This window comes from Ricinus communis, chromosome 5, assembly GCF_019578655.1.
Source record: "Ricinus communis isolate WT05 ecotype wild-type chromosome 5, ASM1957865v1, whole genome shotgun sequence".
In the NCBI taxonomy this organism is placed as follows: domain Eukaryota; kingdom Viridiplantae; phylum Streptophyta; class Magnoliopsida; order Malpighiales; family Euphorbiaceae; genus Ricinus; species Ricinus communis.
The window spans coordinates 16,011,901-16,083,989 of record NC_063260.1 but is presented as its reverse complement, the minus strand read 5'-3'; the positions used below and the strand labels follow the sequence as shown (position 1 = coordinate 16,083,989).

General features: G+C 34.7%; 2 protein-coding genes and 2 non-coding genes across 5 annotated transcripts; 1 reads left to right on the top strand and 3 right to left on the bottom strand.

Moving 5' to 3' along the window:
* Positions 1–703: 703 nt before the first annotated feature.
* LOC8263091 (probable receptor-like protein kinase At2g42960) lies at positions 704–5,470 on the bottom strand. The gene is made up of 8 exons (XM_002526606.4): positions 4,816–5,470; positions 3,451–4,184; positions 3,263–3,367; positions 2,982–3,104; positions 2,577–2,747; positions 2,369–2,498; positions 2,021–2,230; positions 704–1,276 (listed from the first exon to the last, which is right to left on the bottom strand). Exons 2-8 carry the CDS (start codon positions 4,110–4,112, stop codon positions 1,148–1,150), a joined length of 1,530 nt encoding a protein of 509 aa, XP_002526652.1. The 5' UTR covers positions 4,113–4,184; positions 4,816–5,470; the 3' UTR covers positions 704–1,147.
* A 13,803-nt stretch (positions 5,471–19,273) lies between these two features.
* LOC125370234 lies at positions 19,274–19,380 on the top strand. Its single transcript, XR_007216207.1, has one exon. It is a non-coding gene; the product is annotated as a small nucleolar RNA R71 (small nucleolar RNA).
* A 10,595-nt stretch (positions 19,381–29,975) lies between these two features.
* Positions 29,976–55,672, bottom strand: LOC8263090 (callose synthase 7). 2 transcript variants are annotated; one of them, XM_015723847.3, is made up of 42 exons: positions 54,912–55,668; positions 52,906–53,006; positions 52,207–52,319; positions 52,002–52,089; positions 51,805–51,915; positions 51,551–51,703; positions 51,056–51,145; positions 50,824–50,915; positions 50,615–50,738; positions 48,876–49,010; positions 48,710–48,786; positions 48,553–48,640; positions 46,891–47,013; positions 46,694–46,811; positions 45,716–46,047; positions 45,545–45,597; positions 45,282–45,342; positions 44,410–44,491; positions 44,272–44,321; positions 43,219–43,305; positions 42,983–43,087; positions 42,719–42,798; positions 42,541–42,628; positions 42,289–42,446; positions 41,894–42,017; positions 41,590–41,693; positions 41,326–41,437; positions 39,958–40,109; positions 39,032–39,141; positions 38,845–38,952; positions 38,681–38,749; positions 38,411–38,579; positions 38,202–38,313; positions 37,269–37,391; positions 37,071–37,189; positions 36,183–36,266; positions 33,546–33,658; positions 33,243–33,472; positions 31,605–32,402; positions 31,452–31,502; positions 30,957–31,142; positions 29,976–30,393 (listed from the first exon to the last, which is right to left on the bottom strand). In XM_015723847.3, exons 1-42 carry the CDS (start codon positions 55,129–55,131, stop codon positions 30,142–30,144), a joined length of 5,745 nt encoding a protein of 1,914 aa, XP_015579333.2. In that variant the 5' UTR covers positions 55,132–55,668; the 3' UTR covers positions 29,976–30,141. The 2 variants fall into 2 exon arrangements, with proteins under 2 accessions (XP_015579333.2, XP_048229693.1); XM_048373736.1 differs by lacking the exons at positions 29,976–30,393; positions 30,957–31,142; positions 31,452–31,502; positions 31,605–32,402 and adding an exon at positions 32,682–32,781 and having other exon boundaries at positions 54,912–55,672.
* An 8,213-nt stretch (positions 55,673–63,885) lies between these two features.
* On the bottom strand, positions 63,886–63,992 carry LOC125370229. The gene has a single exon (XR_007216201.1). It is a non-coding gene; the product is annotated as a small nucleolar RNA R71 (small nucleolar RNA).
* Positions 63,993–72,089: the final 8,097 nt, after the last annotated feature.

The following is a 72,089-nucleotide window of genomic DNA, read 5'->3' as shown; positions in this document are numbered from 1 at the left end:
CTACAAAATTAAATATTAAATGCAAAAAAAAATCTTAACAGTAAAGCCTCTATTAAGTTATAACCTCCTCATAGTAATAGATTTTATTTGGTCTTAAATGTATGACTATAGAAATGTTTTACTGTATATTTATAGAAAGAGAGAAAGAAAGTAGCGTCTCTATAGTAATACTTTATATAGGAATAACTTTTATATAATTATAAAAGATTTGGATCACGAATTAAACTAGTTGTAATAGAAATAAATTATATATTATAAATTATTTAAGTTTTATTATTTGTTATTTCTTAATTTTTTTATATTTTATATAGAAAAATATATATTATACTATATTTTATCTTATCATTTTACCAACAATATTAAATATTAAACTAAAAAAAAATTAATATTCAAATTTCTATTAAATTATAATTTTCTTATAATCATAAATTTAATTTATTTGATCCTAAATGTATAACTATCCTAAATATATGACTATGACTTTGCGGTATACCTAAAAGTTTTATGCAATGCTTAAGGGACAAGTGATCAGATTGAAAAATGCAAAGAAGAGAACATTAAGATGTCTAGAAATATGGGATCAAGCAGTGGAGTAAACATGATTGTAATGCAAATTGAAAGGCAGCGATGGAGAAAAAGAAAATCAGGTTGCTAACATGTAAAGGAAACATGTACTTAAACAATTAAGTGATAAAAAGAAGCATTGAATACAAACTCATTACTTAAAAAGACAACATAATATGAAAAGGAAAATGTGAGACCAAATAAATCATTCACTGTCACAAAATGAGGAATAAAGTGAGAAGCAAGGAAAAGCTTAAAATAATATTTAACTACAATCATGTATAGATAGAAAAAGCCCTTTGAACCTCACAAAACATCTGTACAACAACCACCCCTATTTTCGGCACATTTTACCTTTTCTTTTCTCATTATCAAAACACCTCTTTATCAGTCCATACGGATGAAGGGAACTATCTCAAAGGAGAAATGGCCAACACTGCAATGAGCCATCTTGAATCCACTTTGTCCCCTACGCACACGACACTTCCAAAACATATGAACTTTTAGCTGTCTGTTTGCGATGAGCATCCTTCTTTTGATTCTAATAATGTGTGAAAGCAGTAATTCTCCTGCATCATGTTTGTTACTTCTTTCCAAGATTTATCTCATTGGCAGTGCTCTCTGAATCTCCCACCTTGTTCTCGATGTCATTTGATTCTTTCATCGATTCAATTTCCATGCTTGTCGTGCGACTCTTTCTGTTCCTCCGATCCTGATGCAAAGATTGTAGAAATTAATAATAAAATGGGTTCTGCATAAAACAAGTATGATGAGCATAGTAACTGACAACTTTCTCAAATCTTCATCATCATAATTGATTCTACAACAAGAAAAAGATTGGAAAAATATAGCAGGGACAGACTAGGGAAGATTATTGCACATAGTGGACAAGTATAATAAAAATAACCCTAAAGCTCATTAACAGTTTAGAGTTCTTCTGTTAATTCTCCAGCAAAGGAAATAATCAAGGCACTTGATTTGGAACAGCTACCCATAATGCAGTGACTTGTGGATAAAGTAAAGCACATTAATCATGAGTGGTCTTCAAGAGAGAAACAAAACGGTCAATGCAAAAAGTTCTTGGTCATTATGCATGCTCAAGCATCAGTAGATCACACACCATCAAAAGTAATAATTGCAATAATAAGGTAGAAACAGATAATTCTGCAGTTACTATTAATTGATACAGGCGTCAAGAATGCCCAACCTGGCATTATTCAATAAGAAACTTAATACACATTCCACAAGCTGTACAAATTATTTCTTAACCAACAAAATGATCCTAATTGGGTGTCAGTAATATCAGAATTTTTTATGAAATTTGCATTAAGATTAAGGACTATGCTATGAAACCTTTCCAGGAAAAAAGAAAAAGGAATTTGAGAGCTCTGCTCAGAGAAGTGTCAAAAATGCAAAAAAAAAAAAAAAAAAAAAAAAGAAAAGCAAATGTTGATACCTCATGAAATGGGTACTCATCTGCTTCAAGCATTCGCACAACCTGGCTCATTTTAGGTCTCTTTTCTGCATCAGGATCAACACACCGTAGTGCAACCAAAAGAGCACGCTTTAAAGCTCGAGTTGTTGGATTAACTTCAAGATTTGGATCCACTACTTCCTCAGCTCTTCTTGTACCCACCATCATTTTTAGCCACTCTACAAGATTGACCTGATAGGTGCATATAAGACGCTCAGTAGAAACTCTTGCAGAAACAGCTAATTAAGCACAAACACACACAGACAAGAAAAGAGAGAGAATCCCAAGGAAAAATACTATTAACAGCAACTGGGATGAAGAACGTGTTACCTCATTAGCAGGCCGGGCATAGTCCACAGGGTCCCTTCCAGTAACTGCTTCTAGTAGCAGGACACCAAAGCTGTAAATGTCACTCTTCTCATTTAACAAGCCAGTATTGGCATATTCTGGTGCAACATAACTGATTTCCAAAAAAAAAGGAATGCTCATTATAATTTGCTTTGAACTATGGGGAAATTAAAGAAAAATCTACACATACCCAAATGTACCCATAACTCTAGTCGTGATGTGGCTCTCTCCTGAGCCAAGAAGTTTAGCCAATCCAAAATCAGAAACCTTAGCATTAAACTCGTCATCAATCAATATATTGCTTGACTTTATGTCTCGATGAACAACCTTGGGTTCTATTGCTTCATGCAAGTAAGCAAGCCTGAAATCAGATTTGTAAATTAATTTTTTCATCATTGTACAGAATTAACATTCCAACACACTTTCAATAGAAAAGGATTGTGTCTCAAAATTAGATCATGTAACAAATCTTTAGTCTAGAAAAAAAATTAAAATTTAATGAACCTTGAAAGAAATTCTCCAATCCAAGCCCTTTAAGAGATGGGGTTTTATAAGTATAAAATTTAAGGAGGTCTGAGTAGGGATATGAGCTTACGCCTTGGCAGTGCCAAGAAGAACTTTCATGCGAGCTTCCCAGGTAAGCGTACCATGATGGCGCATAGCTCCATGTAGCCACTGTTCTAAATTGCCATTGTTCACATATTCATACACAAGCATCCTACAAAACAAGAGCAAGTTTATGTACATTAAAGTTCAAAATGATAACTCCCAGGCTTCGGATAAAGACTAAAGGAGAAATACAAAATAATAACAGTGACATTAAGAAAGTGAGGACTGAAGCAAAGTAATAGTTAATTGATGGAATGTAATGCATACCTGTGAACTCCTTCGATACAGTAACCAAGAAGACGTACTAGATTTTTATGTCGAACATGACCAATGGCCTCCACTTCAACCCTAAATTCCTTCTCTGCTTGTCCCCTAAAATCCCAATACATAGAAAATTATTAGAAGGCTACATTTCAAGAACACAGAAAGGATGATATCTGGAAAAGCATCCTTACAGATTGTTAAGAAGCTTCTTCACAGCTACCTCAGTTCCATTGATTAGTCTACCCTTGTAAACAACCCCATAACCACCCTCACCAAGGACATTCTCTGCTGCAAAGCGGTCTGTTGCAAACTCAAGATCCCTAAGTGTAAACCAGTGGCCCCATCCAAGATGTGAGACTTCTGGCAAGCCAACTAAGGGGGAGGCTGTAACAAGTCCTGCATAAGACAACAAAGACTGCTTCCGCACAGTCCCAGAGCTTCCCTCTTCCCCTGAATGTGAGCTAAATCCTCTTTCATGATGATAAACTGAGCTGCTCTGGCTGATGTTATCAGGATCACTCGATTTGCTCATTCCTAAATGATTTATCATCTTTTCTGAGTTCTTATCACTTGATTTATCATGGACTGTTAAAACTAAACTTTTAGGGTGCTCATTGAAATTCTGAGCTCCAACCCTGTCAACCTTAATATCCTTCGACACATTTGGTATTTGAGAAAGGGAGAACTTGTCCATCGATCTTCTAGTTCTCCGACGAAATGTAAGCCATACAGATAAGATACCAAGAATCAAAAATATAAATACTCCAACAGATATTCCAATTAAAACCCATAATTTCAAACCCAAAAAAGATGTCTTCTTTGATAATTCTGCATTCAAATTCTCAGAAGACATATCTGATCCTCCACGGTCAAAATTGTAATAGATGGTTGTGCTTAAAATGCCAATAAATCAACACATGCCCACCTGTTGTACCACAAACATTTCATGTAACTCTAAACACATCAAAATTACTAGCACATATCTGAAGTTTTGAAGCTCAAACACCAGTCTTAAAGTTTTATCCAATCCTATAGCTATGGATGATAAATAAATCAAAACTACAGGGCTGTCTTACCAATCCAATTCTCAAATCTTAAGAAAACAAAATGTCATGAAACTCATTCATTTCAAATTGAAAAGAATTATGTCCTTAGCTTAATGTTTACCAATTTCAAAGTGATTGAGCAGAAATGAAAAACAAAAAAATTAAAGAAAAAAAAAACATAACAGGGAAGTCAACATAACATTAGAGCTGACAGTTTTCATGTAAAATATAATGTATCCAAAAGAGAACAAGAATACTGTGCTTCAATCATAAAATAAATCAACTAAAACCATGCCCTCTATAGTTCAGCAAATACATTTAAAAAGTTAAATTGAGAAAGCAAAAGTAGACCCATACCACGCAAATCTCTAAACAGCTAAACCACCAGAAAAGGGAATAACACATAAATTAGCATCACTTATGATCCAAGTAAGGGACCGATAAAAAGAGAAATGCGAGCCCTTCAAAAATAAAGGAAAAAAAAAATCTTAAGAGAAGGAAAGAATTTACCTTTAGCAGCGATCTAAAGAAATATATGAGATTAGCCCCCTTGATCTTCTTCCTTGAGAACCCACAAAAGAAAAGAAAGGTCTTCTCTTTTTTGAAAGAACTGAAATTCAATAAGCATAGATAGGCCAATGTAGACCTCAAATAACACAAACCCACCAAAACCCAGAAACCAGAAGCCTCCGTTGCAGAGAGTAGAGTAGTTTAGAAGCACAAAGTGGTGACTCTACTCTAGTGGGCCAAGAAAGGAACTTAAAAGAAATGACAAAAATCTAATCTTTCAAAGCAAAATATGTACAAATAGATGGAGAATACAAATAAAAAAAAAAAGGTGATTTTTGGGGCAAAAAAGGAAGATATAGGTAAAAACGGTTGGTGGGTCTTTTTGTATGTGTGGAGAGAAGAGAGGGACCTCTAAAGAAAAGCTGGGGAAAAGGGAAGCTTGGTTTGCAATGGAGGAAACCAGAGAGAGAAACAGTAAAGGAAAAGCAAAAAAGAAAAAAAAAAAGGAAGCGAACAGAGAGGTGGCATTTATAACTAGGTAAATTTAAAAATTATAAACTGAATAAGAAATTGAAATGAAAACCCAACAGGCAACAGCTCAAAAGCAAATGAAGAAAAGAGTCAACCCATATATTTCAGTAGGGAACTCCAAAACTTGCTGCGAAACTATTCTTCCTCTTTTTTTCTTCTTAATTTTACATGTAAATTCATTTTGAAATTGAACAACCTTTTTTCACTTTTTCTTAAGTTTTTAAGAAACTTAATAAAACGGACAAATTTTATTATTTTTATTAGAACTAAATATTACTTCTAACCACTCGTCAATTTAACTAACAATAAAATATATAATTGATAATATTTTATATGAAGAATTTATTAGTTTATTCATTATATATTAATTATATTTATATAAATTGATATTAATAATATAATTAATAAACTAAAACTTTTTAAGATGGACTGTAAGTACTCATTCTTTGAATCTAAATTTCGAGAGAATTATGAAAAATCTAACGATAAAAGTCGTTGTTTCTTCCAAGTCTCACGGAATTAAGGAAAGTTAGAACTCTGATTAGAGTTATAAGTAATTGACCTAAAATCTTTTTTTCGAAATTAAAATCATTTAAATTTGGACTAAATTGATTAGAAGTAAATTCGTGTTAAAATCTGTCAAATAGCCAAGTTTAGGGACTAATTATAAATTTTTGAAAGTTTGCCAACTATTAGGGCCAATCAGCTCTACGTACAATTGTACATAGTGATCGACTTTTACACAATGTTAGTTGGCTCGAAACTCGATTTTTGTATTATTTTTTAGTGTTTTTTGAATTTTTAACGTTAATAATTGTCAAAATCAGCTTTCTAAAAGGATTTTATTGATAATTATCTAAATTTTGATTATTTTTCTAATTAAATAATTATTCTAATTACTTTTAAATTCTTGCATTTATCATGGAAAAGATTTTAATAAATTTCTTTAATTATTAATAATTTTGAAATTTATATTTTACTATTTGATTTTATGTTTCATTTATTTTGACCTATTGTAATTGTTTCTTGCATTTTTATTTATCTAAATCAGTTATTGGGGGTTTTGGAGTGTGATCTTTACTCAAAACCCGAGATAACGATCGAACTATTGCCTAAAGGAGTCATAGAGTTGATCTGCTCTACATACAGCCAATCAGCTGTGCGCATTGCCATGTCTAAATTAATAAATTGACCAATTTACACTTAAAAAATTAAAACAGGGTTTTCGGCATGTAAGAAGTAGCCATTTAAGATTAAAGGCTGGTAAACCAATTAAAGAACGATTATCCTGGCTTCTAGGGGTCTTCCCACCTTCTCTATAAATAGAAAGGAAACTATAGCCCAAATTCTTGGCAAAGAACGATAAATAAGCTTTGGTGAACGTACTGCAATTTCAAAAAAAGCAAACACAAATCACTAAACACTTCGGATTCCAATCCAATTTCTCTTCTTTTACTCATGAGATTCATTGATTTGCACAATATGATGACAACCTAAGAGTTCCTAAAACTCAATCATCTCATTATCTTCTTTTATGATTTCTTTTGGTTTTAATGGCATGTTTAGGATTTTTTTCATAATGGTTTTTATATTCAGATCTAGATCACATACTTATATGAATTTTAACCTTTAATAAATATGCATGTTTAGGATTTTGAATCAGATAACCTATATCATAACCGATTAGATTTATATGCTAAGAAGAGTAATCTGAGGATTTGCCATGTTTAGAATAAAAGGTATTAAAACTATGGTTCCAAGAAAACCTAATTTTAGGAAAGTTTCCTTTTTCTTTTATCTAGTGCATTTGCCAACCTTTTATTTCGTTGCCAACATGATTAGGGATTATTAAATTTTCTCTATCACTATTTCTTTATGAATAATAGTTGATTTTAAGCATATGTTAGTCTTTGGATTGTGCATCTATTATTGTTTATGCTTAAAATTACAATAACTTTAGCATGAAATATATGTTTTCCTATATTTGGACTCTAATACTTAAGCTATGGTGTTACTATCCAAAGGTACAGGCCTTGGTAGTTGGGATATAAAAAACTATAATCCATCCTCCGAGATCGGATGGTGAGATCCTTGATGTCATCGTACCCCTCGAGACTCTTCGCTAGCTCCTTATCTGTAATGTCAGCTATCCAAAATATGGATAAGGGAGGAGACAAAGGTAGTCGTCATTTATTGGACCCTCTCTCTCCCAACCACAGATCCGCTCACTTAGGTACCATGCTCGGCAAACAAAACCAACCAAGAGTACCCTCTTGTGCTCGAGATCCGCAATGGAAAACATATAAGGACCCTAGTGGCAACATTCTACGAGCCAGTCGGAGTGAATCTAAAAATGTAAAGGTAAGTAATCGAAACTTTCAAATTGTAAATGTAACTAATGAATCTTTCTTTTACTTGATCCCAAGATATAAAATTGAATTATATACAATGTACGTGGACCTGCGCCCACTCCAGCGGAATGCTCTTGCTTGAACCCCAGCGTCTGAAGCGAGGGAAATCTCGGAAGGTCTGAACAGGTTAGGAGCACACCAGAAGACTGATCTTCATAGCCCATACATGTATTTCAAATAAAAAAAGCAGTAAATCTAAATCATTACAACTCTTCCTACAACTAATAAACTTAAAAAAGAACAACTAATCTAGGTAAAAAAAGGCAAAATCAACTAAAAGGCTCGAGATTCACAAAATAGGATAGATTAAGGATGAACAATCGACTGATGACATCATAGAGCCGGTCGGCTCTATGCATAAAGCAATGCATAGCCGATTGACTGTGCATAGAGTCTATAAGTTTTGGGATACTGTCCAAGGCTGATTTTGGTTATTTTAGATACTCCAACCCCGAAACTCTGATGTTCATGCATAAACACATGTGAAATGTAGTTAGCAACATGCAATGGATGAAATAATGTATAAAATAACTAACTTGTAAGGCAACATAATACTAAATAAACTTACAATAAGTAAATCTCCTAATATGGTAATTTCTACAACAGATGCTAAACTAATCATGAATCATCCTCAACCTAACATATTGACTCATACACATGATGTTAGGAATTGATATTAAAATATAAAGGCGCAATAGATGTAAAACAAAAAAAATTTCAATTCCCACTAAGGATCTCATTGATGTATAGTAGCCATAATACATAAAACAAGCAAAATATGGAGAGAGTTTACAAAAAGAGTATGCTACCAATTTCAATTAGTGCTTTTAGCTTTGTTAATTCTTGATTCTTCAAGGATGATTTATGCACTTCAAGCTACTCAAATGACCAGCCTTTTTTCATGATCCACACAAGCTTCTAAGTAAAGATCTCTTAAAAACTTTTTAAAAGATTAAGAAAATATGTAAAAAATTGAACGCTAGTTCCAAGCAAGGGCGATAAATCAATTAATCTTATTGATTAATTCACCTAAGGTATTCTTCTCAAGAAATATTTTTTCAATCAAAGACATCAATCATAATAGCTTGTTGCCCTATACACATCTCTTTTTGAATATATGGCCTTTAAATCAAAGTCTTTGAAGGTTTAAGAATCTACAAAGCCCTAACTTAATTTAAGTTGAGCTTTGTTATCCTAAACAGACTTTAATTAATATAAGTACTAATCAATAGATAAAAAACTCATCATAGACCCATTATACAATGCCCATTAGCTCATAATTAAGGATTATTTACAAAAATACCAATTTTTCTAATAATAATAACATTTTTATCTCCAAAAAGAAAACCTTACAATAATTCCCTTTTAGTTGAAATGTTTGTACAAAAATATGCTTTTCTTTTTCAAATCACTTTGTGTTGCTTGTCTTTGTTGCAAGGTTCCTTTATATCCAATAGAAATATAATTATAAAAATGGGACATATGATAAATGGATATTTTTTTATAGATTTGAAAATAATTACTTTTGTTTTTATTTTAGGATCTATATTTTTATACGAGTCTAATTATTTTTTATATTTTTAAAATTATATATTTTACATTAACTAATTAATTAATATGGATGACTTCTTCAAAAAATTATTATAAATTTGAACTTTACTCCACGATTATGACACTTTTTAAAAATTTTATCCTCTCAAAGTTAAAGTTTGAAACTTGTCCAATTTATTTTATATTATATAGTTGAATTATTTTTAGCATGTGTTAGACATTTCTTGAGCTAATGTAATAGTAAATACCTACTAGTAAATATATTTATCATTCTTTAAACCTATCTAAACATCACACTGTGCTTAATTTTTTAAATGTAGCTTAATTTTAAAATATTTACAAAATTATAAATTTAAAAATTTTACAAAACCAAAATAATATACCTCTAAAAATATAAGCTCACAAGAATCCCTTTCAAGTTAAGTTTCTTTTTTTTTTTTTTTTGTAAAAAATACAATATTACTATAGATTTTTCAATCTAAGAAGAAATTTGAAAAAAGAAAGTGATGAATGTGACTATAAGGTACAAATTTCTTTTATAATATTATACATGTATCTTTTTTTTTAAAGAGATTTTATATTTTCTTAATCAAAAGAAAGTAATTATTTTCACTTTATATAAGTACTTCCATTATATTAATAGAACTTCAACTTCAGGATGACAATTATTTTTTTTAAAGACGATGAAAATTACTAATGTGAAGTTGAAACTCAATTTCTAATATTTTTCAACAAAAAAAATATATTTTTAATATTCTGAAACTTATTCAATAGGTAACTAACAATTCAAATTAAAAAAATTGAAGACAAATATTCATAGATATGAAAATCAACAAAACATTAACCAAGAAAATTTAACCTATAAATTAAAAGACTTCAAAATAAAATAATTTATTTGCACATAAAATTTAAAAAAGCTTAACTTTTTACAAAAAGCAAAATCAAATAAATTTTAAGAAATATCTAAAATGACAATATCTTTTACATAAAAAAAGAGTTGAAATGATAGAAATCAAAGAAAAAAAAGAAGTTGAGACCCAAGAGAAAAAAATAATAGTTCAAAAAAATTGAAAATAATTCTTCATAGGTATAACCAAACATCAACCATACTAATCATAAAATCAATCATACATCAACCCAAATGAATGGTATTATTTAGTTAAAAATAAATAAATAAAATTTAAACCTAAACAAATATGGATCACAAAAAAATATAGTTTTAGCAATGGAAAGAAATTGAAATAAAAACCAAAAAATAAAATCAGTTTAAAGAGAAAAATTGAAGAGAATTTTTTATAGATTGAAAAATCAATGAAACATCAACCAAAGATAAACTACCATTTTAACATCAACCAAATGTCAACAAAAGAATTATTCAAACTATAATATCCGTTATTAAATAATTTTAAATTTAAAAATAAATTAATACATCATCGGTATGTACCTTACTAAAAAACTTAATAAATTAAATTATTCATTTTATTTTCGTTGCTTTGTCGGTAAATGTAAAGAATTTTTTACATCGAATTTGTAATAATAAATATTAATATAATATTAATTAGTTTTTAATGATTTATTAAAATTGAATATGAGCAATTAATTTTGAAAAATATATAATAATCTTAATTTTTAGAATATATACCAAAAATAATAAAAATTAATCATTTACAAAAAAAGTACTACAAAAATATAAAATAAAGAAAAATGAAGTCTAATCTAAGGCAGAGAAGAAATTGTTTATTAAGAATTTTATTATTATTTTTTAGGATATTTTTTATCCTTGAAATTTCTACCGAAATTTCGGTAGAGTTTTTCCTATAAAACAAACATACCTTAAGTAAAAATGAAAAAAATATAAGCAATATTTCAATCCATACACTACAAGAAAATATATACTATATCACAACAAATCATATTCTCAAATATTGAAATAATATCATTTTATCAACATAATATTATAAAAAGAATATAAAAAATGTACATTTTAGAAGCACAACTCAACTTCTCAGCATAAATACTAGTCAATTTATCAACACAAAACATATAATAAATATTCATATTAAGAAATAAATAAATTATCCGCATATAAAATAAAATAAGATTAAAATTCTACTCACCGCTTGTTAACTACGTGCTTTAGGATGTATCATCCTTAAAGACACATTATTAAGTAAATAAAGACACATTATATATGTTTTGATATTATATAAAAAAAATAGAAAAATTAGAAATAAAAATGGGTATAGTACCCGCCTAATTAAGGATACCCGAACCTGATTAAAATACACGAAATTGTCTTTGTTACCCAAACCCGTCAAAAACTCGAATAGAAATACCCGCATATTACTCAAACCTGATTAAAACTCGTCTAAATTAAATAATTATTAAATATAATAATAAATATTTAAATGGGTAGCAGATACCCTACCCATTTATATACATTTGGGTAATTAAATAGATATCCATTTACCGAACTTGTTTATAATAATTAAATTCTAAAATATATAGATAAAAATTAATGTAAACAAAAAAAATATAAAATATAAACTAATCAAATCTAAATTTTCAATATACTAATAGAATCCAAACACAAAATTAGTAAAATTTAAAATAATACTCTAAATAATAAAAATAAAATTTAATATAATCGGGTTCGGGTAATGGGTATCCATGGATTTCAAATCCAAACTCGACCCAAACTCGATGCAGATAGTAAAATTAAATTCCAAACCCATCTCAAATCCATTTATTATTATTCGAATCTGTCCTATTAGAGTTCGGTCAGGTCAGGTACCGGAAAATATCCACCCGACTGCCATCCCTAAGAGAAATTATTAAAAAATTGTATAAAAAATTAAACCCATAATATAAAAAAAAATCTACATAAATATATTAAAACAGAAATTCTTAGACAATAATTAAAAAATAAATTTAATATCTTAAGATTATATATTATATCTATACAAATATTAAAAAGTAAAATAAAACCTATAAAAATATTAAAAAGAGAAAATTAAAATAAATAAAATAAATGTTATATAAATAAAAATTAAATATATTAAATTAAATAAAATTAGCCCCGTCCATTTTCGGCACAAGAGCGCTCGATAAATATACATAAATAATAATTATTTAATATAATTTTTTATAAAATTACATAATAATAGTATTGACAAAATATACAGTGATATGAGACAACAAAAGAAAGAAATGAAAGTAAATAAAATGAAATGTGGTGACAATGAAAATGAAAAGAAATGCAGGTGGCCTTTAAGCGTACAAATGAAAACACTAAGCGTAAAAATTGTAACAAGAAATAAACGGAAGTAAAAATGTAATAGTTTCAAAAGAAAAAGGAGGTATATAGTCTAATTCTCTCAATTAATTAACTTTAAATTAGACCCAATATATATGAGTTTTAAGCCCAATGCTTAAAGTTTCATTTTAATTCCCACTTAAAACTTATTTGTGTGTGACCCAAAAGGTTCTTAACATGTTGAAATGAATATGGATTATGAATTAAACTACTTTAATTGAATGTTAATTCATAAAATCTAACTATGAATACTTAATCCATATTCATAGCTCAAGATTGGCATTTAGGTATGCATTATGACCATCCAAATGTATTGTTTAATTAATTAATTTTTGTATTGAATAATTACACAATATAATTCGATTCTTTCATTGTATTTTTATCTCAATTGATTCAAAAAGTATGGATGCAAATGTTAACTCTATAATTTATTATATCGATTCTTTCATTGTATTTTTATAGTAATTGATGTGCGTAAAATATATACATCTAAATGGAATTTTTAAGATTGATTTTATGTACATTTGGATGTGAATTGGTCCCAACACTCACCCTATATGTCTGTTTGTGTGCATTAGGTCCAAAAGAAGTTAAAGTATGACAAAGGGAAGAATTGAAGCATAATTGGACGTCAAAGCTGCCGAAACAAGCTAAGTATGCCCATGAAGAAGGTTAACACGACCGTGTTGGATTCAACATGATGTTCCCAATACCAAACACTAGTGTGGGATGCATCAAACATCAAAGAAAAAAGAGGTTTTTAGGGAGCACGGCTACAGAGAGTAACACGGGCATCGACACCAGAACGTGGTGGGAACACGGGCATCAACACGGCCATGTTCATGGCAGCTGGTCAAATTCATTTAAAAAGAAAGAAAAGAGAAAAGGGGAGGCAACTAGGGTTAGAACGTCCAAAACTCATCTTTTTCTCTGTCTAAGGGTTTTCTGAGTTGAAACTAAGGGAAAAGGAGACTTGGATCAAGGTTTCACTTGGATTCTTTTCGAAGATCAAAGATTGGCGAGGATTGTCGATTGGTTTCAATCCGAGTAAGAGGAACAAGAATCGATCTAAGATTGGGCACGAGGAATTGGAGCTATTTACTCTCATCCAAGGATGTATTCGGGTTCCTCTACCTTTACTCACTTTTTGTAATTGAATTCTTGTTGGTTGTGATTATGAACATGATTAGCTAAACTTATTAACCCATTGGGGTTCTTTATCTAGGGATTTTTGTACTTCAATTTTGAATTGAAAGTATTGATTGTCAATATTAGTTTGCAATAGAAGTATTTATTAATTGATCTTGTTGAATGATTTTTGAAATTTGAATAATCTTGAGAAAGACGTTTAGGTTTGGATTGTCCTTTGCAACCTAGAATTGAATTCGCCTAGAGATAGGGTGTTCGTTCTACTGGATTGAGAATTAACAACTCTTAATAGTGTTAAATGGTACATAATGCTAATTTGGGTGATTAGAGTTAGGAAGAGATTTCAACCTAATTAATCTAAGTTAAGATGTTAGTGTCCTTGAGAAAGGCATTAATTGTGTAGAGATTTTCCCACAGAAATTAGATTCAATCAATCAATTCCACCCTTAGTTTCCATTCCTTAGAGACAAGAATTTCCAAAGGGTTATTCCTTTACTTGAATTAATCATTCCCTAGTATACGTAGTTCGACAACAATTAGAGTAGCTATTAGTTAATTTAGGAATTATTCATTAACACCATTTTTTTCTGTGATTAGATAATAGAGAAGATTGAGTAGATTTAGGTTCACACGTTCTTTGGGGAATATGACACTTGGTACTCGCCGTTAGCTATACTCCACTGATAGGTACACTGCCTTAGGTCATAGTCTTGCTTGACTTAGCACACATCAAGTTTTTGGTGCCATTGCCGAGGAACGATTTTCTGTGAACTAAATTGAAATTTTAATATTTGTTAGTCTAATCATTTCTCTTTTTGTTCATAATTTGTTTTCTGTGTATAGTTTTGTTCTTATCTTGTTTGTTGGTGTTGTTGTTCTTTATTGTGCTCAGGTAGTTTATGACCAGAAACTCTAATCCTAATCTTACAGAGCCTTTATCTGAACCCGAGCGCTCTCTTAGATTGCTAAGGAGGCGTGTCACGGTGGTAGAGGAGATTGAGCGAGCTTCCTGTTCGTGAAACTAGTGAGATAGAGAACCACAATGCAAATAGAGGTAATGATGAAAGGACCATGTACGAGTTTGCTAGGCCCTCTGATAGGCTAAATTGTGTTAGCTACAATCTAAGACAGTGTAACTATCGATGCAGTCTAGCACTAATGGCAAGTATCAAGGTCGTATTCCTCGGGAAAGTGAAAGCCAGAGTTACTCCTTTGTTCTTTGTTATATTAACCTAAAATGAGTGATGAATACTTTCTAAACTAACTAATAGCTACAATCTAAGTTCTAAGGGAGATGCAAGAGTAATTGATAACTAAAATAACTAAGGCAAGAGAGCAAACCCAAAGGGAACGTAAACTAGTTGGCAATCAAACAAAAGATAAGGGATTGTTGAGTCTAATTATGCTACCCGTGGACGAATTCTTAACCGAATTCGGTTTCTCTCTCGAGATAACCGAATTCCTAAATCTAATAACCTAAAGTTGGAATCTCTTCCTAACGATTGATTCTTAAATTAGCATTAAGCTTTAATCCGCCTCTATTAAGCTTTGTTAATTCTTAATCCGGCTAGTTAATTATCCTTATCTCTAAGCGATTATTAACCAGTTCTTGCTATTCAAAATTTCAATTGCCAAATGGACTTCTTAATCTCATAAAGAAATCTAAACACACAATTCACAACGTCTCATGAATAATGCATTATCTTATTAATACTGAAAGCAAGAAGAATACAAAACTAATCCAAATAATCCAACAATATAATCCTAAGCCAACATAGTAAAGAAATCCCAATGGATTTAATCAATCTAGCTAATCATGTTCATTATCAAAATACACAAGAATTCAATTACAACAAAGAGTAAAGGTAGAGAAACCCGATTACACCCTTGGATGAGAGTAAACAGCCCCAATTCCTCTTGCTCGAATTGAATCGATTCTTGTTCCTCTTGCTCGAATTGAATCGATTCTTGTTCCTCTTGCTCGAATTGAAAACCAATCAACGAACCTCACCCAATCTTTGATCTTTGAAGGGAATCCGATTGAAACCTTGATCCAAGTCTCCTTTTCCCTTGGTTCCAGCTCAGAAAACCCTTAGAGAGAGAAATATTAGGATTTGGGACGTTCTCCCCCGCTCTCTTCTCTTTTTTTTTCTCTCTTCATTCTTTTAATGAATTCCCCATGTCGCCTCCAACACGGCCGTGTCCCTGGCCGTGTTGGGGACACGGGATGGTGTTCCCGGCCGTGTTACTCTCTGTGGCCGTGCTCCCTAAGAACTTCTTTTTCGTTGATGTGTGATGCACCCAACACAGCCCGTGTTGGGAACACGACATGTGTTGGTTCCCGTGTTGGGAACACGGCCAGTGTTGAAACCAAGACGGCCATGTTCAGCTTCCTCATGCTCATACTTAGCTCGTTTCAACAGCTTTGACATCCAATTATGCTCCAACTCTTCCTTTTTTCATTTTTTCACTTCTTTTGGACCTAATGCACACAAACAGACACATAGGGTGAGTGTTGGGACCAATTCACATCCAAATGTCCATAAAATCAATCTTAAAAATCCCATTTAGATGTGTGTATTTTACGCATATCAAATAACCCCACACTTAGCTCATTGCTTGTCCTCAAGCAATCAAAAGTAAAATAAGGAAAAGAAACCATTAAGGAACAATACTTAAACTGACAGATAAGCTAGAGAGCTCCTGCACATATTCTTAACAAGCGTAAGTCAAACAAAAAGAAACGAAGCAATCAATCCAAGTATCACAACCAAGATGCCAATAATTCATAAAATACTGTCTCAACAAAATTATTCAGAACCAACTCCTCACCAGATTCACTCTAAATCACTCAAAGTGTTTAAAGGGTAGTGTTTAATCGCTTAATGCATCAACTACTGCCTTACTTACTATATGCTTGCTCTTAAATCCTACTCCTACCACTTATGGAGAGTCAACAACCATGTCAAAAGGTCTTTATAAGGGTGGTAATGGGGATTAGGTAGGGGTAGGTAAATTTGGTCAGAGTTGAACCTATGGTGTTCTGCAATGAAATACATGACCTGCACACAAGTCACAAGGGGTAAACAATGGACAGTAGTCCAAGGTGGGAAATAGGAATCAAGTCAAAATGTTTAGCTCACTTACTTTCTTTTTTTTTTCATCACCTTTCCCTTATATTCTTCCATTTCTCTTTTCTTTTCTTCTTCTTCTTTTTTTTTTTTCAATAAGGGAAGAACATTCACATAATAGAGTGAATTACTTTTGGATTGAAGAAAGTTGCTATAAGATTCCACACTATTCCCGAGACAAAAATTTCCAATTAAAACAACTCATGTGCAAAATCATAACCCAAAGCAGAATAAAACTAAGTGGTAATGGAATATGATAAAAAAAATATGGTAAAAGAAGGGGTTATCTATAAAATCAATAAACGAATGAAGGCTATTTGGCTAGAATGAAAAACCTAAGTGCCTCTATCATACCAAAGTGTTAAACTCTCCTTGTGGCCCTCATAAGCATTACCGAGCAAGTTCTAAAAGTAAAGACAGTAATCGACACTCTCAACAAGAAATAAATACAAGCATATAAAGTGTATGCTTACAATTTAGGCTCAATTTCTCACAAGAGTGCTTTTGAGTAGGTTCCAAACAAAAATCATCAAAACAGAATTAAATAAACCAAAGCAACTTAGTATAAAACTCAAACTAATTATCTTACATTCTTCCGCAAAACTCAACACTATCAGTTTTACCCGATCACATGGACATAACCGGATTTCAAAAGCAAGTCAACAGTAAGAGCATCGAAACAAAGTGAAATTTTTTTAAAATTTTATAAAAAATTGCACAAAGAATAAACAAACAACTGAGATGGGATAAATATCACCCACCCCACACTTGAAGGACACACTGTCCCCAGTATACAAAATATAAGAAATGAAAAGGAAAAGAACTAATCGCCTGACTATAGCTCCGGAGTGAAAAGAGGTGCATCATGAGGTATCGATCTGTGGTGTGGTGGTTGCTCTCTAAGGGATCGAAAGTAGTGTCACATGCAAGAGCTGGTGGATCGAGGGGAGCGTCAATGAGGCTCGTCGAGTTTGTTGTGTTGAAGGGTGCTCGATTGGAGAGGGAGGGTCAATTTGGATCATCCGTTAGAGGGATGTCAAAATGGCTCTGCTCGGAACTCGGCTCTCGTGGATGAAATCTGCAAAGTCCTTGCAAAATATCATCAAACATATTATTGGCCATAGAGGCTTCTAACCTACCTCTCTGCTCGATCGGGCTCGAAGCATAGCCTCTGCCTAAACCGAGCCATCATCCGGCTCAAACTCACCACGTGCTATAAAAGGTCCTGTTGAAAAGCCTCTTGTCGAATGAAATGCTCTCTACGCTCCTCTGCCAACCTCTCAGGCTCAGCCAGCTCTAAACTCAATTGGGAGACTCCTAAAACGGTGATGAAGAACCGGAAGGAGGCTGAAGAAGGCGGTGGAAGACTGGAATATCGTAAAAGGTGGGACATCCCTGTACCATGGGCTCGTGGGTGGTCGCTCCTCTCTCTGAGAGTCGCCAGAGAGCATTCCTCGATTTATACTCTAGTCCTAGCGGGACCCCGCCCATGAGTCACCATCCTCATACTAACCATTTAAGGAAGTCCCAATGTCTCCATCACCCCCAGCTCTGTCAAATGTGGTATCGCTTCCTCCAAAACTCCTAAGCTCCTAGCCAGTTGAGTAATGTAAGTCCCAAAACAGAAAAATACCTTCTTTGAGTTGTTGCGAAGGCAACGTCCGTCCGGCCAATAAGTACCCCATGTCGTGGGGTGATCTTGGTGCATCTTGTAAAGTATAAACAGGTCCGACTAGGTAACTACACCACCGCTATCTCCCCTGACAGTGATGGTCCTAGCCAACAATGCATGCAAGTACCACAGTCCCTCAGGCAAGTTAGACGCCTTGGACTGGCTGGCACTGTAATTCTTAGTGTCATCAGAAATCTCAGCCCACATCTACGGATATGACACACCAGGCGTGTGTATACAGCGACTATAAACCTCCCCAGTGATATCCTGTTCTGCTGCCTTGGGGCATTCCCCATATAATCAACCTGCTCAACTTCAAAAGACACAACATAAACCTATGGGAAAGTAGAAGAAGGTGAAGCAAACATACCTCCCGCAGTATAGTTCGTATTGTAGTGCGGGCTACCATAAAACTCCACAGCGTTCAGCGGAGTTGGTCCATCTTCTTGGCTAAGCTCCACCTAAAATACCAAGTTCCGCAGGCCAGGCAGAGTCCACTTGGTTGACCACTCCTTGTCGTCCTGGTCGGCTCCTAGAGGATTGCCACTGATAATTGCTCATGGCCATTTCCTCTATCAAGTTCTAAACCTGCTCGGGCATCTTACTGTTTAGCGCCCCACCTGCTGCAACATCCACCATCTGCCTCGTCGTAAGGTTCAACCCGTTGTAGAAGGTCTGAACCTGCATCCATACTGGCAATCCGTGATGTGGGCAACATCTCAAAAGATCCTTAAACCTCTCCCATGCATTGTACATGCTCTCATCATCAAACTACACAAAAGAAGATATGTCATTTCTAAGTTTAGCAGTTTTAGCGGGAGGAAAATACTTATAGAGAAATTTTTCGGCCAATGCCTTCCGTGAGTATGTTGTCTGTGAAGAGATTGCAACCATCTCTTTGCTCTGTCCCTCAAGGAAAATGGAAACAATCTCAGTCGAATGGCATCATCGATTGTTCCATTTATCTTGAATGTGTCACAAATCTCCACAAAGTTGGCAATATGTGCATTGGGATCCTCGCTGGGCAATCCTTCGAACTGCACGCTCTGCTGGATCATCTGGATAACATTGGCCTTTATCTCAAAATTATTGGCCGCTACAAGAGGTCTGACTATACTAGTTTTTGTCCCATCCAAAGATGGTCGAGCAAACTCGTACATCATCCTGTGATCGTCATCGGCCTGGGGGTTGTGGTTCTCCATCATGTTAGCTCTATGAACCTGAACTGTAACTCCGACCTCCTCCTCAAGTGCCTGCAAACATCGTCTCAATAATCTGAGAGAAAGGTTCGGGTCAAATAAGGGTTCTATGGGATCAGGGTTAGAGCTCCTGGTCACAAACTACCTAAAACCGACAATCCAAACAACCACCAATCAGCAAAAGTAATAAAATAAAGAATAAAGAATAAATAAATAAACAAATAATGACTAAAGTAACAAAAACAATTCACTCTAGTTCACCGTTACGGGGTCCCCGGCAAAGGCGCAAAAAACTTGATGGGCTATTGATGCAACCTACACCTAAGGCGGTGAACCTATCGATGCGGCCTAGCACTAGTGAGTATCAAGGTCGTATCCCTGGAGATCGGGTGAACCTAGAGTTACTAATGTTCGCTATGTTATCTAGTCTGAACAACTCAATGAAGTGTTATGCTATGATTGAATATGAACAAACAACTAATTAAATGTCAAATAATCTGAAAGGATAATGGAGCAACACAGGAAGAGTGCAAACCCAAAGGGGACCTAATTGCGATGGAATTACTAAAGGTGATTATCTTGATTACCAAATTGATTACCCGTGCCTGAATCCTAAAATGAACTCGGATCCTCTCTCGAGCTCACCGAATTCCTAACTCTGGGAACTAAATGCTGGAATCTCTTCCTAACAATTAATCTCAGCACAGCATGAAGCTTAGATTCAAGTCTATTAAGAGTTGTTAATCCTTAATCTGGCTAGCCGACTAACCTTATCTCTAAGTGTTATTGACCAGTTCTTGCTTAATCAAGTTCCGACTATTTAACGAATTTCTCAATACCAATTAAATAATCTAAACAAAATTTTACTCAACGTCTCAAGTCAAATGAAATTAACTTTTATTACTGATAAGCAAGAAGGATTATAATTTGGTAACTTAACAATCAAAACAAATCAAACAATCCATTAACAATAGAAACCCCAATGGGTTCAAAAGCTCTAGCTACTCATGTTCATAGTTAAAACAAAGTAAGGAACAAATAAGGAAAAGCAAATTGAAAGCATGTACACCCTTCTCTTTCAAGTTGGATGAGAAACCCTAATTTCCAAATCAAAATCTCAAACCCTAATTTGCCTCTTCAATGCTCCCACATCTTATCTTGATCTTCAAATTGATGTTGAAACAAGTGTAATCCTTCCTTCAGTTAATGAAATTGATCTCCCAAAGTCGACAATTGAGGTCTACAAACAAATGAATTGAGTGTGTATATTGGAAATCAAGTAAGAAAATCGAACCCTCATTCACCAAATCGATTTTGCCTATATAGTAACCAGACCATGGTCACTTTGCTTGACCGCACCTGGTGGAGTCCGACTGACTGTCTTTGAACTCGCGATGGTTCGTGTGGTGACCTCTTCAGGCCATGCCCAGCCGGCTTGGCCGAGCCACCGCAGGGTGGTGGAGGTCGTGGTGGTACTCGAGCCGCGTGCCAAAATGGCACTTATGGGGGCAGCATCTTGACAATTCCGCACGGCCGGAGTCCAGGTCGTGCTCAACCCTCGAAATGCTAGTCCTTGCTCAATTTGATGGATTATGGTCCGTAATTATGTGTATTTCCCTTGATTGCTGACAATGTCGTTCGATAACGACGTGAAACGTGAAATGAACCAAAAAACAGGTGATTCTAGCATAAAATGAGATAATTATGCACAAGAATGTAAACAATTGGGCATGTAAATATGTGTAATATGATGCCTATCAATTTCATGGGACTTTTTCCTAGTTCTTTTGGCAACAAATGTATATTGGTGGCTATTAATTATGTCTCTAAATGGATAGTAGTGAAAATCTTTAAAAAGACTTTCTATAGGTTTGGCATCCCTAAGGCCATTAGTAGTGACAGGGGCACACAAACTTTTGTAATGCTCAGCTAGAGAAAGTGTTAAAGAGGGTTGAAGTCGCATATAAATTTGCTACCCCTTATCACCCTTAAACCAGTGGTCAAGTAGAGAATACCAATAGAGAGTTGAAGAAGATACTTAAGAAGACTGTGGAATGATCTAAGAAGGATTGGTCCATTCAACTAGATGATGTGATATGGACATGGCCAAGCTTAAAGATGGACTTGATGGAGAGGACAACAAGAAAACCAAAGATAAAGCTAAGGATCCATTGAGCATGCTACAAGGCCCAATTACAAGGTCAAGGTCCAAGAAGCTACAAGAAGCCTTAATTGGCTATATGCAAGATCGGACTAGTCAAGGAAGCCCAATTGGTCATGCTAGGATAGGCCCAAGTAAAGACACATCTGAATGGGCTTTATTTAATATTTTGCAAGTCCAAATACATGAAGACTAATGTGGGCTAATATTTGGGCTGAAATCTCTTATTTAAGTTCAGAACAATGTTATTGCCTATTTTTCTTATGTGGCAGCTAGGGTTAATAGTTTTACTAGGGTTTCTTATGTTAGGTGGCTATAAAAACGCCCCTTAAGTTGTGTTTTGGAAATTGGGAATTTTGATAAAATTATAGTAGTTGTTTCCTTTGCATATTTGCTTGAATTCTTGAATTCTTGTTGAATGCATAAACCACTTATCAAGGAATTGATCTATCCTTGTGGCGTGTTAAGGGTTAGGGTTTAAAGAACTTAGTTTTCTTTAGGTTCCGATCTTGATCAACCATACCTTGCAATCCCGATTTAAGCGGTTCTTGGGTTTTGAAACTTAATTTGTTCTTGGGTTTCTAAGATAGTAATTCACGGGTTCATAATCATTAGGGTTCTTCGTTTAAATCCTTGGAGGTTCTTAACATTTGGTATCGAGCTTTGCTCTTAAATCAAAGTTATTTATCCCTTTTCTTTAAGTTATTGTTTGTTTTCCTTGAGTTCTTGATATTGTTCTTGAAGTATTCTTGGTATTCTTGAGATCTACATTGTTTAGTTCTTGATTCTTGTAGTTTTTGATTCTGATTCAAAAAAAAAAAAAAAACGAAACAAGAAAAGAAAAATATCAGATCCGAATTAGCAAAAAAAAAGAAAAAAAAAAGGAATAGGTCTGATTGGTTTGATTGTCTTTGTTAGTGGAAAAAACGTATTTGGTGTTGAAATCATTGTTCTTGGGGTGATTACATAGATATTAGGGTTGTTAAAAGGTTTAGGGAGATTTTCACAATCCTACATAAATAAGGATTTGGTGGCTGTTTGGGAAGATTCAAAGGGACATTAAATTCCAATGACCTGAGCCCTATACATACCATCTTATTTAAATTAATTCAGCTCTAAATTCGTTTTTGTCCTTTATTTATTCTCCTCTTTGTGTGTCTTTTGAGTTTGGGCAGATTTGACACATTTAAAGCATAAAGAGGTAAACTTCTTTCTTGATCAACCTTCTTTGTGATTTTTACTTCCTAAATCTGTTCCTTACATGTCTTATACATCAAATTGAAGTTTTAATTCGTTCTTGAGCTTGTTTCCAATGTTGTTTGGTTAGAGATTTCCATTCGGGTTGAAACTTGATTGCTTGGTTCTTGAACTTAATTTCTTGTTTCTTTCACCTTATTTTCGTTCCTTTTACATGCCCATTAATTCTTTTTGAGTTCTTCATTGTTTTTGATTCATTAAACACTTGTTCTTGTTACTGTTCCTTCTTTTTTTTTTCTTGACTTTGCGTTTTGCCTCAACTAAGCTTTTTAGATCATAATTCTTGGCGCATTGCAAGCATAGTGAAATAACTTGATGTGTGGTTATTGATTCACATAAGAATCCTTGAAAACAAGCTGAGTGGTGTGAGTTTTCAGCCTTGTGTGATCATTCTTGATTGTGCGAAACACGAGTGACCATCCCCATTAATTGAGAGTAAACACGTGAGGGAGTGTTGGTGAGGTCCTTAATTTCCTTGATTTATTTTTTTTTATTATTATTGCATACTAACTTTTATTGCAGCATGTCAAGTGGTTCTAGTGGAGGTAATAATGCCAACTACATCAGTACAAATGCATGAAAATGAGAGAGTGCAAGGTGATCAACTTGATTCGAGGACGAATCATCCTAAAGAAGGAGGGAATGATATGGACATGGCCAAACTTAAAGATGGACTTGATGGAGAGGACAACAAGAAAACCAAAGATAAAGCTAAGGATCCATTGAGCATGCTACAAGGCCCAATTACAAGGTCAAGGTCCAAGAAGCTACAAGAAGCCTTAATTGGCTATATGCAAGATCGGACTAGTCAAGGAAGCCCAATTGGTCATGCTAGGATAGGCCCAAGTAAAGACACATCTGAATGGGCTTTATTTAATATTTTGCAAGTCCAAATACATGAAGACTAATGTGGGCTAATATTTGGGCTGAAATCTCTTATTTAAGTTCAGAACAATGTTATTGCCTATTTTTCTTATGTGGCAGCTAGGGTTAATAGTTTTACTAGGGTTTCTTATGTTAGGTGGCTATAAAAACGCCCCTTAAGTTGTGTTTTGGAAATTGGGAATTTTGATAAAATTATAGTAGTTGTTTCCTTTGCATATTTGCTTGAATTCTTGAATTCTTGTTGAATGCATAAACCACTTATCAAGGAATTGATCTATCCTTGTGGCGTGTTAAGGGTTAGGGTTTAAAGAACTTAGTTTTCTTTAGGTTCTGATCTTGATCAACCATACCTTGCAACCTGATTTAAGCGGTTCTTGGGTTTTGAAACTTAATTTGTTCTTGGGTTTTGAAACTTAATTTGTTCTTGGGTTTCTAAGATAGTAATTCACGGGTTCATAATCATTAGGGTTCGTGGTTCTAATCCTTAGAGGTTCTTAACATGATGCTATGTGGGCCTACAAGATTGCACTTAAAATAGCCCTAGGAACTACTCCTTATAGATTAATTTATGGAAAATCTTGTCATCTACTAATTGAAATTGAGCATAAATCTTTTTGGGTAATTAAACAAGTTAATCTTGATCTAGCTAGTATAGGTTTGAAGAGAAAATTATGGTTAACGAATTGGATGAATGGAGGCTGCATGCAAATGAGAATGCCCATCTAACCAAAGAATGCACAAAGAAGTGGTATGATGCTAGGATTAAGCCAAGGAGAGAATTTCAAGCTAGAGATAAGGTGCTTTTTCTAACTCGAGACTTTGACTTTTTCCAGATAAGTTAAAAGTCATGTTGGTCAAGCCCACTTATTGTTAAGCAAATATTTCCATATGGAATAATTGAGTTAACTCATACTGAAAATGGTGATTTCAAAGTTAATGGCCATAGGTTAAAATGATATTTTGGAGGAGAATTTCATTCAGGGAAAGAATTGTTACAACTTCTCGAGTCAATGTGAGTTGATACAAATTTGTCTAGCTAACAAGAAGATAAAGAAACGCTTGGTAGGAGGCAACCTACTATTTCCTTTTTAATTGATTTTACTGTTATTTTTATTTTTTGGTTGATCATGCTTTCTTTTATTTTAGGACTAAGGATTTAAGCCCATTCCTTACTCTTATTAGGTTTTAGTTTAGTTTCTCACAGGTTTGAGCCCATTTCAATTCAATTAAGGCCCATAAGGTTTTAGATTTTAGTTAATTAGAATTAAACTAGTTATTGTACTAGAGTTGCTTTTCTTTTCCTTTTCTTTAATGTATAAGAGTTTAGTTTTACTAGGATAGCTAGAATCCTGATATTATTCCAATAAGCACTATCAAATTCAATTAGGACTAAGTCTCTTAGGAGTTGCTCTATAAATAGGACCTCCTCTATCTTCCATTTAATATCTTTCATTCTTCCTATCTCTCTAATAGCCATGAGCATTCAAGAAAAGCGGGTACATGATGTTCCTTCTTCACCTTCACCATAACCACCTAAATCTAAGCATAGATCACAATCACCCACACCACGTCTAGATAAAATTATGAAGCAGGATTTTCCCTTATCTCGTTCATCATCCCCTAGAAGATGGGTACCATTTTATAAGAAAAGGAGACCATAGGATCTAAGGCCAGAGGAGTTTACTGCCATATTAGCTTATCAAAGAGCATACCCAAAAAATCAATCTTTTAATGATTGCCTCTTGTTTTAGAATTTCGAGACACACCCAAAATTACCTTGGGCTTGTCAAAAGGGAGGAAATACCTCTTTTGGCGCAATTGAATACCCACTAGGCGTTTTCAGCTGTTGAAGAGGAATTTTTCTTGCATTAAATCTTGTTTCCTGTGACTTATAGACTAAATATAAGTGTTATTTGCTCAAAACACATAAATTTTTGCAAAACTTTAAGAAAAAAATTCATGCCCTAACCCATAAAGGCAATTCAGTTGCGTAGAGGCCAAAAATCGATGTTTTAGGTTTTTTGACATAAAATAACAATAAATCAACAATTTACGCACTTGTTTGGGGTCTTTATGTGTGTGTTGTGTTTACATACCTTCGTTCATGCTCTTTCAAAGTGATGTTATATCGATCCGATTCATCGAAAATTTTTATAGTGCTCGTGAGTGGTTCGACGAGCTACCGAGCTCTGTTCAGCCTAGGATCGGCGACGCTAGATTCCACTGATTCGTTCCTACACTTTTTTTTGTCAGCAAGAGAACGGATCACACTTCAATCTATGCCCTACTGAAGAGGTGGATGAACACCACACACACCTTCCATACTCTGGTTGGTGAGCTGACACTTTCTTCACTTTTATTTGTAGCTATTACAAGGATAGATTTTGCAAGTACGTTTGTACCTTTTGATGACACGATCCATGATCAGCACTCTAATGTTCGAGAGCATTATATCACAGACTTGCTTGGGTTCTTCCCAGTGTGCAAGAGCACATGGTGCTTAGCTTATCAGATTATTCCTCTCTAGTACAGGGGCTTCATGCCTCGAAATGCTTAGGAGGTGGATCAAATGACTCGGGCTTCTTGGTATACCTTTTCGGGACTACCATGTTCAATGACTCAAGGAATTCATTGAACTTCCATTACTTAGCCCTTTTATGGGATTTAGACTAGGTATCCTCTTTCAATTAGGGATCTGCGGCTCTTGCTTACCTGTACCACCAGATGGGCATGACGGTGCGATAGAGCAAGAGGATTTGAGGCTTCTAGAATATGGTTCATGTAAGTCCTATCCATTCTGATTTCTTCATTTTATGCTGCGTAGCAACTCCTGACTCTTGTTTTACAGGTTTGGGCCTTGGAGCTTGGCCTTCTGGTGGGCTCACAGCCTATCAGTACTTCTTGAGCCTTCCCATGATTGAGTTATTAGGGCTCAACCAGTAGCGTCCCTTTGGAATGGGCATAGGTCTATGTGCATCGTATATGGATCAACTTCGTGATCTAGGATAAGGTAAAAAGAAAATTAATTAGTTACATCTATGTTTTACAAGCTTTAGTTACTTACCTTTGCAATTTTGCAGATTCATAACGACTGGCTAGCCTCGCCATTAGGATCCTTAAATGCTCTTTTCCGTGGATCTTGATCACAAGAGGGTTCTCCTAGTTAGCCCCACTTGTCAAGCCTAGTTCTAGGTGATAGGATATATGGCTGGGAGAGAGGGACCTAATAGGTGCTGAGTTTCGTTATCTCCCCCTATTTTCATATTTTGGATTGTTAATCTTGTGGGTGAGGAGCTGACCAGAAGTTTGGAGGGATTCAACGACTTCGAGGACCTCACTATCCGGTCCCAAACGACGGACTATACCTCCTTCAATCCTCAGTTACTTGGGCAGGTGCCTCTTAGCGATGACATCATGGCTCAGGTTTGTTCTTGACTTTTCATTTTCTTTACTTTGCTTAATTACTTATTTGGTTGTCATGTCACAACTCATTCGCCGCACACCCCCACTGATCGTGCATCTAAAGCCTAGGCCTTCACATGTTTCGGGCTCCTCCACGGGTACTGCATCTGAGGCGCATCCCATATTGATGCTAGATGTGGTGCTCTTAAGTGTGTGAAATCAATGAAAAATCACAAGGCATCCCAAGCCAGAGATCGACTTATGTTGAGCCTCTATACCTCGATAATCTACAGCATACCATACCTCTCGATTTTCAAAATTTTAATGTATTTTAGCGACTTTATATACTGTTCTTAGTTTTTAGGTATATTTTTTCATTTTTTAATTGTAGGAAGGGTTGTAATAGCTAGATTTAATTTTTTGCACCTTTATTTTTATTTTATGCTTCATATATGCCAAATAGTTGTAATTTGATTGCCTAACTAAAAATTGGATACGTAGAACTTAGATCTAACTTAAAATTTGTAGTCCATTAGATAAATCAAATAGTAGTTGGCTAAATTTAAAATTAATACAAACCTAGTAGGCTATGTCATACTTTAAAATGAATTAATCGGATCATATTATATTTAAAATCACTTAATTAGGCCGTAGCAAAAAAAGTAGTCCATTTAGACTTAAAAATTGAAATTAAAGCATAATTTGTAATTGGGCTAGAACTAGGTAAAGCCTTGTACATAGTTAATTAGTAAAATAGATTAACAAATTAAATCTGAGTTGCGCTTAATAAAATGGGTTAAATTTAAGAGGACCTCATAGCATGCTCGTAAATATAAATTGTCGCATTTATAGGAAATAACTCGTTAAACAATAAAATTAAAGATTATGATACACAAATAAGGAAGTCGGCTTCAAGATCCATCTCTTGATAAGGGAAAGCTTCTTTATGGAATCTAATATGCTACTCAAATTAGTAAAGTGCCCTGGAGAATTACGCGGATGGTGACTCTATCTCCGCGCTAATCTCTGTCATTAGTTAGCGTATCCGATTAGGTTGAAAAGCCTTGCAATGTTATAGTCGCTACAACCTCTTAAGTGCGCACTCGAAACCGCCGGCAACAATATCATTTTACTTGTTGTATTGGTATCCTTTTAGTATATTTTTGTTACCGTTAAATGACTCTCTTAGCTTCATTTTAATTACATCTTTTTGTAATTTAAACTGCATTTGATATATTTTCTATGTATCATAGTTGCTATAAAATAATATATAAAAATATTTAATTCATGAATACCAAATATAAATGTATAAAATAAAAATAAAAATCTATCTCATTTAACTAAAGTTACAGTAATATAAGTTAGAATAATGTCATTTCAGTATCTTATAAATATATATATTTAATATCCTTTTTTCAAACTAATTCTAAAAATAAAATTCATAATAATACAATGTAAAATTAATAAATTTTTAAAATATTTTAAATATATTTTTAGTACCTTTATTCTGATGAAAATCTAAAAGAATAAAAGAATATATAATTAAAATTGAATTTACAATGATACAAAAAAAAAATAATATTCTTTTGATATTTTTTAGGTTATTTTTAGTATTTCCTGAATAAAATTATAAAAATAAAAATCATAAAAATACAAGTTAAAAAAATATTGAGTCTCTTTTAGGTATTCTTTTAATTTCTTTTTTTTTTTTATGAAAATTTTAAAATATAGAAAAGATATAAAATAAAAATTAACTTCACAATAATATAAATTAAGAAATTATCCTTACTGTTGGTATCTCTTTTCTAATGAAATAAAAAAAACATATAAACAAAATCTTTTGAAAAATATCGTAAAAGAAAAAAAATTAACCGTAAAAAGAATTCTTTTACAAAAGGTCATGCTCTAGAAAATTTATTCTAAGATAAAACGTATAAATTCAAAAATAATTGAATTAAGACGACATAGGGCCAAAAAAATAAAAGAATTAATTATTTTGACATCTCTAAAGTGTGTTGAATTACACTAATAAATTCTTAGATTTTTAAATTACAACTTTTTGACCTAATATTGATAAACTTAATTAATTATAAAAGATATTATCTTAATCTTTTATGTAAAATATCTTTTTTAGTTAAAATATCTTAGTGCAAAATATTAAAGTATTCAGATTTTAAATATAAATTTAGACTAATTATTTTGATTTTTTGAGAAGAATGTGAAAATTTATTATTAAAAATAGAAAAACATTATTACATTTAATAAAACACAAAGACGTTAAAATATTTCTATTTATAATAGTAAAGCTGGCACGTTAGATAAAAATAACAGTTGATTAACGAAAAAATCTTACGAAAAGATGTAATAGTTGTTTTCATTAAATCAAAAAAGAGATTAGTTATTAGAAATAGGACTTACTAATGAAAAAATCAAGAACATTAAAATATCAACCCAAAATAAAAAGGTAAAGGTGCAGCGTCAACAAATAGAAAATATTAAAAGTAAAGGGAGCTAAAAATGCATTTCTTTTGCTAATAGTTATAATATTAATAACAATAAAAAGAATAACTTCTTCTCTAGAAAAATTGAAGAGAAATCTAGAGAAGAAGCAAAGAATTTGTTACTAGACATGAATATGGAAGTGCAAGTTAAGAACTAGTTTCATGCCTTATCTTTTTTGCCATCAGTTCCATCTTTCTTTCCAGCAAGAATCATAGAGATCTGAAGGCCTCTACTAAATGCTTGATTGAATAGCAGACGAGTTTGGAACTCTGATACAAAAGGAAACCATGACAAAATGGCTATTGGCGCGAATATTAGTATTCCCATCATGTACTCGTATGCTCTTGCGAGCTCCTTTATTGAATCCCAGAATCCTATCCTCTTAAACAATGGCCTGCATGCTTGCCCAATCTAAAACCAAAAAAAAAAAATGTTCATTTGCAACCAATGTAATCATTTGGTAATATGTTATAATCAACCCAAGGTAATTAAAAAAAAAGCCATAAGATTTTTGCAAAGGGGAGAATACAGGGTAATTAACAAAAAAGGAAATATTATATAGAACTATAAGCACTTCTTCTGGTAAGATTTTTAGGAAATAGTTCTTGAACAACATGTCATGTACCTTATTCTGAGAATTCAAGCATAACTATCTAAAATTGTAGAAAGAAGATTTTCAGAAAGGATGCTGACATCATTTAATAGGTTAATGCACAAATTGAAATAGAAGAAGTTTCGAGGGGAAATAGAAAAATTAATATTCTGTGTTTTAAGTACAAGGGAAGAAATGTAAAACAAAAATTATATTTTGGGTATTGACTAACATCTGCTGACCACATCTTTTAATAACTTCTAAGACTTGAATATAAATAAATAAATAAAAATTGAAGGGATATTATAATATGGTGGCCTACTTCTAGCAGAACCTGACAGAATGCTGCTAGTTCATAATATAACTGCAAGTTTGAACTTACCAAAAGAATGGCCCATCCTGTGGGCATGAAGGCGAGAAATGCAGCAAACAAATCTGTTACTGTGAGTCCCCAAACGACAAATAAGACTGTCATGACGGACATGAAGCCAAGGAATAAAAGTGCCTTGAGAATCCTGAACATGAGCTGGAAATCGATACCAAACCGTCGTCTCCCCATTGATACCATCTGATAGCAGCATTGGGATCACATAAACAGCAGTTGACCGTGTGAATATACATCTCAGACAGGGTGAGAAAGGGCAAAGGAAACTTAAGAGCAGAATAAATAAACACAGAAAAGAAGAATACTGAAAGATAAAAGATGATTGTTAAAATAAGAAAAGAGTTAAAATCAAGAGTCTAATGTTTTAAATTCAACATAGACATAAGGAAATGCATGTTCATTTCAGCAACTTCTGAAATAGAGCGTGAATCAGTAAAGTTGTTATTTAATTATCTGATCATATATACTTTCTGTCGAGTTCCATAGGAATACCTTTAAGACCAAAAGAGCAGTTATCAGAACCGCCCAAGAAATTCCATAAACCTACAAATGAAGGGAATGGTTAATGGAACAAAAGCTCTAAGATAATTGCAAGAATCTGAATATCAGTTATAAAGCAAACACGAATTATTCTAATAAATATACCAGTATACTTCTGCTGCGATGAGCTATATCAAGGTGGTAGACAATGCCATATTGATAGATAAAGAAACGAAATGCAAGGATTATCTCAAGCACCCGTCCCCTTATATTAGTGTGTTTGAGATGTTCTTGTTCTCCATCCCACCAAGATTCCCAACTTTTTTCATTTGGGATCCCAATACCACCACGATTTCCCATCCACCTCTTCCAATCCGTCCAATCATCCACTGTTTTTTGCCAGTCAAAACCAGATGGGTTAAACACAAAAGGAGCAAATAACCAAGATCCGACCAAAAACCACATGGACAATGTGATGAACCAATAAAGATTTGAACTGCGGTATGATTCCCCAAAAACCTCATACAAGACCAACAGTATAACAAGCTCTAATCCCTTTACAAAGTGACTGCGTGAGTAAGTCCTGTAATTCTCAGCAAACTTCATATGGAAAACAACAAACCCGCGACCAGTAGCTCGGTATTTAGAACCACCATGTAAAATTGTTCTCCCAAAATAATGTGCCTTAGTTCCAAGCTGGAATGTGAAGAACACGGAAGCCAACTGCAACTGCATAATGATGAAATCACCAAGAGCAGCACGAAACCCTTTCTCCAAGCCAATTTCCATAACCATGGGCAGCACCAATAACAAGCCCAATTGGAAAACAGATTGAGTTGCTAAAGCCTCTTCAAGGGCCTTGCTCTGACGTATGCTTGGGCTCGTAAGAATCTCCTGTTCTAGTCCACTCATTACCATGTATAGACGTCCATACAAGAATACATACACGGTGAGCACAGTTATCTGAAAGAAAAAATATTCAAATTCAGTGAAATCCATATAGTCATTGCTTCATGGATTCAACAAAAAGTTTATGGAATCATGTTTATGGATAAAAATGTAAAAAATAAAAATAAAATGCAGGCCTTGTGTATCTAGTTCCCAATTCCAAATATACTTGTACAACATCAAATTTCAGTTTAATAAATTAGTGTAGACAATTATTAATAGCCACAACTGATCGGAAGAAAGCATAAAATTGCTACTATATAATAGTAATTGCAACAAAGGAGAAGCACTGGCCTGAACCTCAAATCAAGGGATTATTTTCTGACAGCAGCTTAGGCTGTGGTGCTCCCTCCATACCAACAGCTTAACATTAATTGAACAGCAGCTATAAAATCTTACCAACAGCAAGAAGAAATGCCTTTACCATGCATTCAGATATAAATATAACTACAATTCACTTCCTACATACACAGGCCCAGAAAAAAACATTTTTGTGAATGATAAACATGGTTTTACATCCATCTTTGAAATGCAAAAGACAAGAAATTTTTTCAAAACATATGAGAAGTTTGGGAGGAGCTGTGGGTGGGTACAGACTGATAAGTTCTTTGATAAATAATTAGCCTAAATAGCAAAATTCAATTGGTCTGATCTCTTGTTAGCATTCGATGCAAGTTATCACCTATTAATGCTATTTCCGTTTTATCTCAGCAACTGACTCAAAGATATTAACACCTTTCATAAATTAAAGAGTTCACAATCTAACTCAAGTCTAAAACAAAACCATCTATAGAATTATTGAGAGATTACCAATTTCACACAAAGTGATCAAATAACAAGATCAGTTCAACATACCATGCTGCTAAAGTAGAACCCAACTGTTGTGAAATAAAACGACAGCATTCTGTAGAAATCAAACCGCCGTCCAAGTCGATAAACATCACGACTAAGTGTCTGCTCTCCGTTTCCATTTGCAACCTTTGCTTCAAAAGATGATATCTGATTCATTCCAACATCACGCCCCTTGCCTACTTGAATATATTCATGATGTGTTATGTATCCTCCTCGCATAGTTGAGTTATACCCTGAAGAGATAGACATGTTTAACCTTCACATTCTAACTGCAAGTCAGCAATTTCAAGATGAACTGAAAATTACCTGCGAATATATCCTCACTTAAGTTTATTATTCTAGAAGCTTTACTTATGCCACCCCTTGTTATGTGGAAGATCCTATCAAATATATCAGGATGACCGTAGTGGAAACGAACCCTGTCAAGTTGTATAGAACATTTAGAACATTCTTAAATAATATAAGCATAAAGTCAGCCCTATGATATCTGAAATGTAATGAGCACATGGCACTTCTGAACCGGGGCAGAATAATAAGGAGACCACACGCAAGATCATAGCAAGGGCAGTAGAAAGGGATTGGAAACAGTTAAGAGTTTCAAGGCAGGAAGATCGAGATGTAAAACCATTGGCACTAAGTGGTCAAGGATGACATTCTAAATGGCCCCACTTGGATCAATGATACTGTAGAGACAGAATTCCCAGGGTGTGAGAACCATCTGACAGTCCATAATATACAAAGGGATGTAATTCCCATTCCCCAGAATTGGTTCTAATAGAGACTAGAAACACAGAAAATTCAAGAAGGTTCTCATAAAGGTCTTTTCCAAAAATGGCAGTTGTTAAGCCAGAGAGTTGGCAAGTTGACTGGTGCTAGCATGGAAGAATTGGTTTCACCAGTTATTAAAGTGTTTTGGGAGGTTCATTCTTTATATATAGTACCACAAAACACTGTTCAAGCCAGGATTTAATTCTGTTATTAGAACATCCAAGAAGTTACTAGGGAGAAGCAAATCAAACAAACTGTTAAGTATCACAGACTACTGAAACCTAGTCTTGCAATCTGTGGTAATTTGAATGTCTTGTAAAGTCCTAGAGAAAAAGGTTGGGGGTCCTAATTATACCAAGAATATCACTAATTTTCAAATTTATGCCAATAAAATGAGTCTGGTAGATCCAGGCTTTGTGGGTACTTTCTTTACCTGGAACAACAGAAGAAATAAGGAGCATAATGTACAAACAGCATCTTGACATGGATTAGCAGCAAGTAGAGATTAGATTTGCCAAGGCTTTTAGATGATTTTTGGCTCTTATCACAAACGCTTCCTATTATACAGTTTATTATGATAAACTGTTGATCTATGTCTCTTAACTCAGAAATGGGAAAGTGTGAAAAAGGTTGTAATGGATGTGTTATGCACCAGGTCTTCACTAAGTTAAACCTATTCAGACATGAGTTTAGTTAGCTGGAAAGCTTTCAATTTCAGCAATTCAAAATTAAGTATTTAAAGAATCAAAGCTGACTTGAGACTGATTAAGAATCAACATGTGAGTTGGGATGACAACAGAGCTAGATATTTGGAAAATGACTGGAAAAAGTCGTCAATAAGTTCTGGGCGCAAACTGGTGGAATAAAATAACACCTCGTCTTATGCTCAGACTATTCAACATAGGCATCATAAGCAGATAGCTGAACCAGTAAGGTTGATTACTATACAGACCCCTACAGTCTCTTTCAAAGCTTAGGAAATGCTGAGCTAGCTCAAGCTGACCATCTTAGTTTAGAAGCAGCAAAACAGAAATAGAGAAATACAGAACTCATGTACTGTCAACAATCTAACATGGATGAAAATTAGAACATGTCTACATGCAAAATAATTACTTTCCCAGCAAAAAGTTGACTCCCAAAATTAAATATTTGCTAAAATTTCTACTATACAATGGCTGATTAAATTCGTCAGTTGCTGGTGACAGGTTGAAGACTGCCATATCATACGACTTATAGATGTTGGATTGCCAAATGGGTTTGAAACTTATGGGAAAATAATACATTCTAAAACCTATTTTCTAAGATACTAGAGAGACAAGATTTTTCACGAATTTAATTTTCTTTTTCCAATGGAAAAAAAAGAAAGGAAAGTAAAATAATAGTATTGATATGAAATTTCACGACCTATGGACAACTAATGAACAAGATTGAGGTTTGAAGTTTCCTATAGCCATTTAAATACAAAAAACGTGCAGATATGTAGAGCTATCCCTAATAATTGCGAGTCAACATGCACCATATAAAGAGAGTGGAAAACGGTGATAATTGATTATCTTTTATTTGTGAATTGAACTAGATATTTCCTACTGGGAAAAATTATAAAACCACCGATATTTAAAAAACAAATTACAAGGAACATATTAAAAGATAAAATTCTCAAATTTGAACTTCAATGTTGACTAGCACAAAGCAATATTTAAGTCAGGCTTAACAATTACTAGAAATTGTGGCAGCCTTCTGTTTTTTCTTTTTCTTTCATAAGTGAACCAAGTTCTCTTTCATGTTCATATACCGTTTCCTCAAAACAGCTCATAGTGCTTTCTATTGAGTTAATTCAAATGTATCAGTGTGCAGAGACTACTATTCTCTTTCAGAGAGAAAATAAATAAATCAGAGCTGCTTAGGCATATAATAATAGTAGGGGGAATGAGTTTTATTCTCTAAGAGCAATTTAACAAAAAGTTACTAGTTTGCATTTATTTCCCCCCAGAGTAATAAACCATTTTGTTTTAGGGCTTCAAAAAGGCATTCCTATAGTTGAAAATTAGAGTAAATTACGGAGGAATAAAATAAAAGGAAAGGAAATTCTTAAGAGTAGAATCTAAATTAAAAGAAGAATCAAGCCAAATGTACATTACATGTAATGCCACCTGCAATTATTGACTACATGATTACCTCAAAGGATTAGCCAAGATACGCTGGCCGATTGTTACAAAGCTGGTCTCCTGATTGGACATGAACCAAGCAAGTGATGAAACACTGTAAAATGAAAAGAAAGAAATAGTCAAGCATTCCAACTTGCAAGTGTTATTTTATTAGAACCAAATAGCCCCACCAAACTTGTGGACTTTTATTATCTCAAATTTTTCTTTATTCTTTTCTTTATCAATTTTTTTGGTCAAATCCCTATGTTTCAATCAGGATATTTTCTGACTGTCAGTTACCAGTTCTGGTTACTCGAGAAAAAAAAACAATTCCATTTATTCAATAGTATGTATTTGACTTTTTGAATGCAAACATTATATAAAAATTGCACACTGCTTTTTATTAAAAACAAATAGAACTAGTCTTCAGTATATGGTAGTTTTCTTTAATGAGTTAGTATGATAGACAACTCCATTCCTATGAAAGTTAGATCTTAGAGCTTTAGTTGATAAGGTGGATTAGATTTGCATGTAAATTAATAATTCATGAAACTTATATCATTAAAGCCTTTATGTCATCTGCATTGTGGATTGCTTGAATTAGTTTTTGCTTAGTTTCTAAAAGCTGGATCTAGAAACTCATTTGAGAAGGACCAATATGAGAAATGGCCTAATCAAAAGCCTATTAATCAAGATAATTGAATTAAAATATAGCAGTTTGATTCCGTTCAATATTATTAATAGTTCAATGTAGTTTAGGTTTAAGGCATTTCGCTTGAAGTCATTTTAACTAAGATGGCCATATGCGCACTCCAATCAATTTATTTGAGCACAAGTGTGAGACTTAAAAATGATGTTTAGGACACAAACAGACAGAAAAAGAATTATGTTTAGTTATCGAAACAGTGATAAGGCTGACCTTCCAGTAAATATATGCTCCCTTAAACCTAAAATTGTAGGTTTTCGAGGCCCACGACGAGGTTTTAAAAATTCCTCCAATACATTTCTCATTTTAAAAGCTTCTTCAAAGTAATTATCCTGAAAACAAGGAAACACAAAGAATTACTACAGAATGCACTTTAAAGGCAGAAAGAAAAAGATAAGGAGTGCAAGGCACCTGATTCATGTCTATTGTCTGAAGGGCTTCTCCACGAGTAAATATAATGGCATGATTTTGATTTTCTGGTTTTCCTTCACCAATTTCAGCCGGGGGACCTGGGAGCTTGATCCGGTAGATTTCCTAGAATGTAACAATTACTCATAGTAAGAGGATATGTTTATATTTGGGAACAAATACCAAACAACTAAAAAATCATCGCCGAATAATAAGATCTCGCAATTTGTTTCAAAAGCTCATAAGGCTCGCCATTCATAGGTTCCATTGAGGATATTGCCAGCATGGGTTGGAGGCACCAACCTGCACTAAACCCTTGCAATTAACAGCTTAAGACAACTGGGCTCTTAGGACTTGAAAAAATAAGGAAAAAGAGCTCTAGGACTTGGAATAAGTGTACTTTTAGGATTGCGAATGTTATTATCCTGTAATTTTAATGCTAAACAAATTGCAAACTCCAATTTGTAAAGAGGAGAATTGTAGCTGCTGCAGCTTCTTCAATCCAGGTTTTGTATAGCCTAGAGACTGGAAATGCAGGTTGCAGAGCCACATGCACTACAGCCCAACAAGTTATTTCTCCTTCAAAGAGATAGCAGCTCATTCACTGTGTCTGAATAGGTATATAGCTTGTATAGAAGATGTTTACAATATGAACCAACCCTATCAACCCAACCTTGGACACATTGATCATTCAGATTTATTGTCATTAATAAAAAGCACTCTTTCCTCTCTTTACCAAAAGCTGTTGGCACTGAAAACAGTGGTTGAGCACATATGAATTAGGTCTCTCTCCAAAGGATGCCTCTTAAGTCTTAAAAAGCAAAATGGAAAATTCATAATGCTTTAATAGTTTCAAATTGATCCAAATAACTAATGACTTAGATTAGAAAATCCTGCAGTAAACAGATTCCACATGAAATAGCAAAGTGTCCATACCTCATCCAACTTATCGCCTCCTTTTACCAGAACGGAATAATAAAACTTTTGAGATTTTCCATTCACTGTATCCTCTCTTTCATCAATGTAAGCAATACGTAGTGATGGATACCTACAATGTTTTACAAGTTTGAAGATGCGATTACTTTTTTAGATTTGAACTGTGAAACTGCTTAAAATACATGCATGCAACAGCTGTTCCAACTTACGTTAACATGAGATTTAGAATATTACTGTAACAACTCCTTTGTGCAGAATCAGTAGCTTTTTTCTGAGCCCCATAAATTTGACAAGAAACAACATAGGTGAACTTCAAATCAGCCAAAGCCTGTGCATGTTCATCCTTCATTTGGTCCTGCTCATTAGATTCCTTAGTTGCTGGGAAGAAAAAGAGCAATTAGATTACTAAGGAAAGAATGCAATTAAACAGCACTAATAAATTTCAGCGTGCAAGAAAATATCTATATGTAATCACAAACCATCATCTCCTGTTGCTTCCAGAGAGCACTGAAGTTCTAAAGCCTTCCTGTAGTACATCATTCCCCTCACTGGTGGAAATATTAAGTTGATGACAGCATAAATACATCACAGATTAGAAAATGGAATCACTACATGATAACATATCAATTAAAACCACTAGTACCTGTTCTAGCAAGTGTCTGGCCCCTATAGGATACCCAGTGACGAAGGGCGTCTGCCTTTTCTTTGGCAGCATAATTAGATGTTCGTTCCTCAAAATTTTTCCATTCATCTGAAATGTGGTCAGCTGTTTGGTGAGTTCTCACCAAATTAACAGAAGTTGATGATGCTGCAACAGATCTAAAACTCACCACGATATATTGTCTGAAGGTAGAACAAAGTTGATATCCCATCTTCATTTTCTTGATGAAGATCCTCATCCGAATAAAGAACATGTTCTTTATAATATGGAGTCAAAACACTAGCCATATATCAGACAAGACATTTAGTGTCAGCCCAAAAAAATTGAGAATAAATAGACATATAGTTTGAAGCACAGACGGTTCCAAACAGAACATTAAAATACATATCCAAGACCTTTCAGGGCTGTTTCCATAATTTAGAAAAATTGAAACCCCCATTTTTAAGAACTATACAAAGAAAGAAAACCAACATGAAAAATAGAATAAAAGGTCTTTTATTGAGTATTAACTATTGGTATAAGACTTGAAACATATGTTTTCCTATCTCTTTATGAGGACTTGATTTATTGTTGTTATCCTTAATATTTCTTTTAAATGATTTGATAATTGTATATTCTTATTGACAGTAATATTTATTTGAATAGATTATACTTCTAAATATTTATTGACAAATTTGACATATATATATATATATATATATATATAAAATTTAATATTTACACATTTGCCCATGTCTCCATTTGTTATATTTTTCAGAAAAGCCGTTTCACCATGTCTGTTTCCGCAATTCAGCATTTCACTTTCTGTTCTACATAGGTCATATATTTTTTAGCAAGGGACTATCAATCTATGGAAGAAGCATGTGACATAATCATGTAACATATGTAGATCACAATAGAAAATGTCTAATTGTAAAGGTAACACAATAGTCAAGCATCCCAAAAACTATAGCCATCATGATAAAATGTGATTGAAGCAATAATGCATGATTGACATAGTAGATATTCTAGATTACCACTATGAAAGCATAGTTAACATTTATTCTCCCCCTTTGGCAACATACAGTTCACAAAAACGGTTTTATAATAACTAACCTGAAGGAGAGCATGTCTCGGACTTTTGGAGCAGGTGGCAAGTTCATAAATAAGGAATTTGCAAAAAAAGTGATACGGCGGCGAGCATCCAAGTTTGAAGGTACATTTATAGCAGATTCCTTTGTAGTCAAAAGCAGATGTAGCCTGACAACCTTGGGACAAATATAGAATAAACAAAACCGTTAGGTCTTTATATAAAATGATAGGGCAAAATTACACAAACCTCCCTGATCTAGATTGCTACTTATATCTAAAACCTTCCTTTCTAATACTCATTGGACTTTCAAGAAAGCAGACTTCAGTCCTCCAATAATGCTATTGTCCTTACTTATTAAGGACAAGAATTATCCCTCACCCTTTATTTTGAAGTACACTATTCCTTCACCTTTTAAATTTTGGGGAATTACTATTCACCCCCTGATTTTTACTCTCTTACACAAGTTGCCCCTTGTGTCATCTTTTATTACATTAAAATCCCCTTACATTTTTACGGAACTAACTATTATCTCCTTGCGTCTAAAGTCAAAGAGTCAAAGGACTAAATTGATGAATAAAATTACTTCTTGAACTATTTTTACCAAGTGTGAAATTCATCCAAAATTCTTTTATCATGTTAAAGTGAAATTATTAATTTCAGTTGGCATAATAGTTAGTTTCACATCAAGTTAATTTAGTATTTGGCAAGAAAACAATTAATTATCATATTTTACTTGCTCTAATTTTTAGCACGATACAATCCTAAAGATTTAAGTATTTTAAGAATACTTATATTTAGAGCAACATTACTATGTAATTTAAATTGAATTATTAAAAAAGAAAAACATTTTAATACTTAGAAATATTTACTTTTATTATTTTTTACACTAGAACTAGACTGTACTGAAAATGAAGATTTTACTTTAATTTGATAAAAAGAATTAATTTTAGACAAATTTAATTGTTGATAAAAAGTTCAAGGACCAAATTGTAATTTTATTTATCAGTTTGGTTCTTTAACTGCATTAACTTCGGATGGAATAGGGTAGTAGTTAGTTTTGTAAAAACATAACAGGATTTAATGTAATAAAAACAACAAAAGGGGCAACCAATGTATTAGACTGAAAAGCAAGGAGTAAAGAGTAATTACCCCTGTAACTTTTTAAGAATTAAAATGCTGTTCAGTCTGAAAACTCAAGAAGTGAAAACGATGTTCAGAATCTAAGGGATGAGAAGTACATCAACGTTAAGGATGGCTCAAGTGTTGTGAAATTAAGAAGTTGATTTTTCATAGAGTAAGGAGTTTGGTGTAAATGGTGACAAATTTTAAAGAGTTTTTGTAGTCTATGCAAAATGACAAGGTATTATCTATAAGAGATATGTGAAGAATACCTTTTCTCTCCAGGAACTGTTTTTGGTAAGGTCAATATTGATCTTTCCAAACCTCTGCTCTTTCTTACTATTATGAACATCCACATTTGTAGGGTGAGCTCTTTCCAGGACACTAGCAACAATAAATCACGGCAAAAATCTCAGTCCTAAAGGCTCACTCTATCACAAGAAAACAAAAAAAATAAGGAAAAATAAAAAAACAAAATTCAAAAGCTGAACTCAAATTTCACACTCCCGTGATGTTTGGAAGTTTTCAGCACTTACTCATGCCCGTGAATCATAACATCCTGAGTAATAATTTCTATAATATCCTGGAGAACATTAATTATCTGAGATTTGTAGGCATCAACATCTTCATAGTCACCTAGCTGCCAATAGGCTAATGTGAGCACTCAAAACTGAGAATAACCAACATGATAAGTTCATTTATAAAATGCTTACAATTGAAGGCAGCAAAAAGGGAAAAGAGGAAAGCACCCCCTACCAAGACTTTTAGAAATAATTTCTATAATATCATAAAATGCTTACAATTAAAGGCAAAAAGGGAAAAGAGGAAAGCACCCCCTACCAAGACTTTTAGAAACTTCTCCAACTTTTCACTTAGTAAAGGCAAGCCACTCATCTTGAATTCATGCAAAAATCTGCTTTGCTGTATGCTCAAGTCCACTTCATAACAGATATGTCTAACGATGCTATTTCAGAAAGAAACAAAAGAAAAGATTAAGACACTTCTAAGATAAGGAAAAAGCTATGACTGCATAAGTATACTTCTCTTCTAACAATCATACATAGCAAAGTTGCGTACAAGATCATTAATTGAAACAAAAGAAAGGATTAAAATGCTTCTAAGATAAGGAAAAAGTTATGACTACATAAGCATACTTCTCTTCTAACAGTTATACATAGCAAAGTTGCGTACAAGATCATCATCAGAAAAAAAATTAAAAGACGAATGCCGCTTACTTCCTATCTGCATCATCTTCCAGAAGACCATATATTATGTCCCTCAATGTCTCATAGGCCTCAGTTATTGCTGAACGCATATAATCATCCATCTTCTTATATAACTCAGCATCTTCCTTCTGCCTGAAATCCTTTGCCATGTCCAATGCTATAGGAATCTAACATGTCAACCAAAACAAGAAAAACAAAAAGAGTTCAGAAAAATATGTAGGAAGCACCAAAATTAACAAAAGTATGGGTCATAGTTCACACCTTGCTAGCAAGCAGAAACGGCGGCCACTGGACGACAGAGACCCCACTTGTAGAATATGGCATTGGTACTAGTAGCAAGTCTCTTTCACTAAACAATGTCAAAAAAAATAGAGAAAAAAACAGATGAGGAACAAGATGATGACACATTAGAAATAATGGGTAAGGATGCAATCTTAACTGGTTGCTGATCAAATCTTCCACTCTCATAGAATGGATGAACTCATTCCACACCCGAGAAAAATTAGCAATGGACTCATCCTGCAATGGAGAACAGATGGTTTAGCTAAAGACAAAGGACAGAAGATTCCAATTGCATTCTATACAGAATGAATCAAGAAAGCCATATGTTTTCCTTCTTCAAAGAAAATGCATGTAAACCTGGAACATCTACAGATTTCATAAAACAAAGAGCAAATGTGTCCAAATCCTTTAGGATTACTACCGGGTATATGCTTTTAGCATCCTCATTTGGTGATGGCACAAGATGTCGACTGAAAGCTGAAGGCACAGATTCAAACCTAGACCGCAACATCCCAAGTGTTCGTATCTGGAAAATGCCAACAGCTTGTAGTATAATTAAAGGTGCAAACCATGATTTGTCAACAATAACCTTTTTCCGCAACGGTAACTATAGAATTACTGCTATATGGTTGTATGAGCAATATGACAGCCAGTTACCTCGCCCAAATGGCTGAAGGCTCCATGAATGCCACCAAAGAGTGTAGAAAATATGGCATACCAAATTTGGGTATCCATAAAATAAACCTGAAAAACCAATAGAATTATCATAACTTACAACATGAGTTAAAACAAAACAAAAGAATACTATCTACACGTGAATCAATTTTGGCAAGATTTTGCTATTGGGCCCTCCAACTAAAGCTGCTTCCTACTGAGATCTTAAATAACTTGATATTGGACACTAGGTCTTCATTTAACAGATATTAAGCAAGTGAACGAGACAAGCTGTTAAATGTGACACAGGCTAGCAGCATTAAAAAATGGCGAAACGAAAATTAGAAGACAAAAAAGAAAAAGAAAATTGTAGACCAGACCATGTCAGTAAATGGTACAAAGGTTTCTTAATCAATTGTTTCTCCAATCCAAGCCTGTCTACTAAATTCTTTTCCAAGAACGACAGTCAAAAATCTAACTCAATCCCAAATTCCAATCCCTAGCCTGCTTGAGTGTTAAATCCCGTTTTTCACAGCTAACTTTCACTTACGATGCTCAGCTGTTATTCATTATTAACCACAAGAACAGTTGATTTAATTGTTTGGTTAATCATGGACAATCACTAAAGATGTTAGCTTTTACCTTTTAATGCAGTCAACGATTCTGAAAAGATGTCCAAACTGTCCAGAGCATTCTATCACCCATTAATATGTGATTTTTTATTTCCGTGCAGCAGAAAAAGAATTTTACTGTTACCTCTGCCTCTCAAGACAGCAGCACAACTAAATCTAGGATGAGTTTGGTTGATATCACTCTGAAACCAACCTTGCATTACGGTCAATGAAACAGTACAGGTTCAAAGAATTTTGGATAAGAGTATTTACTATATCTTATTTCTCAACTTTTTTTTCTAAGCTTCCATTGTTTTCTCGGTTCAATAAAAACAACATATTCAACTCTTATTAAAACTCAATGTCCAAAAATTGAATGAATTGATGGTTCAATACAATTGTAAGAAAGAATAGAATATTGCATAATGTCATGCAGTCCACTTACCAGGACAACTGGAGCCCATATTGCAATAACAACGCCAATGTTATGGGTAACTACAACAGTTTTACAGCACAACTCGTTCAGTTATAGCCCCATAACCCAAATAGAATAGGAATAGTGAGAGGAAAGATGCACCATTACCATTCGGAAAGAACTCGTGCCATTGATAGTTGTCAATATGCATATCCATAATGATCTTTGTAGGTCCAACCAAAGGTAGTATCTGTACGCAGAATTCATAAGATACAGCTTAAAAACAGATCAAAAAGAAGAAAAAAAAATCCAAGAGAACCAGCCTCTAAATTAAATTAAATTAGAAATCTATCAACTCAATAGCATTGCCAATAATAACTACAATGGATTGCGTCCAGATATTACTTAAGATAGTTCCAGCAAAAAGGATCGATCTAATCATCCATAGATAGTAAAGGAGTTTACCAGTCTGTTAAAATTCATTGTTTTTCTTTCCCTTTAAAGTCCTAATAACTATTATGAAGGCAAATTACTCCTGAATTTTTTGGCTCAAAAGTCTAACAAACAAAAAGTATGTAATTAGAATCTGAATGGCAGTTTCAGAACTCTGACCCATAATTTTGCATACTTATTTACTTTCCTGACCAATGGAAAGTACAGAGTTAGCTTTCATCTCATTTAGAAATGTGTAACCAGCCTTATTGCCCCTATAATGCATGCATACTTTTAAACATGTAAAGTACCTCTGCTTATAACCAGCAAAGGTACGAGCGTAGCATCAATTTCCCTGGTGGAAATATGACAGCTCCTTCACCAACTTATCTCTTACTTCCATGATAATTAATTGGATTTGCAAAGCATGAAAGTGTTGAGTGCTAACCAGAAAAAGAAAACAAAGAACAGAGATTTCCAAATGCGTGCATACAAACAAATGTTTATACATTTTGTGCATGTAAACATAGTGCGTCTGAACTCAGATCAGTGATAAAACATTTAAAAGGATAAAAATAAGATAAAAGAAAACAAGTTAAAGAAAAGACCTCCACATAGTAGCTAAATGCTAGCTTGCTTATTAGCAACATGATCCAAAAAAGTGTGTACCTGAACACAGCAAAATATAAATTATTTAGTAGAAAGAAAGAGAAGAACCTCCAGTATGGCAGCACCAATATTTCCCAAGTTATGATAAGCAACTAGCTCATAATGATTATAATTTAAAGTAATAATAAAATTTGACAAATTTTAATATAAAAGACAACAACAACAACAACAACAGCATTGCAACCAAAAATACTTGTCTTACTTTAGAAGTGAAAACATATCTTCATGCATGCCTCTTCCTACATATAATTTGGGCTGCAAATCGAGATATGTACATAAAGAGACACACGGTTAGATTTGAAAAAGACAAATAATATCAACCAAACAGAAAAAGGTTTCTGCAGCCAGAAGCAGCAGTGACAACTATGCTTGCCTGAGCCCACCACATGATAAAAGTGGTAATCCGCCAGTTTGAACGCTCCATTCTCCTCCGTAAAGGTGGAAGCACAAACAGTAGAGCAGACAACAGATTGGGTATCAAATAAATTGCAACAGCAAAATTATAAAATGACTGGTTCTGCCAATCCCTAGTCCAATCATTGAAAAATTTTACAATGCCTGTTGGGTTCTGCACAGAACTGGAATAACCAATCGGCAGAACCACAGCCCACACAGCTGCTACAGCAAACTTCAAAAGGTATCTCAGTATCTGTGTGGCTTTTAAGCTTCTCCAGGCATTAAGACTAAGAACTATGTCGAGAGCAGCTGCAGGACAGAAAAGAGAAGAGGTAAGGATGCACCAAAATGCTACTAACCTCTTAACATGCTACCAAAACCAAATAAAAGTGACCAACCTGTTTTAAACTGTTACATTTTCATGTATAAAAATATAAATTGACTAAAGCAATACAATTATAAGGCTTTCAAACATTCAGTTGATGTCCAAAATAGAGATGTGCATTCAGTCACTTCAGTTAAAACGTGCTGAATACACTGCATAACTGAAATAACCAATCCAAAAAACCACACCACCAAAATAACCAAACTGCAAAATTGGTTCTTTATCCTGGTCTGTTGGCTTATATTGGGTTTCCTATTAGCCAAAAAAATGGTAACTTTCAAATTGGACCTGAACTGGAGGATAGATAAAATTGTGGATACAAATCAATATGAGGCCATAAATGCAATGTCCTATTAATACAGAAGACAAAACAAAAAGTTACTATTACATGTTTAACCATCCATGAAAGGGAAATAGAAGTATGAGGAAAGGAGTTGGAAATTTTGAAATAAGAGTTTAAATCTAAATGCTGTGGTTTAGAGTTTAACCCTTGCATACGAGCTGCTCAGATTACTTAGAAAATAATATAAACCATTTTACTTGGATAATTAATATATAAATGACTTATACCTTGGAGAAAATTGAGGAAAGCAGACGTGACAAAAATGCTCAATACATTTTTGAAGACATCCTCATTGAAAAAATCAGCAATAGATCCAGATGCGTTCCATGCAACAATTAACATGGCCTGAAAAAACAAGTATAGATACAATTGATTCCTCATGGAGTATAAAACAAAATCCAAGTTACAAAATCATTAGAGCTACCTGGAAAGCCACAATATAGAATATCCACATTCGGTCAAAACTTCTAAATAGGTGCCAAAAAGTGCGGATTTCAACAAAATTTGTTTTAGGCTTCCTCTTTCCGCTAACGCCTTGGTTAGAACTCTGCAGCAAAACATATTTGGACACAAAACTTTTGATAAAAAGATATGAGACGAATTTCTCAAGCTCTCCCCCAAGCCAACCTAGTAAAACACCATTAACAATGAAAATTGCCCAACAAAACAAATGTAAGAGGGTCCTGAGAAGAAAAAATGGGACCTCCAAATTGTACAAGTTTTGCTGATATAATTACCTAACAGTAGGATATCTTATACATCTACACCTATACTGCCAGATGTATCTTCTGAACAAGGTTTTAAATAACATTATCTGTCATGGTCACATAGACACTAGCGCTACATGAACTTTTTAACAAAAATCAAGAATATGGTTCCATAATTTAATAAATGCCCTATATAGAACATATCAACAAGTCTTTAACTTATGCTGTTATATCATAAGGTGGCAGTCCTAGTTTGAATTCATCTTGGGTACTGCTAAAATTTCTAAGATAATACATGCTGGGGAATATGCTTTCTTGTCAATGACAGGAGGCATACTCTCATCAGGGCTTGTGTATTCAGCATTTCATTCATATTTCATTTACTTATGCATTTCTTCTTCACTTCAAAAATACATTGTAAACATAGGAGCTTGTTACAGAAAAACATTGTTAGACTTCTTTGCACATATGGCCTTCGACAAAACAGGCAAGACCAATTTTGTAGCCAAATTGGTTCATTCAGACTCATAGAAGCTAATTAACAGGTTTTCCTTGCTTTTGCATGTAAAAGGTAGGAGTTTTGGAATAAAATGCCTCATGTTTGGTCCTTTGCTTTTCCCGGTCTTTACCACTTGTTATCCTTTGGAATGCAAATCCTTCTAAGCAAGAACATGTTAAATCACAAGAAGCCAAACAATTAATGCCCTATAAATCCTATATTAGGACATTTTAAATGACATGCAACATGCCAAAGAATAATAATCATATCGAATAATAGTCAAGGACATACTCCTTTGAAAGCCATTAAAATAGAAGCTTAAAGAAGTCAGGAAAACCACCTTGGCCACAACAAATTAAAATATAAAACTTTTTCTTCTAAAAGCAAGCATGGCATTCCACCACGTAACAAGGGAATAGAAGGAAAGTTTTAAGAACAAAGGAGAGAGAAAACACAACTCCAGAGGAACTTCCGTCTCCTTCGAGTAACCTAACTTCACTCTCTCAATCACCTCCTCCTCCTCATATCCTCCAATGAAAAGGAACAGACCTTAAAGAAACTTTGCTTATTTTGCATATTTAATTTTTTTTAGTAATTGAAAATTTCACAATTAATTTGAAGTCCAGATTGTTAGTTTTTGTTGTAACATGAACTGCTGTTTGCCTATGTATTAGGACTTAATAGAAAAGAATCAAAAATCCAATGGCCCAATAGCACACACCAGTAGGAGGATCAATAATAAGCAAACCAAAAATTTTAAGGGCTAAAACATGGATTATGCCAAAAATCACAAGTTTATTAAGAATATACTAAGGAAAAGACAAAAAAAGATATGACTAATGTGCTTTAAGAAGGAAGAAAAGCCAGAGAAAAAGGGTACCTCATTTATAAGTGGTGTCTCATCTGAATGAACAAAAAAATCTGCCTTCAGATCCATTGGCCACCCCAGTCTAAAACATTTGTCAGACCTAGAAGATAGAATGTGGTCAATTATCTGACTGAAGAATAGAAACAGAATATACTATCAAAGTTCTCACCAGAAGTACTCGTTCAGATCATCATAATTTCTCCATCTTGAGTGGCTTGCCGTGCCACCTTTGTTTCTCTTAGCTTCCTTTTTCAGATGAAATAAAATGACACTTCAGATATAAACACGTAATTGAACAGGTATAAATTACAAAACAGTACCATGTCGAAATTTACCTTCCGCACAACTTGGTAAATTGGAGTTATAACAGTCCTCAAAAAGGTTTCATCATCAGGTGCTGCTGTTTCATATGTGTCTCCACTAACAGGATGCACGTTGCTATATAGTATTCCATAAACCTCATTTGCCATCTTATACATGAGATAGAAGAAAGCATTACTTTCAAACTTAACAATGCATCTCATCCATAAGGCACAGTTCATATGAAAATCTAAGATATAAATTTCACAGGCCAAAAAGAAAATAGAATTTCCAAATTTCAAAGAAGTTATGCCATTGTTGCCAACATTAATTATCGCTTTTAAGTTGGTTTAAAACAAGGACCAACTGTCCATCAAAAACAAAAAGGTGCCAATTTAAAATTTTAGTATTTGTATATTAGCAATTTTAGCTAGTAACTATTCACTGTGCCAGACTTGCAATCCAGACAACCTCATAAGATTCTCTTTCTAATTTCATTTTGCTCCTCAATAATATTTTTAAGAACCCAAAATTCCCAGCTGAAATTCTAATATTCAACTCTATCCTGTTTCAAGCAAACTCAAGAACCAGTCCTAGAAAACTGGAACTGCAAGCTCTCCTACATCAGTAGATAGCACAAAATAGATTTTGTTTCTTATTAAATCTGACTACAGCTTTTATTTTGTTAATAAAGTTTTATTTGGTGATGATATTAACAGAAGAGTTATGTGGTGCAATGGTAATTAAGCTTTATTCAGTATCTTCCTACCAATAAGTTTGGCACCTCAACATCTGCAATGTCTTATCTATTCAAGTAGTTCAATTAGATTTTGATGATTGTTAAGAGCTTGTTTGATTTAACGACGACCTTGTTAAGTTTTTCAACAAGAATAGCTGGCAGGACATAACATGGTAAAATGTAATCAATGAACTGGTCATTCTATTCCTACATTTGCTTACACAAAATGTAATGCAATTCCTGTCATCTTTCTTCAAAGTGAGAAATTGCCTTCTCAAATTCTTAAATGTCAGCATTATTCATTATTTAAACAGGCAAGTTCTGACTTGAAAGTTTTGGTTAAAATGCTAGTAATATTCATTGTTTAAATGGGAAAATCATCATCTATCTCTAATAATTTTCCTCATTTTTCAAAGTAAGAAAAGAATAACCATGGGGACTCCTATCTTCCTTCGAAGATGGCAAAAATGAATGTCAAACTCAGATTTTAAGTCAAATAAAAAAAATGAACAATAGAGAAAAGGATATATAGAATATAGATGAGTATAGTATATCAAACAAGAAAGAGTTTGGGAGTAAATTGTAGACGAAACAAGAGAAAAAGAAAAGGCAAACCAGGCTTACATGTACTAGCTAAATATAATGGTTGGGAGGGAGAAATATCCTAGAAATTTCCAAGAGAAGATATTATACTTTTCCTCTTCCTCTTAAACAATTAACACATTGATTCTCTTTCTGAAAAGAAAATAAAAAGAACAAATACAAGCCTGGAGCATGCGAATCACACAAAAAATGTCATGCAAAACACTCGGAATGACGGAAAATCAAAGGCAACAGCTTATCAAATGCCAAAACCAGAATACAAACTCATCAAAGAGGCAATTCCAATACTAAACTGATAGTTAAAAAAAAAAAAAAAAAGCCTTAGGACAATAGAATGTAAATTTCATATTACTGAAGCAAAACCTAGTATCATCCTGGTAATAGATAATCAAGTAAAACAGTACTTCAGGAAAGCAACAAAAAGAAACCTACATTATGGAAGATATAGCAAAGACATTCTGGCATGAATCGTATATTTGAAGCTTCCCCCCATATGAGAAGGTAGAGTCCAATGTAGATAAGCTGTAACTGTTGTCTGTCGGCACCTTGGGGAAACCTGCATTCAAAAGTAAAGCACCTAAACTAAGATATCATACCTATTGTAGTTAGAGAAACACTCTGATACTGAGAAAAAGACTTACCTAAGATATGATTTACAACGCACATAGTTACACCATGAACGGTAATTCTTAAATATTTTATCCGTCAACTGCTCTATTGTGTTACTATCAAGCTGAAAAGAAAAAGAAAAGCTTCTATCAATATTCCTTAACTAATATATAAAGATACCTACAAAAATGGCTCCAATCCAGGAAGTAGAGAATTCAAGTTCCAAAAAATTATGAAACCTCATTTTCTTAAAAAAATAATTACCACAGAATAATTTTCAAGGTTCCTCTTCCTTGCATCAATATTTGCTAGTAGTAATATCAGGTGCTCCCTCTGATTAGCCACATTTCCTCTCTTTTGAATCCCAAAAGACAGACAGGAAATCATTCATGTAGTTAGATAAACTGATATCCATTCATTGGAATTTATATGATAAAAAAAGTAGGAATTAAACTGAATCAAAAACCTGAATTGATAACCTTTACTTGATTATATAAATATAATGCCAATATTACATAATAACAGAAACAAAAGCCACAATAACAGTAGCATTACGACCCAAAGGTTTAAGCAGCTTCTTAACCAAGGGAATGTAAAATTCAAGTCTACGAGTTCTTTTAGCAGCTTATGGTAATCCTATGGTGCCTAAATTTGTAGGCTAGGCATAGAGCTAGGTCATCATCAAAAAGCTCCATAACCTATGGCAAATAGACAACTATATGAAAAGAAAATAAAAAGATGAATTCATGTGCAAGTTACCTGAAAGCCAAAAACAGAAGAAACCCAATCAAGGATGTCAATGACTGGTTTAGCTCTTCCCTTGGGGAAGTCATAAGAGGCATCATGTGTGCAGCTAAATTTGGGCATTGGAAGATTATCCACATTAGATAGAGCATGAAGCACTGCTTTGATCTAGATGTTAAGAAACAAAAGTGAATGAATTTTAGGCATTAACAGAATCACTATCAAATAGCATAAGAAAAACCAAATAGGATAAACTATGCAAGTCCAACCTCAGGAAGTTCCATTATTGCAGGTTTTATCCCAGCAGCATACAATGGAAGGATATTGTAGTATACAGGCTGCTCACTTAACCTCTCAACATCCTGGGCATACCTTTGTGTCTGCAGTGAAGAAATCAATTTAACTACACTTTTAAGTTCAATCCACTAGCAAACTGCTCCTGCATATGGAAATAAACAAATCAAACCTCAGGTTCAATTTTTTCTGAAGGAACCACCGTTCTCAGCACATCATATAACACTGATGCAATTTGAAGAAGCTTAGCCATCTCCTCCCTTCAAGAATTAGCCAAAAAGGAAAACAAGAAGCCATATGAGCTATGTAATCTTGGGCACTACAATAGTATTTCACAAGGACAGCAAGCTTGTTAGTTGGTAGAGATCAAGACTCACGGTTTCTTAACATATTGGCCTTCTCTAATATTGTCCACATAGAATTTCTGGTAAAACAGCTGAATTTCTCTCGGATCACTTCCTGCAAGCTGCCGTTGTGTTTCATGTTCTTCCTAAAACAATGTAGAATCCAACTGACAACTGTGAACAACTTGAAATTTATTCTAGATATTGAAATTTGAATGTCCATTAAGACATAATGAAATATCAGAGGCCAAAAGAAACTTCACTAAATCCAGCTTATAAACTGAATATGTTGGAATGACAGTAATTTGATTTGGCTGTTTAGGGAGCTTAATGAGGCTAAAATGTTTACCAAAATCAATTACATCATGTTTACAACAAATAAATATTTGAATTCATTCCATTTGCAAATAAATTTTATTGATAGCTTATGTGATAAATATTGAATTCATTTTCAAACTGTACTGAGTGTACAAAGTCAAAGTTGTCCCCTTGCTAGTTTAGAATTTGTCTACATATTATCAGATTTGGTTAAAGTTGGCTCAAATGCAACTATTTCGATAAAATTAAATCGTAAAATTAGGGAACTAATAATTCATACCACAAGAAACTCATTGTATAATATAGAAAATTAAATAAAATATAATCTTCAGTGACAAATGTCTCACAAATAAATCTCTTTCCAACTAAAGATTTAAAGATTAAAGATTCAAAGCACAGTGCTAACAGTTATACCCTCTCAAGCTTATGCAACAGATAGGTCTTGAATTGGCGAACTCCACGTCCAGCCGAGGTTGGATCTGTCTTGTGAGCCTTTTCAAGAGCATGGAAGCGGCCTAATTAAACAAAAGATAGCAATGTCACCAGTTCTTTTTTAAAATAGAGAAAGAGAGAGAAGGGAGAATTTTTCAACTAAGCAGCATGCACTTACCCAAATGATCAAAGAAACAATGTGAGCTTATCAGAATTTAATGCACTAAGAAATGCTGGTTAATGCCCAAACCCTTTCCAGCATATTTCACACAAGTTTTAAAGAGTCAAAACAAATCCCTCTAACAAATGCAAAAGCTCTAGGCTCTAGCATATGCATATCACCAGTCTGCCACACAAATAGTTTGTGCCATGTTTTAAAGTATGTATATGATGTAATTTTTAGAAAAAGGTTAAGAAGCACTTCTTAACGAGAGTTGATACAAATCCCATCCATTGCACGCAATTCAAATGAGACAGAAGCTTAATTGCCAGACAATAAACCCTACTGAAATAGCTAAAGAAGAATAACAAAAATAAAAAAAAGAAAACAGGGATAACACACAAGTCCTTAAGGCACTTTAACAAAGGACTACTGAATGAGTATATCCTACACCTGCTAAATAGGCTATTACACACAAAAGACACTCATTTACAAAGGCAAATTCTGTGATGAAATAAACACCTCCCTACCTCTTCAGACTAAATTGTTAAATCTCTCCAAGAAACGGAACCATCCACAATTGCTCAAGTAAATTTGAAAAAGCCATATAAGCTGTCACAGCTCACAATAATTGAAGGATGTTAATCTGCCATAAATAACTGTCATGGATGCAAGGGTATTACAATCTCCTCCTATTACTATTAGAGCTCTGTAACTGGAATCTGAAAGATTATAGCTCAAATAGATAAGGAGCGAAACATTTAGCAGTAAAAAGATTGTTGATATTTCTGGCAACAGTACTCATAAGACAAGGTGTTTGAACTACTGTTCCCTGGAACCACACTAAATCTTTTTTAAAACAATTGACAAGTAAAAGAGAGTTGACTCTAGCAAAATCTGATGGTGAGATTGGACTTCAATCTCTCACTGTTTCCCAAATAAAAAAGAAAAATTGACGTGAAAGAGAAAAAAGGGTACAGTTGCAACCAACATGCACACTAGATCCGCTACAATAAAAACAAGTTTGGCTCTCTTGTATAACAGCATCAGCTAAATTAACAAATCTAGAGGCAAAACATGCAAAAAGAATGCAACAAGAAAATTCACGCGGAAGTTAAAAAGGCCACTCTATCCCATGGTAATCAATCCACCAAGAAGTTTATCCCTATAATTTTTCCCAGATAACTCTTCTAAATACCTAAACACTGCACATTCACAAACATAGCACATATTCAAAGCAATTGCTCAAAAAATGAAAATAGTGCAGAAATGTGTAATTAACACTCCATTCTTTTAAATAACATAATAACCTATTAAAGAAAAATTGCATAATAATTTCTATTGTTTGATTATAACAATGAAAAGTGATTTTTCTTAAATTTCAATGCACATAACGTACATAATTGTTATTTGATTAAAAAAACATCGGTATATGCATAACAAACAAATGAGAATTCATTTGGAGTTCTATTTCGTTGAATCCTTAGAATTGGTTATAGCTATAACAAATTTTGTCAAATTTGATAAAATTTCAAATGAATTCTAAAGTTATGGGATGATTTTTTTTCATCATGACAAAACTACCCTTTATTCAAATATTTTCTTCCTCCTCATCCCTTTTTCTTCTTTCTTCTTTCTTTCATTCATCTCTCCTCTTTCTTTCTCTATATCAACTCTTAAAAAATATTCCATATTCATGACATATGACATCAAACAAAGGAATTCGTTTGCAAGTAAATCCTATTAAGATTTTATTTATAAGAGGAAAAATGAATTATTTATAGGATTTAAAGCAAACACTAAATAAAAGAATAAGTAAATAGCTTACAGAGATAGGCAACTCTGCGATTGTCTTTCTCAACTTCATTAGCAACACGAAGAATGGGAACAATTTCAGACATAGAAGAAGGGACAAGTTCACTATCAAGAACAGAAGCATCTTCATCCTGTAAATCAACCATCATCGTTTGCGCACGTGTCATTTTCCGAGACAAAGAACGCGGCGGCAGTCCTCCGCCACCGTTCTTCGTCCCGCTAGAACTCGCCATTGCCGGAAATCACCCAAACCAATCGCTTTGGTTTTGATTTTGAAACAGAAAATAAATGATGATGTTGTTGTTGTTAGGGTTTTGATGAGAGTCGCATAAAAGACAGACGCCATTATCTATTTTTGAAAAAGCGAGGGAAAGAGATACTTTGGGTGTTCGGTGGGGCAAAGTGATTGCTCTGATTGCAAGAAAAGAATTATTATACAAAAACTCAGGATTTTGGTGCTCTTTGCTTTTCTTTTATTTACAATTGAACAATTGAAAACTGCCCTTTTTACTTTGTGCAGGTGGAGTTTGTGCTTTTTGTTCTCCCCTTGTTTTGCTGCTGCTTTTCGTCTGTCTTCTTTTTCTGTGAGAGTTTTGTTAAAGTAACTGAGGTTACTTCGTTGGGAAGCGTTGAATTGTAATTGAAAGAGGTACGGGAGCTGGAAAAAGAGGGTGTCTTAGACTTGAGTGACGACAGTTACTTTTCGGGCGGGTTTGTCTGAGGCATCTCTCAAATCATAGTGAAATTAATGGAGGCACAATGTATAACTAGAGCGCGATGCTGCAGGCATCAATAGCAATATAACCACAATAAAATATATATATATATAAAATATCATTTACATATAAGAAAGTCAAACGCATGAAAATCCATGCCCGGACTTGGCAAAGATATTTACAAAAATCAGAACCCAAAAGTTTAAGCAATCATTAATATATTTAGAGAAACATATTCCAAAAAGAATAGAGGGGCAATAATTTAGTCTAAAACAAAACAAAACTGATTGAGATTCTCTCCTGTTTTAGATAATATGATAGGTTATTTTAATAAGATTTTAACCATTAAATTTAAATTTAATAATTAAAATTTTATTATTTAATAAATATTTATTAATTATACAAAATTTAAAATATTCTTTAATAAAGTCTTAATTTATTTGATTAGAATTTAATTGTGAAAATTATAAAAAATTATATTGAACATAAATATGAGAGGATTTTAATTTAAAAATAACTTTTGAATTTTTTATTTTTAAAATCAAATTAAGTGAATGAATAAATGAATGAACCAAATTAAGAGAATAAAAAAATAAGTAAAATATTTTTGCAAATCCAAAAATGAAATTTCTGGAATGGATGTATAGAATGGAGGGGAGAGAATAAATGAAATTACATTACCCGCATAAATGGAGCGGTTTTAAAGCTTGAAAGCATAGGCATTAAGGCTTGCAAGTAAATAGCCTATTGACAGGTTGTATACACGTGTACGTGGCTATTGATGGAAAAAGACAGAAAAGGTCGTCTTAGACGACGTCGTTTTTGAAGGTTAGGGATGAAGCTAGAGAAGAATGCAACAGTAAGTGCAAGAGTGGAATGATGCAAAAAGGCCGGAAAGTCGACGACATCGTTTGTGGCGTTATTAATTGTTGGACTGTGTAAAATGACACAATTACCTACCAAGTCAATTGACTTGGTAATGTTGTTAAGTGCAAGCGCTATATTATATCGTTATTGATTGGACATTGGAATTTTAATTATTTATTATTTTAATATTTTAATTTTCAATTTAATCTAATAAATATTTGAATTATATTTTTATAATTTATAAAATACTTTTAATTTTTAATTTAACCTAACAGACACTTGAATTTTATTTTATAATAATTTTAGAATATTTCTATATAATACATATTGATATGTTGAATAAAGCTATGTGCAAAAAGTATTTAAATATTTATAAAGAATATAAATTGAGACATCTATTAGGTTATGTCGAAAGTTAAAATGTTAAAATAATCAAATAGTCCAAATTCAGGTGTCTAAATATGTATTTGACAAATTAATGGATTATTTTATTAATATATAAGTCTCATATTTGTACCTATATATGTTCATATTTATAAAAGATTTATATCCATAAACTTTATATGGAAATTATAGACCTATGTCATTTCATCAACATAGTAATTTTAGAAAGAGTTCGTTATCTTTTTGTTTTACATTTTTATATCTCTTTTTAAATAAAAAAATAACATATCTTTAATACAACTGTTTTTATTTTTTCTTTTCAAAACTTTTTATATAATATTTAAAAATAAACCTTATTTTATTAAACTACTCAATGTTATTTTTATAATTTCAGTTTTCTATTTTTTTCTCTTTCATATAAGGTAATATATTTACTGATTTTTTATTTCTATTTTTTCTCCACTTTTTTCTTCCCACATCACATTTTTTTCTTTATTCTTGTTCTCATCACATTCTTATTTAAAATTAAATAAAAAAGAAACTATTTTTAAAAAAACAACTAGAAACCATCAAACGATTCTTAATTTTTTATAACTAAAAGGGTACATATACCATATAACCTTTAAATTTTGATTTGGATTATTAATTTAAACGATACTATTGTTGTGTCTTTCTTTTAGGATGTTAAGTTCTAATTGTTTGAAGTATATTATATTTTCAAATTGCTCTCTAAATCATAACCGTGATTTAAATTTCAGGTTTGTGACTTAAGTTCTTCGACTATGACATTCAAAAAGTCAAAAGAACTTAATGTTGATCAAGCATCGTGACGTGATTCAAGTCTCACGACCATAAGAATATGCAAAATAATCACGATGGATTTTGCCACTAGTGTCGCAATCTAGGATGCAAATCAAACCTGAGAAAGAAATTCAAAAAGTCCAGTGGATTTTGCAGTCTCTATCATGACTGCAATTAAGGCATCTCGACTGCAATATTTTAAAAGTCAGCAAACCACCAATGGTCATATTTAAAATCAATGTTGGAATGCCACGTATCATTAGTCATTGTACACCTTTAAGTTTCACGACCACCACTTACTTGTAGTGACCGCGACTAAACAATTGCAATTACCATTTGCTTGTAGCATACGAAACTGCACTTTAACAATATATTTAATGCATAATTTAGAGCTAGAAGAAAAGTCATGGCCTAGGGCTTATGAGTAACGGCTCTTTGAAGGTTTGAGGCTATAAATATCACCTCCAAAAATTATTACAACAGGTTTGGTGTGAGCCAAAATACTAAGTGCAAAGTAAACTCGTAAAACTCTATAGTATGAGATTAAGGTAGTGAATACTCAAATAGAAATTGGAAAGTGAACATATAGGGTTAGTTAATACTCGAACCACTATAAATTCTTTGAGTTTCTTTTATCTTCTTATCACTATCTCATAAAAATTTAATTTGTCTTTTTTTCACACACCATTCAACACCTCTTTGGTATTAAAGGACAACAAGTATAATTACAAATTTGGTATCTAGATTTTTTTTTCTTTTTGGTGTCAAGATGATTTTTTGGTTTAATCGAGTATTTGAATGGAGAAAAGACATATCAATATGGTGTCATATTTTGTTTCTAGCTTGCCTGAGTGCTTGCTAATACATTTAAAGACCTTGTCATATGATATTAATATAAGAATATGTTAATCTTTTATTTGGTGTGCACTTGTGTTGTATGCTAAAATTTAAGGTTTTTAATTTTTTGGTGTTTAAAGTTGGAATTGAGACGGAGAGAGAAAGGAATTTAAAGATAAAAGAAGAGAGAGATAGAGGAAACAGTTACGACGATGACATCATTTGAATCTTTATATATGGTTTCTTTGCTCTCTCAGTATAGCTTTTTGCAGTCTTTTTACTATTTCTTTTCAAAAAATTCAAGTCGGTTTATTATTAAATACAAAAGTAAGGATATTTTTAGCTTCTTCTTTATGTTAATATGATGTGGCAAGGTCTGTCAATGCAAGTGGGCTCTATAATACCTAACTAACATCCATTTAATGATATTAAAATAACTTGCTAATCAAATATTACAAGCATATCAAATAATATTTGAAATAATGATGTGCGTAAAATACATACATCTAAATGAGCTTTTTAAGATTGATTTTATGTATATTTGGATGTGAATTGGTTCCAACACTCACCCTATGTGTCTGTTTATGTGCATTAGGTCCAAAAGAAGTCAAAGTATGATAAAGGGAAGAATTGGAGCATAATTGGACGTCAAAGCTGCCGAAACAAGCTAAGTATGCCCATGAGGAAGGTTAACACGGCCGTGTTCCCAACACAGCCACCAACACGGCCGTGTTGGATGCAACAAACATCAAAGGAAAAAAAGGTTTTTAGGGAGCACGGCCACAGAGAGCAACATGGGCATCAATACCAGAACGTGTTGGGAACACGGGCATCAACACGGCCATGTTCATGGCAGCTGGTCAAATTCATTTAAAAAGAAAGAAAAGAAAAAGAAGGGGGGCAGCTAGGGTTAGAACGTCCAAAACTCATCTTTTTCTCTGTCTAAGGTTTTTTGAGTTGAAACTAAGAGAAAAGGAGACTTGGATCAAGGTTTCACTTGGATTCTCTTCGAAGATCAAAGATTGGCAAGGATTGTCGATTGGTTTCAATCCAAGTAAAAGGAACAAGAATCGATCCAAATTGGGCACAAGGAATTGGAGCTATTCACTCTCATCCAAGGGTGTATTCGGGTTCCTCTACCTTTACTCATTTTTTTTGTAATTGAATTCTTGTTGGTTGTGATTATGAACATGATTAGCTAAACTTATTAACCCATTGGGGTTCTTTATCTAGGGATTTTTGTACTTCAATTTTGAATTGAATGTATTGATTTTCAATATTGGTTTGCAATGGAAGTATTTATTGATTTTTTCTTCATATCTTGTTGAATGATTTTTGAAATTTGAATGATGTTGAGAAAGACGTTTAGGTTTGGTTTGTCCTTTGCAACCTAGAATTGAATTCGCCTAGAGATAGGGTGTTCGTTCTACCGGATTGAGAATTAACAACTCTCAATAGTGTTAAATGGTACATAATGCTAATTTGGATAATTAGAGTTAGGAAGAGATTTCAACCTAATTAATCTAAGTTAAGATGTTAGTGTCCTTGAGAAAGGCATTAATTGTGTAGAGATTTTCCCACGAAAATTGGATTCAATCAATCAATTCCACCCTTAGTTTCCATTCCTTAGAGACAAGAATTCCCAAAGGGTTATTCCTTTACTTGAATTAATAATTCCCTAGTATACGTAGTTCGACAACAATTAGAGTAGCTATTAGTTAATTTAGGAATTATTCATTAACACCATTTATTTTATGTGATTAGATAACAGAGAAGATTGAGTAGATTTAGGTCACATGTTCTTTGGGGAATACAACACTTGGTACTCGTCGTTAGCTATACTCCACTGATAGGTACATTACCTTAAGTCATAGTCTTGCTTGACTTAGCACACATCAAGTTTTTGGCACCATTGCCGGGGAACGGTTTTCTGTGAACTAAATTGAAATTTTAATATTTGTTAGTCTAGTCATTTCCCTTTTTGTTCATAATTTATTTCTGTGTATAGTTTTATTCTTATCCTATTTGTTGGTGTTGTTGTTCTTTATTGTGCTCAGATAGTTTATGACCAGGAGCTCTAATCCTAATCTTACAGAGCCTTTATCTGAACCCGAGCGCTCTCTTAGATTGCTAAGGAGGCGTATGCAGGCAGTAGAGGAGGAAATTGAAGTAGAGATTCTTGTTCGTGAAACTAGTGAGATGGAGAACCATAATGCAAATGGAGGTAATGATGAAAGGACCATGTACGAGTTTGCTAGGCCCTCTCTAGCAGAGACGCAAACTGGGATAGTGAGGCCTCCCGTGGCGACTAATAATTTTGAAATAAAGCCTAATGTAATCCAGATGATCCAGAATACGGTGCAATTTAGAGGATTGGCGAGCAAAGATCCGAACGAGCATATTGCCAACTTTTTGGAAATATGTGATACCTTTAAGATTAATGGAATAACTGATGATGCCATACGGTTGAGGCTGTTTCCTTTTTCCTTGAGGGATAGAGCAAAAAGATGGATGCAGTCCTTGCCACCGAAAACGATCACTACCTGGACTTCTTTGGCTGAAAAGTTTTTGAATAAGTATTTTCCTCCTGCTAAGTCTGCTCAAATGCGACATAACATATCTTCTTTTTTGCAGGGTGAAGGAGAATCGATGCTTCAAGGACTTGTTAAGGTGTTGCCCACACCATGGTCCTCCTCTCCTGGATGCAAGTGCGGACATTCTATAGTGGCATAATACAACCATTAGAAAAATGGTAGATGCGGGGAGCTATCAATAGCAAAACACCCGAGCAAGCCCAGGATTTGATAGAAGAGATGGCCACCAACACTTATCGTTGGCAAACTCCACGGGTCCAAAGCTGGTTGTATGGGGGTCCACAAAGCCTTGGTGGCACAAGTAGAGCTACTTTCCAAAAAGATAGAACAACTTTAGATGCGATGCCAATTGTAAAGCGGGAGGTATGTTTGCATCTTCTATGCCTACTAATATTTCTAACGTTGAGCATGTTGATTATGCAGGTAGGCAGCAGAATGATCCCTACAGTAATACATACAACCTAGGGTGGAGGAATCATCCTAATTTTGGATGGAGGAATTTCAATAACCAAGGTCCACTAGGATATCAGAGGTTGCATCCGCAGCAACCTATGCATTCTATTCCCTATCAACTAGAAGGTAGTCAAGAGAGGAAACCTAACTTGGAAGAGTTGATGACGAAGTTTATTGTAACTTCAGAGAACAGATTTCAACAAACGGACACTACCATTCGGAATCAACAAGCTTCAATTCAGAACTTAGAAACTTAAATTGGGCAGTTGTCTAGGATGATGGCTGATAAGCATCATACTACACATGTTTCATGCCCGATTGTTCACATTTTTATGCATGATTATCCCGTTTTATGCTAGAATCACCTGTCTTTTGTTTCCCTTTTCGTTTCAGGTCATTTTCGAAGGACACCATCAGTAATCGAGGGAAATACGTGTGATTACGGAGCAAAATCCATCAAATTGGGCGAGAACAAGCACCCCGAGGGTTGAGCACGGCCTGGACTCCGGCCGTGCTGAATTATCAAGAGGCTATCCCCAATTATGCCATTTCAAATACGACTTGGTAGCCACCACGGCCTGTGGTGGATCGGCCGGGCACCTGTGGTGGCTCGACAACAGACTCCGCAGATTCTCGGATGTATGAATCAAACCGGACTAAATCAACTATATAAGGTATTCCGAATTTAATTGAAGGTGACAATTTTTGGACTCAATTCCAAGACACACACTTAATCAAATATTTCCTATACCTCGATTGTAGACTGGAGAGATCAATTTTCATCAATTGAAGGGGGATTCCACTTATTCCAACATCGAATCAAGATCAAGACAAACTTTGGGAGCATTCAAGAGGCAACTAGGGTTCGAGATTTTGAATTTGCAAATTTAGGGTTTCTCATTCAGGCTTGAAGAAGGGTGTACATACCTTTAATTTGTTTTTCCTTATTTTATTCTTTAATCGTTTGTTGATGAACATGAGCGGTAATTAGATCTTTTGAATCCATTAGGGTTCACCTTTGTTGATGGATTATGCTTAATTGTTAGTTTTTTATAATTGTCATTCTTGCAATCTTCTTGCTATTCAAAGAATAAAAGTTTGATGCTTATTCGAGACGCTGGATTAATTGTTTATTAGGTTGTTTCTTGACATTTGAGAAATGCTTGTTGCAACCGGATTTTGAATAGTAAGGACCGGTAGTTAACACTTAGAGATGAGGTTGATTTACTCACGGATTAAGAACTAACAACTCTTAATAGTCTTAAATCATACTTAATGCTAATTTGCAGTGTGATGGGAAGGAGATTCCATTAGGTTACAGCTCGTTTTTAGATCCAGTCGAGGAACCGGAGGATTCAATTCAGGATTTAGTAAGGGCAAGATCGGCAATCCATAAAATTCATCTTTAGAATTCCATCACTTAGGCCCTTTTGGATTTATTCTTCTCTCTTTATAATTGTCTTTTAATTGTTCATTGTTGTCCTTTATTTACTTAATTGCACTCATAACCATTACCGGTATATTAGAACTTTCACACTTTTTTATAGATAACATAGCGGTAGGTAACTCCAGGTTCACCGATCCCGTCCGGGTACGACTGATACTGCTACTCAGTTGCCAGTAGTGCTGGGTGTCATGGCAAGAGCCAGTCTTGCCCGTATGTGTCAGAATCTCTGACTATAGTAATGTTTTATGTTATGTTAATTTAGTCATTATTTGTTTTATTCATTTATTCTTTAATTTTATTATTATTTATTATTATATTATTTTTTGTTGATCGGTGGTTGTGTGGATCTCTTGCTTGTAGTTTATGACTGCGAGCTCAAACTCGAATCTTATAGAGCCCTCTGTCCGATCAGAGAATCGATCCACTCGACTCTTAAGGAAGAGGTTGCAATTAGAAGAGGAGGAGATTGAGGTTGAGGTACCTGTGGATAGACTAGACACGATGGAAAACCATGACCCCCACGCCGATGTGATCAGAGGACGATGTACGAGTTTGCTCGACCATCTTTGGATGGGATGAAAACTAGTATAGTCAGACCTGCTGTAGCAGCCAACAATTTTGAAATAAAGGCCAATGTTATCCAGATGATCCAACAAAGCGTGCAGTTTGGAGGATTGCCCAGCGAGGATCCCAATGCACATATCTCCAACTTTTTGGAGATTTGTGACACATTCAAAATAAATGGAACAACCGATGATGCCATTCGGCTGAGATTGTTTCCATTTTCCTTGAGGACAGAGCAAAGAGATGGTTGCAATCTCTTCCACAATGATTATCACTACGGAGGAAAAATTTTTATATAAGTATTTTCCTCCCGCTAAAACTGCTAAACTTAGAAATGACATATCTTCTTTTATGCAGTTTGATGATGAAAGCATATACGATGCATGGGAGAGATTTAAAGATCTTTTGAGATGCTGCCCACATCACGGATTGCCAGTGTGGATGTAGGTTCAGACCTTCTACGACACGGGTTGAACCTCGCAACGAGGCGATGGTGGATGCTGCAAAGAAAGCGGTGACGCTAAACAAGAAGACGCCCGAGCAAGCTCAGAACTTGATAGAGGAAATGGCCATGAACAACTATCAGTGGCAATCCTCTAGGAGCCGACCAGGAAGACAAGTGGACTCTACAGCCTTGGCGGCCTCAAGTGGAGCTTCTAGCCAAGAAGATCGACCAACTCAGATACGCGAGTTTTGTGGTGGCCCGCATTATAGTGCGAACTGTACTGCAGGAGGTATGTTTGCTTCATCTTCTATTAGTTTTCCATCTAATTCTACTATATCTTCTGATGTTGAACAGGTTGATTATATGGGGAATGCCCCAAGACAGCAGAATAACCCCTACAGCAATACATACAACCCTGGATGGCGCAATCACCCTAATTTCAGTTGGAGGAACAATAATGCCCAGGGTCCGCCAGGTTTCCAAAGACTTCATCAATGATGACCACAAAGAATAACAACCGGGGCTGCACAAGCTCTTCCTCCCAAGAAAAGAAGTCAAATTTAGAGGAGCTCATGATGAAGTTTGTGACATCTACAGAAACAAGATTCCAGCAGACTGATAGTGCACTTAGGAATCAGCAGGCCTCGATTCGAACTTGGAGGCTCAAATTGGCCAAATTTCTAAGATGCTTTCGGAGAGACCTTCAGGATCGCTCCTCAGCACTACAGAGTCAAACCAGGGAGCATTGCAAAGCTATCACCTTGCGCTCAAGTAAGAATTTGACTGGTTCTTCGCCTTTACCGATAAGGATAATACAATCGTGCGGTGTCGAGCCGGTAAGGAAGGACCGGACCTTGAGATGGTAGAGAATGAGAGAAAGAAAGAAGACAGGCAAAAGAGCCCTGTGCGGGAGTATCAGCCCCTGGTACCATATCCTGCAAGGTTGAGACAGGATATGGTGGACAAGCAATACAGTAAGTTTCTTGACTTATTTAAGCAGCTGAAAATTAACTTACCTTTTGTTGAGGCAATTTCACGGGATAAATACGCCAAGTTCTTAAAGGAGATTTTGAGCAACAAGAGGAAGTTGGAGGATCTTGGTCAGGTGGTGCTTAATGAGGAGTGTTCAGCTATTCTCCAGAACAAATTGCCACTCAAGCGACAAGATCCAGGGAGTTTTACTATCCCTTGTATGATTGGTGATTTATCAATTAGTGGTGCATTGGTTGATTTAGGAGCCAGTATTAACTTAATGCCCACTAGTTTATTTGCCAAATTAGGGTTGCATGAGCCAAAGCCTACTAGGATGAGTGTTCAATTAGCAGATAGGACTGTTAAAATTCCTAGAGGTATTATTAAAGATGTACTTGTAAAGGTAGATAAATTTATCTTTCTTGTAGATTTTGTGGTAATGGATATGGAGGGTGATAGCATTGTGCCTCTTATCCTGGGTAGGCCTTTCCTAGCTACATCGATGGCTGTTATCGATGTAAGCGATGGAAAGCTTAAGCTTAGAGTTAATGATGAGACCATTACCTTTGACCTGGCCACTTCCATGAGATAGTCACTGGACTATGATAATACTGTATGTTATATTGATGTGATTGATGATGTGGTTGAGTCCTATTTACAAGAAATTTTATGTTCTGACCCTTTGCAAGTAGCATTAGCTGAGGATGAGGAGGAGTTGTCCAACGAGCAAGTGTTGGAGCAACTCGCTGTTTTATTGGCTTTTGAGCCGAGCTTGTCAACTGATCCCTATCTTTTTCTTGACAGTCCTAGGGGTGCGGAAAGTAAAGACTTCATTCGAGGACCCACCAGTTTTAGAATCCAAGGAGTTACCGAGCCACTTGGTTTATGCCTTCTAGATGAAGAGAAGCGCTTACCAGAATCATAGCGGTACCGATCTAACTCAAGAACAAGCCATGCTGTTGGAAGTTCTAAGGAAGTACGAAGGCCTTTGCTTTCAATATAGTCGATATCCCGGGCATAAATCCAAGTTTCGCTCTCATAAGATTTCATTGGGGGACAGTTTCGGGCTCGTTGACCTCAAAGACGACTCAATCCGAACATGAAAGAAGTGGTAAAGAAGGAGGTAATTAAACTTCTTGACGCAGTTTGATATATCCCATTTCGGCTACCGGTTCGTGGGTTAGTCGTGTGCGGAGTTGTACCCAAGAAAGGAGGCATCACGTTGGTAAGGAATGAGAAGGATGAGTCGATCCAGACTCGGACGCAGATAGCAGCTTCCGAGTTTGCATTGATTACCGTAGGCTTAATGATGCAACTCGGAAGGACCACTTTCCTCTTCCTTTCATTGATCAGATGATTGAACGTTTAGCAGGTCACATGTTTTATTGTTTTCTTGATGGCTTTTCAGGTTACTTTCAGATTCTATTGCACTCGAGGACCAAGAGAAGACTACCTTCACCGCCCTTATGGGACGTTTGCTTATAGACGGATGCCATTCGGATCGTGCAATGCACCTACACATTTCAACGGTGCATGATGGCTATTTTTGAGGACATGATTGAGGAGTCTATGGAGGTATTTATGGATGACTTCTCTATTTTTGGTAATTCTTTCTCTCTTTGTTTGGCAAACCTTGAGCGCATGTTAGCTAGATGTATTGAGGCTAACTTGGTACTAAACTGGGAAAATGTCATTTCATGGTGAGAGGGGATTGTTTTAGGGCATAAGATCTCTCACCGGTGGGATGGAGGTGGATAGAGCTAAGGTAGAAGTAATATCTAAGCTACCTCCTCCTAGTTCCTTAAGGTTAGGAGTTTTCCGGGCCATGCAGGGTTTTATAGGAGATTTATTAGAGATTTTTCTAAGATTGCTAGGCCCTCACTCAATTGTTAGTTAAGGATGTACCTTTTATTTTTGATGATGCATGCGTGGCGACTTTTGAGTTACTTAAGAAACTTAACTACATTCAATCATGGTTTCTTCCGATCGGGCCGATGCTAGTGATTATGCGGTTGGAGTCAGTGAGGGTTTGACGGAGGATTGAAAAGAAGTTTCAACCCATTTACTATGCTAGCAAGACCTTGACAGGAGCCCAGAACACTACACCACCACAGAGAAGGAGTTATTGGCGGTTGTTTACGCCTTCGACAAGTTTAGATCATACCTCGTTCTCTCCAAAACCATTGTCTTCACAGACCACTCGGCATTGAGGTACTTATTCCCGAAAATGATGCGAAACCGAGATTGATTCGGTGGATTCTTTTGTTATTCTGTGAATTTGACATCGAGATCAAGGATAAGAAGGGCGGAGAACTGGCGTGGACCATTTATCGAGATTGCAAAATCCTCACTTAGATGCACTTGATGAGACGACCATAGATGATCGATTTCCGGAAGAACATTTGTATGTCACTCGGTGTATACACTAATACTCCCTAGTTTTCCGATTATGCTAACTATTTGGTTGCTAGGGTTCTACAGTATATGTAGGGTATGACAAAAAGAAGAAATTCTTCACTGATTTGAAATACTATATTTGGGAAGATCCCTTTTGTTTAAAGTATGCGCGTGATCGTGATTCAACATGTGTATATGGCGAGGAGACTCTCCAAATATTGAAGCAATGCCATGAGGGACCCTGGAGGTCATCAGCGCCAAAACCATACCGCGAGCGAGGAGGTGCTGAGGCAGGGATTCTATGCGCTCACGCTCTTCCAAGATGCATGAAATTTGTTGAGGTTTGTGACCCTTGCGGTAGCGAGTAATATCTCTTCTCGTGATGAGATGCCCCAAACCAAAGGTGCAAGTCGTTGAGATTTTTGATGTCCGGGGCATCGACTTCATGGGACCCTTTCCCTCTTCGTATGGTAATAAGTACATTCCGGTTCTTTGTTGAATATTTCTCTAAGGGCTCAAGGCAGTGCTTCCATGATAATGCTAGGGTTGTCTGCAGGTTCCTTAAGCGATTGTTTGCTAGGTTTGGCATACCTAGGGGCGCTTATTAGTGATAGAGGAACACATTTCGCAACACCCAATTAGAGAAAGTACTTAAGCGATGCGGAGTTACTCATCGGTTCTACTCCCTATCACCCCATGGGCAGTTGAGGTAACTAATAGGGGTATTAAACGTATTTTAGAGGCAAACCGCAGATAGTACGATAGGGAAGGATCGGACTCTTAAGTTAGATGATACATTATGGGCGTTTAGGCTTTTAGGACATCTATAGGTTTTACGCCCTATCGCCTTGTTTATGGAAAGTCATGTCATTTACCTGTTGAGTTAGAGCATAGGGCACTTTGGGCCCTTAGAACTTGTAACTTTGATATTGATTCGCAGGGTAAGGAGCGACAATGGTACTGAGTGAGCTAGATGAGTGGCGCCCGCGGGCATATGAAAACTCCTCAACTTACAAAGCAAGGACTAAGAAATGGCATGATCAAAGGATTCGTGAGCCTAAGGAATTTCAGGTTGGGGATCGAGTGTTGCTTTGACAACTCTGCTAGCTCTGTTCCGAAAGCTCGAATCTGAGTGGACCATTTCGGATCGGACAAGTCTTTCCATATGGAATGGTAGAGTTGCATCATCCGGAGAAGGGGAACTTTAAAGTGAACGGCCATCGGCTAAAGCGATATCATTGTAACTCGTTGGATAAATGAGCAGCGAGTTGACACTGCTTTGTATGCGCAGAAGGGTGATCCGAATGAGTCACACTTAAGACTCTACAAATAAGCACTTCATACATTCGACTTGGATTATACTTTCATGTTTTTAATTAGTTGTGATTGTTTCATTATTTTCATTTGACTTTATTATAGTTGCTTAAAAATAATTAGGTTAATTTTAAATTTCGGACTTATAGAATCAAGAGGACAAACTCTTCCGTTTGACCATATCTACTTGTTTAATGATCTAATTACATGCATATGTGTTCATTATAGGTATGGGGGCAAAGGCGACTCAGTCGGCAACAACCAAACACTCATACGGCCCAGGTGGCCATCACGGCCGTCGTTGATCACCGCAGCCGACTGCGAAAGCACTAGCCAAGAAGACCGTGTTGAAGGATAAAGAGTAATTGTCACGGCCTGGGGGACGGCTGACGAAGCACGACCAGATGCTGGGTGCCAGGAGCATCGAAAGAAGGCTAAAGGATCGGCGACGGCCTTACCTCACCCGTGAGGTTATAAAAAGTGGAGGCCTCCAAAAATTTTGCTTCCCTTTTTATTTTCTTAGCTCAAAGGTGTTGTTGTTATACCCCTATCTCACCCTTCTCACTTTCCTAAGTGAACTCGGGTGATATAATGAGATAGCGATAAATCTCGAGAAGCAAAAACGCCTACGAATTAAGCGATCGCACGTGAAGTGAAGCGCTTCCTCCGCGACGCAGAACCAGGCACCGGCTTCCACCTCCACCACGGCCAGCCAAATAGTCCGGGCCTCGGAGAGCACTGCTGTGAATCCATCCACACCGGCCGTCATCCATCGTGGACATTCCTAATGCGTAGAATGAAAGTAGATTCCAAGTCATGAGATGGAAGCAAGTGATGGCGGGCCGTTGCATAGACTTCACATCCCTAGAGAGAGTGGGATTGGCTCAAGATGTGCACACACTGATCGAGACTACGCCATGCGAGATTCTTTGACATCATTGAGCCAACCTACCGTGAGCTTCTGATCGAGTTCCTCGTACCTTCTTCCCGCAGCGCAGAACAGTGACGGATGCTGAGATCCCGGCATCTGGCTTGACCCTATTTTTCCCTTAGTGAACCAATTTTGAGCCTTAGCCATTCCTTTCGTGATAAATAATACGTTGACACTCATCTTATCACTTCTATTCATTTGACCATTCTTTCTACCATTGCTTTGGAAATTATATAAGTTATGCTGCATTTTACTTTGAATCAATCGCATTCATATATTTCACTAAGTTGCTAGATTTTTCATAGATGCTCCCTTCAATTATTGTATGTGTCAATAACCAACAACTCCTACATACCGTTGTAATATATATACATAGTATATATATTTTTATATAAAAAAAAACAAAAAAAAACAAAAACAAAAACAAAAAAAAGAAAAAAAAGAAAAAAAGTAGAAAGTATTAATTTAGTTCATTTCGAGCATCATCTTATTTTTAGAGCAACTTAGTGTTCATTTTGGTACAACACTTGATCCTTCATTACTTTCTTGCATTACTTGCTTAACTTCCAAAGAACTTGTAGCCTACTTTCCATATTTATACGTACCTTACCTTAACCCCATTACAACTGGCTCAAGACCCTTTGATCATGATTATTGATTATTTCGTAGTAGTGGAGATTGAATCCATAAGCAAGCCGTGCACTTTTACTCAGATTTTCGGCCGAGAGCTTGGTGATCTTCTTTCACCTATATACACTTGTGTGTTTTGAGTGATATATTGTGAGGCATGATTCTCAATTTCTTAATTTAGATGGTTTATCATTTTAACTTTAGCAACTTTATTAAGTTTGTGTTTCTCTTAAGGATTTAGTGATTTGAGGATTTTGGGAAAAATTATTATGGAGTTTTGAAATTTATTTTGAGCTAACCTCCGCAGTTTGATTGAGTTATTTGATATCTTTTGAGGAGTGAGTTGTAAATTGCTTCGAGGACAAGCAAAAGTTTAAGCATGGGGTAATTTGATAAGCATCATACTACACATGTTTTCATGCCCGATTGTTCACATTTTTATGCATGATTATCCCGCTTTATGCTGTAATCACTGCCTCTTTCCTTTCCATTTCGAGGACACCATCGACCGAGGGAATAAATCGTGTGATTCTGGAGCAAAATCCATCAAATTGGGCGAGAACAAGCACCTCGAGGTTAGCACTGACCCCGACAGCCTAATAATTATCAAGAGGCTATCCCCAATTGTGCCATTTCAAGATGACTCAGAGCCACCACGACACATGGTGGTGGATCAGCACCGCTTAGGGCACCGTGTGGCTCAAGACCTTTCGACTCGTATCATTGATCAGAATCATCATCCGACGGACCTCGTGTGTCTTGAATCAACTATATAGGCGATTTTGAATTCTAATTGAAGGTGACGATTTTTGGACTCAATTCCAAGACACACACTTAATCAAGTATTTCTTATACCTCAATTGTAGACCTGGAGAGATCAATTTTCATCAATTGAAGGGGGGATTCCACTTATTCCAACATCGAATTGAAGATCAAGACAAACTTTGGGAGCATTCAAGAGGCAACTAGGGTTTGAGATTTTGAATTTGCAAATTTAGGGTTTCTCATTCAGCTTGAAAGAGAAGGGTGTACATACCTTTAATTTGTTTTTCCTTATTTTGTTCTTTAATTGCTTTGACTATGAACATGAGCAGCTAGATCTTTTGAATCCATTAAGGTTCACCTTTGTTGATGGATTATGCTTAATTGTTAGTTTTTTATAATTGTCATTCTTGCAATCTTCTTGCTATTCAGTAATAAAAGTTTGATGCAGTTAATTTGAGACGTTGGATTAATTGTTTATTAGGTTGTTTCTTGACATTGAGAAATGCTTGTTACAACTGGATTTTGAATAGTAAGGACTGGTAGTTAACACTTAGAGATGAGGTTGATTTACTCACGGATTAAGAACTAACAACTTTTAATAGTCTTAAATCATACTTAATGCTAATTTGCAGTGAATCCGATAGGAAGAGATTCCATTAGGTTAGTGTTTAGGAATCCTGAAGCTCGAGAGGAACCGGATTCAATTTAGGATTTAGGCATCTGGTAAGCAAGATCGGCAATCCATAAAATTCATCTTTAGAATTCCATCACTTAGGCTCCCTTTTGGATTTATTTCTCTCTTTACAATTGTCTTTTAATTGTCCATTGTTGTCCTTCATTTACTTAATTGCACTCATAACCATTACCGGTATGTTAGAACTTTCACACCCTATTTCCGGACTAGATAACATAGCAAGGTAGTAACTCTAGGTTCACCCGATCTCCAGGGATACGACCTTGATACTACTGTGCTAGCTTCATCCAGAGGGTTCACCGCCCTTAGTGTAGGTTGCATAAAGAGCCCATCAATGGGTCGAGGGCAGCCAGAACCAGCGCCCAAGTAACAGTCTAATC

Excerpts from the sequence above, each read along its gene's own strand:
- LOC8263091 (XM_002526606.4), bottom strand. The coding sequence starts at position 4,112 with ATGTCTTCTGAGAATTTGAATGCAGAATTATCAAAGAAGACATCTTTT. Across the intron at positions 3,368-3,450 it reads AAGAAGCTTCTTAACAATCT|GGGACAAGCAGAGAAGGAAT; the intron begins GTAAGGATGCTT and ends TTGGGATTTTAG. Across the intron at positions 2,231-2,368 it reads ATGCCCGGCCTGCTAATGAG|GTCAATCTTGTAGAGTGGCT; the intron begins GTAACACGTTCT and ends TGCACCTATCAG.
- LOC8263090 (XM_015723847.3), bottom strand. The coding sequence starts at position 55,131 with ATGGCGAGTTCTAGCGGGACGAAGAACGGTGGCGGAGGACTGCCGCCG. Across the intron at positions 37,392-38,201 it reads GAGGCGATAAGTTGGATGAG|GAAATCTACCGGATCAAGCT; the intron begins GTATGGACACTT and ends GTTACATTCTAG. Across the intron at positions 33,659-36,182 it reads ATCTTGGCTAATCCTTTGAG|GGTTCGTTTCCACTACGGTC; the intron begins GTAATCATGTAG and ends ACAACTTGACAG.